The following is a 72,089-nucleotide window of genomic DNA, read 5'->3' as shown; positions in this document are numbered from 1 at the left end:
TGCACAATTTGTATTAGTATGTAATATTTGTAATTTGCATCTGATTCATGTGAGGTGTGCACATGTCTTTATATTGTTTGATTACAGAATTTTACTTAAAATGGTGTTGTTTGACTAAATAACATCTGCATATCACTTTGTGTTGACAGGCCTAATCCATTTTAGGGAAGTTGATATCATACAGTGTAATTTGGCTAGTACTACTACAATAGGACATGATGCAATTTCAAGTTTATAATCTTCAGTTTGATGTTACAATTTTATCTATATATAGAGTATAACTGAAACCAGTTACATATTTCCCATTCTTTAGACAGTTGTTGGAGGTGATTGCTGTTTTGTCAGATGACTTTGGGGTCAGTCAGTACCATCATGTCAGCCCTCAACAGCACACAAAAGTTAGTCTTTTTTGTCTCGGTCTTGGTCTCGGTCTTGGTCTCGTCTCAACTTGGTCTCGGTCTTGGTCTCGTCTCAACTTGGTCTTGTCTTGGTCTTGTCTTGGTCTCGGTTTAGGCGGTCTTGACTACAAGTCCATTAGAAACTTTGAGACTAGCTCATCATTGTGGACACATTTTTCGCACGAACATAATGCATTTGCTGTGTTTTCACATTACACAACAAGTTAAGATTGAACACAGGTTGCGCAACAAGCTCAGTTTTTAATGTGTTAATTCTACTTTTGTGACACAGAGCTGAAGTTTGATATACAGTGGCCAGGTAGTCATTCCTGTCATACTTCTCTGAGGTCCACCACCTGGTGAATGTGCACGTAGCACACTGCAATGTAAAGTGTCTATAGTGAGGTTACAACAGATTGGAAGGAACAAAGACATTCACATGGACCCTGATGAAAATTGCATCACTAGCATCACCCAAGCAGACTCAAATAGACCCTAGTGGATTTGTTGATGTAGAAAGTAATAATCTATGAGTAACTCCTTGGAGCCTGACCCCTGGTGTTTGTGTTTGACATTATGTCTCTGATGCAGCTCCATCCTTCATGTGGTTTAAACTCACACCTGGCTGGTTAGGGAGGCAGAGCATTTAGTCTGAAAGGCGTCTCTTTTAATTTGAAAATCTGTGTGCCATTCCCGTGTCTGACTTTCTACGTATCTTAACCTGCTTCGTGCAGTTTTACCTGTCAAAAGTATACCAGGTGCTATTTTAAAAGATGCAGATTGGAGAGCAGTTTCCAGGATGTCTCTCAAATGCGTGCCTGGTAGATTATAGGCAGTGTGTATAGCGGACGTGATATCAGTTCCAGTGGCTAAAACGTAACACAGATGTACTCTGTGTACTCCTGTGTTTAGTTGGAGATGTCTTTAAGGAAATGTGAAGCCTTACTGCATGTTTTTTTAATCTTCCTGTTAACAATCATGAACCTTCTACTCTTGTGACTAATGAGTAAAATAGTAACTGACTGAAATCTGTACAGTTTCAAAGAGGATAACAGACTTTACCGTGAGATCCACAACTGTGAGCGTATTGTATTAAATATTTAAAAAAGAAGAAAAAAGAAAAACCCTGAGTTAAAAAAATGGGTGGAGCCAAGAGGCGGTTAATGCCAACACAGAGTACAATTTGGCAACCCTTTTGAAGCTCAATCAGGGAACGGGCGTACATATGGATAGATCTGAAGAAATCTGGAGTAGTACAATAAGTAATTTTCTTTCTTTCTTTTTTCACACTGACTCATTTCACTAACTAACGATCAATGACTTTAGCTTATACGTGTAAATGAGTCCTCACAGAGTACTTCTACATCAACATAAGTAAACAGGATTTTTTTAAAAAAAAGACTTATCAGTTTTATTGATTTGCTACACTGGAAAACAAAATAGTACTACTGACACAAAATTTTCAAACCCAATAGCCTCAGTAAAAGTTGAGGCCCTGTGGTATGTGGTATATTTTTTTGTTTCAAAGTAGAGAAAACAACCAGTCTGCGGGGTTAAATTCAGTCATCTTATTTTGTTAAAAATATCAATGGAGCCCTTAAAGTCAGTTTAATCCAAACAGTTTTACAGGTTTTAACTCATACTGTGTGTGCACGTTGGACAGATGTTAACTAAAAAAGCTAAGCGAGCAGGTGTCAGTAAACATCGGTGTCTTGTGTGTTCATCTCTCAAGAAGTGAGACATTTTCATGCACTAACACAAGCACACACACACACACACACACACACACACACACACACACACACACACACACACACACACACACACACACACACACACTATTTAGCAGGTTGACACCTTAACCCAGTTGGTGCACATACACACACAATCTCACACACACATTTGGCACATTTAGCACCTTGTCAAAAAACCCTGGTGGCCCAGAAGAAATCACAAACAGATTGAAGATGGGAGGACATGAGGAGGAGGGGGAGGAGGCAGTGGAAATGATATGAAGCGGGAGGATGACACACCTGTTATTAGCTTTTCTCCATACGGTGGTTCAGATGGAAGCTAGGACAGGCGGGACAATGAGAAGTATGACGGGGGGACAGAAGGAGATCCTGGGAGAGAAAATAAGAGATTGTCAGGCATTAATAATGGATGGCAGATCCTTAGGGACCATGTTCAGACATTAATAATGAATAAGACTCAGCTGGAGGGGGCAAGGAAACGCCTCAGCAGAATTTACCTGAGGTAAGACGAACGACATGAAGTAGATGTATAACATTTGATCATGAATTCCAAACTTTCCGGATTTCAGTTGTTATAGGGGGACAACCATTTTTATTCTTTTTTATTTAATCTCATTATTTACAGTACTGTGCAAAAGTCTTAAACCACCAATCACTATTTAGGCAAATGGGAATTAAGTGCATAAGTTTGTTAAATCAATTTACTTCTTACGCCACCTAACACTGACCTAGGATTCATTCAAGTATAAAAAGCCACCTAATTTAAGCAGTGTTGTGTCTACACATAACAGACAACTTTTAAATTGTATCTTTAGACACTTTGTTACTAGCAACCTGTCAAAAAATAATACTTTCTGTAGTATATCTAAAATTCCAACGATGACGCCATTTGACAGATATATAAAAATATTTTGCACCAACAAGATGAGTTCCAAATTTTAAATTCCTCCTGCTTTTTTGCCACACTTTTTCTTGCTTATTTTCTCCATCTTTTACTTATTATTAGAGTGTTAGTTTGTTTTAATAACGTATTACATAATTTACTTAGGGATTAACAAAGTATTCTGATTCTGTTAGCTGAAAACTTAAAAGCTGAAAACTGAAAGACATATCTCAGCGTGGTGTGCAGTGTGTCCTTAAAAGATTTGAGGAAATTGGACAACTGGAGGACAAAAGAAGAAATTGTAGCGCTAAAAAAGTGAAGTCCTGAAGAAATAGGAAAAAAAAAGAGTAAAGACCTGACATAGGACCTCAGATATTTGAAATGTTTTTGTTCAAACTGTTATCATTATTTACGGTTAAGGTCAGGAGAGAGGAACAGCAATGAATATCACAGTAAAACACAGTCATGCATTTTACCCTGTGGTGCTTACTCAAAATTGATGGAATTATGAACCCAGAAAAGTACCATCAAACTTTGATCCAACATCTGGAAAGTATCTGACTGGCAACAGCTTCATTTTATTAGCATGAGAATGATGCGAAAAAGATACTTCCAGTGTAATAAAATCACACAGTCATGGATCGGCCTCCCGGACCTCAACATTATTGAAGCAGTGTGTGCTGACAGAGAACAGAACAAAAGGCAGAAACATCCAAAGAAGAACTTTGAATGTCCTTCAATAAGCCTGAAGAACTATTCCTGAAGACTACTTAAAGAAATGAGAAAGAGAGTTAGCTGCGTTCAGACTATGATGAAGAATAAAGGAAGTCAGACAAAATATTGATATTCAAAATTGTTACAATCACACATTTTTTCATTGTGCATTTGCATGTTCACTGCACCTTTTTCTTATTTTCCTAGTAAAATATAAAGAAATGAGTGGTGGCTCAAGATATTTCTGTGTGTCTTTAAAAATACTTTTTACAAAGTAATGTCCCTTAAAATAGCTGTAGAACAAGTAAATTGAAAAAAAAAGTGAAATAAAAAAAAATCATCCTTTTAATCAGAAAGATGCTTAAAATAATCAAGCAGCAAAACATTTCCCTGAAAGAAGCCAGCGGTGGAGTTACAACATCACCAGTGAGAGCGGTTGTATGACATGTTCAAAATCAGAAAACTCAAAAACGTGTGCATGAGAGGATACGAGCACACTATCGCTAACAAAGGGCCTGACATGTATAAACACATGAACACACAGCTGCTTAACAACACCAATGTCAGATAACCCCCAAAAAAATCCAGATGTTTTCACACAAACACACCATTTTTTATTTTTATGTGCACATTAAAACCCACGAGGTTTGGTGGTGTGCCAGAAGGTTGGTGTCACTGAGAAAGACCACCACGTACACTCATTGCTGCATTGTCTCTACCTCTGTATTTCACATCTTCTCATCTTTTTTGCACACACACACTCGCTTCCTCTTTATGCATGTCCTCACACACACACCGGCAAATGAGCAGCACACTCAAACTAAATGGGTGGCCTGATGGTGAATCACTGTCATTTAGCAACAAAGACCTCAGCTTGTTGTCCCTTCATCCCTCTCTCCCCTCATCTGCCTTTTTTTCTTTCTGCGTCTCTTTCTCTCTCTTTTTGGCCAGTATGTGTGTGTAATTGTTATTGCATGGAAAGCAAAACACAACTGTGTACACAGATTAACACACAAACACATGTATTCAACTTGCACGTCTACCGTCACACATGCATACATGCATGAAACACACACACGCCGTACGGGTGTATAATTATAGAGAGTGAAGCAGCACTAAGGAATAATTACAGAGGCTGGTTGCTGTTGTTGTTGTTGATTCCAACAAATAAACCAGTACACAAACAAGATGGAGGGGTGAGAAGCAGGTCAAGCCATTTTTGTGATACAGCACCATCTCCCTCATATCCATGTGTTTTAGTTTCATTTTGGTTTGTCTTTATCTGAACAAATGAAAGTACGCAGACACCTAAATGTTGCACCCAAGACTTATATTTATATAGAGCAAAATCACAACAAAAGTTGCCTCAAAGTCCTTTGTATTGTAAGTTAAAGGCTATATGATAATACAGAAATAACCAGAACAATAAGATGACGCTCTTTGAGCAAACACTTTGGTGACAGTGGGAAGGAAAAACTCCCTTTTAATAGAAAGAAACCTCTGGCAGAACCAGGCTCAGGGAGGGTCGGGCATCTGTTGAGACTGGTTAGTGGTGAGGGGAGGAAGGCAGGACAAAAGAAGATGGGGAATATATGTGTTGGCAACACATTCTCGCTCCAGGATGGTCAGGACCCCTACTTGTTGCTTTTTTATGCATTTGATGCCCGTTTACTATTGGTTTCTGCCATCTAGGCTACTGCTACACAACGCCTGTTAGGCGACAGAGAAAGATGACCTGCCAATTAAATACTTTGCAACTTTCACACTTTGACTTTTGTTTATTTTTGCCTTTTCTTTTCTAGTTAGGTTTTGGAACCAAAGCTTTCTTTTACAGGAAGATTGTACTTTGACTAAAATCACACATTTTCAAAAATGGCAGGCAGTCTTCCAGGCAGTCAAAGGTGACCTCCTCCAGTGTGCAACAATCCTGTCCACCATTTCCTTGAGTTAACATGATCATGCATGCCACAAGAACAATCACCAAAGTATATTTCCTCCAGTCTCAAGGCCATGCTACACACAAGATTTGTTCCCACTGAGTGATAAGAGCATTAGTGGGAGGGGACCTGGCTCAGTCTGCACTCCAGTTCAAACTAAGAACTGTGGTATATGGGTTCGTTTGCTTCGTGCATGGTGTATGGTCCCAATTATTCTAGGTGAGATGCATGGCAGTAACCTGTGATGTCAACATTACAAGAGCACTCAGAAAGTGCAACTCCCCCCAAAAGGCAAGGGCCAAAATCTTAGGATATCATATTGAAAAGCTCTGTCCGTGCCCTTTCGTGTGATACATTACTTGATATGGTTTCTTTTTTTTTCAAGGTTATCTATGAATTGGGTGCTAACAAGGTCACATGCTTCACCAACCTATGTACTTATGTCCCCCCAAGGTCCCGCATATGACCTTGGGGGGACATAATATAACGTTTTTGCTGAATTTTACATTTGGTGTGACCTTGACTCAATTTTCACCAAAGTTAAGTGAGCTGGAGCTGTTTTTGGTATTTACCATCACACAAAATTAGAAAATGATAATTGTGGATGCCAGACTGCTAACTAACAGACACACAAACAAACCAACAGAACCAGTTACATCCTTTCTTCAGCGGGAGAACAAGGGATTTCAAGTGGACTCATAATATACCACCGGACATAGCAGGATCACCCTGAATCTAACTGGATTGTAAGGCCTCAGAGGTAACGCAGATGGCAGAAGTGAGGATGCAAGGCAGGCCTACTCGCAAAGCCAAGGAAACAGCCACACACAAACCCCCGCTACCCCTGCAAGCATTTTCCTCACCGACACCATTTTGTTTATTTTGTCCACAAAATAAGCAAACTTGAGCTACAAATTGCTAGAATGTTACTATGTTTGTGACTGCTGTGAGATAATTATAAAGGAGACCTGGATACAGCCACTCATCCTGGACGCTACAGTACAGCTGGCCGACCGCTCCACCCACTGTTACGACAGGAACAGAGACTCCAGCAAGCGCAGAGGAGGGGGCCTTGTACATAATGAGTGATGCACTACTGGTAAGATCATTCTCAACCACCGCTCTTCTCACTTGGAATTAATGTCTGTCATGTGTAGACCCTTCTAGCTGTCTAGAGAGCTCACAGTGGTAACCATAACTGCTGTATATATATGTCGCACCTGATGCTAACATTAACACATCTCTTTCCCATTTGTACAAAACTATAAGCAGAAAACAGCAAGCTCACCAAGATGGAGTGCACATCACTGTTGGGTATTTTAATCAAGCTTGCCTAAAAACTGTGCTTCCCAAATTTCAATAACATGCACAATGTCCCACCAGAAAGAAGAACACACACTGGACCACATCTATTCCAACGTAAGGCATACAAAGCCTACAGAGCCCATACCGCTTCCACAGTTATAAGGATGGGTCAGAGTTGGTCTAAGGGTTCAGTTTCCCAGCTAAGGGTTGCTTTGCGCACACAAAGCTGATTGATGGTGAATACGAAAAAAGCTGCAGGACTTAATGGTGTACTTGGCAAGACATTAAAAGCTTGTGCTGACAGGCTATCAGGGGTTTGAACCATGATTTTCAATCTTTCCCTGACTTGAGCTACCATCCTATCTTGTCTCAAGTCAACCGGTATAATTATAACAGCCTAAACAACTACCTAACTTTGACCCATATGTCCATATCTCCATTGCCTTCCACTTAGAATACCCAAGGAACTACATCACAATGCTCTTTGTTGATTACACTCCCTCCTTCATCATAATCATCCCATTTAATGGATGACAAGCTATCTCACTGTCTCTGCTTGGATTAAAGACTTTCTTACCAACTGTTCACAAATTTACAGTTGCTGAGTCCTTAGCTGCACCACTTTACCAACACATTTCTTAAATTTGCTAAAAGCTCTACTGCAGCTGGGGTCACATCTGTTTGCCATGAGTCAGTGTACAGAGATACAGAAGGTGTCTGTGTGGTGCTCACCAGTAAAACCAAGGTGATGGTCAAAGACTACAGAAGTCTCGTGAATGATCTCTTGGGGTCTGCCAACTTTACAGCAGTAGTTAAAAATCCTCATCAGAGACCGCATCTCAAGTCTGGTGTTAGTGGCCTTCTACTGCTCCATCATTGAGAGTCTACAGATGTGCTGCATCACAGTGTGGTAAGCTGGAAAACTGCAGAGGGCTATCAACCATCAGCTGCCAACTGCCCTCGCTCGAGGACATCTCCAGCTTTCAGTGCCTCAGCAGGGCAAAGAAAATAACCAAAGCCCCTTTCCACCCTGGACAGCACTTCCTCAACCTCGTACCCAGTGGCAGGTGGTGCAGGTGCCTAAAGAGCCACACGTTTCTTCCCCCGGCTCATCAGAAATCTCGAACGCTGCAAATAAAAGAATGCAATACTTCTTCTGCAGTGAACACGGTCCCCTGAAAGCCCAGTCATGTCTTAAATATGCAAATGTGTGTCTCCTCTTCATACTCTTTTTTTTTAATATTATTTATATATTATTATATAGTTTTAATGTGCAATGACAATAAACACTTCATTCTAGTCACTAGGTGGGATCAAACAACTTGTCAAAACCATAAAAATGGCTACAGATAAGGCATGTCCACATGTTACTGGCCTCATATATTGTTCTGTCTCTAATTAACCTCTCATTCAACTGGACTTTTACTCTTATTTTTTAAGGGCTTAATATCTCTTTTCATTCCCTGCATGGTATCAAAAGTTTTCCGTCTACCACTCCAATATTTTCCCATCTTCCCCACATTAAACACACAAATACCCCCCCCCCCCCCCCCCCCCCCCCACACACACACACACACACACACACATACCCTTATACACACATACTCATACTCAAACACACCGTGCCCAGCTCAGTCACCTGCACTGAAGGTAAATGGAGTGTGAGGTTTTACGGCGCCATGATTGCGGGGTTTGGCTCGGGAGGAAATAAGTGTTTCGTTTGTTTATGTACTATCAGACAGCAGGTGGCGGAGTCAGCACACTACCTCCCGACCTGTAGCGAGGGAGAGAGGTGGACAGAGGTGGAAGCAGGGATGGTGAGTCGAGGGTGGGACTCACAAAACTTAAGCCTAAACATCACTGTGACAAGAAGGAAAATACCCACCGGAAACATGGTGGAAAACTGACCCCACAATCCACGACACACTGTCGCAGAATCTCAACAAAAAGGGAATGTGAAGATAAGTGCGTGTCCATCTGGCAAAGAAAGTATGCGTGTGTGTCTGTGTGTGCGCTATTCGTGAATGCGTGTGAATCAGTAGGGGAGGTGCGAGGTTGTGAGGGTGAGGGTTATCCCACTGTGTCACAGAGAAAGAGTAAAACAGGGAGGGAGGGAGATCTCTTGCATGTGGAAAGAATAGGGAGATGAAAAATGAACGATAGATGAGTGCCGTGCGAGGTGGCTTTGTTCTACTGAAGGGCTGGGTTCGCCAGCAGATGAAGAGCTAACTCTTACCGGGAAATCACAGCTTGGCACAAACCTCTGTCTTTCATTTTTTTTGTGCTCTTTATTTCTGTTCCTATCTCTCAGTTTTTCTTTTACTTTCTGGTCTCTTTGCTAACCACTTTTAATTTTTCTTGCCCTGTCTACGTGTATTAATTTAAACTCATCTTCTCGACATCGCTATTCTTTCTGCCCTCATCCCAGTCAAACTCCATCAGCTTGTTTGTTCTCATTTTAATCTTGATCTGTGCACATCCGAGTCAACCTATCTTGCCTATGATCTACACCATTTTTTCTCTACTCAGAAACCAGACTTTTAAACTTGTTCATCCAAAGGTAGCCTCTATCGATCCCTCCACTCTTTTCTCCTGCCTAATCTGTACTTCCAATTCTTGCTAGAACCATTAAAGTGTCCACAGAGTCTCATTTATGGATGTACCAATTCATCTTTGCCTCTCTTTGTACAAATTCTGATACCTAAACTCACAGTATCTGGTAACACACAGTACCAGTCCAGTAGGTGAGGCAAATATTATGCACCAATATCATGGTCTGACAGGACATATTTCACATTAGAAAAATCACACGGCACACCACCAAACAAAAATGTCACAAAAAGCATATTGATATTTTTTCCCTGTCCACCAGGTGTAGCAGAATTGGCTCGGGTTGTCCCCAGTATACCTTTTTTGCTTTCTTCTGACCACTACACATGCTGGGGCCTTCATCTGGGTCAGAATTTTCTCCAGGACCCAGGTCAGACTGACTACTTTTCCTTTTCAAATATTTATCTATTACTATTACTCGCTGCGTCATCTCGCAGCATGAGTATTATGTAATTTCTTCTTCATCTTCTTCTGTTTTACTGGCAGTTGGCAACCCATTTCATTAGAGCAGGTAGTTGTACTGCCTTCTAGTGGAAGAGAATGTAATTGTTCTGTCCGTTACTCACGCCGATTGCTTAAAGTACTAATCAGGTGGAACCAGATAATCTTTCACGGCACACCTGATCATTTCTCTGCACAGTGGTTGGGGAACACTGGTCTAAACATCACATGGGAAAATTTTGTTTCACATCTGTGATTTCTCACTCTTATGTCATACAGAAAAAACAAATTCGATTTAAGTAAATTGGCTGTAAGAAACCTTTGGTTAATGACACAAATTCATATGCTACATTAGGATGTAAGCATGACTTGATATTCACATGTAGTCACCTAGACTTTACTAGAAAAGTTATTCATTGGCATTAAACCTGATAACAAGTTAAGTAAAGCATTAAATACTGAAAGCAGCTCTTGAAAATGTGCTTTAAACTCAATGCAACATATTCTTCTCTATGTTGGGACCTCTTTCTGAAAAACCAAAATCCAAAGAAAGACTCCCCAACTCAGGAAGCTAGACATCTGCGCAGCACTTACCGTTATTCTGAGAAACCACAGCACTGAGAATTAAAGCTGCCCAGGTACACATTTAAACAGCAGGGGATCAATAAGTAAAGAAAATATACCAGGTGTCTTGACAGTGGGAAGAAACCATCTAGAAACCTTCACACATGAACAGTAAAAACCAAAGAAAACACAAAAAACAATAAAAATAAATTATTTGATTTTGAATACATGTTTGTTGTAGCTTGAATGTTCTCCAGTCATGAGTAGACGAGGTTCCTATTTAATAATTTTAGAAAGACAAAACTCATTGTCCAGATGAAATTTCTCTGATTAAAGTGAAATTAATGTAGAGATTAATAAATTCAAATATCCTTGTACTAAATAAAAAAAATTCATGGAACCTGCAACAAATCCCTCTGATCAGATTAATATAATTCCACATGCTAAATGAGGCTGGAATTAAAAGTAATGTGGAAAACATAACTCTGTAAATTGGTCGCAATGTTTCCTAAATGAAGCAACTATCAGTGTCATCAGCGCTGCCATTAATCACTGTCAAAGTAGCTACTATATTATGATAGATAGATAGATATGCAGTGAGATTTGCAGTAAATGAAAAAGGCCAACATAAAAAAATAAATTTAAAAAGCTGGAGTCACTGCGTTGGTAATGATGTGACCATCAGTCACGATCTTAAAAGAATTCCTTCTAGACACGTTTACTTCAGCTACACTGAGCTTTACCATTTAACTATCGTGCTAATTCAGCTTATGTGTGTTACAGTTTCATGAGTGCCCATGCTGCTGCGTTTAATAACCTAAGAACCCCATTATTGGCCGTGTTTTTACCCCAAACTTCTCTGGGTAAATGAGAGCGCCGGGCTGCTTCGGATGAGCCCGAGGCCTTTCCTTGCGTGCTCGGTAAAAGGGGCGGGAGGTAAACCTATGTTATTCAATTTCAATTAAAGTAAAGAAGAAGAGGAAGCTTTAATTGATTGCCGCCATGCCAAAGCTCGCTCTCTCGCTCTTCCTGTGTGTGAGTGTGTATGAGAGAGAGAGCCATGCTGACTATAGACACACACACACACACACACACACAGATGTCCTACTTTTATCCTTGCTTGATTATACTCAGCTTGCTTCCTGTTTATGCTGGGGAACCAAGCGTGACATTTCAGATTACCACTGCATTTTATTTATTATAATTATATAATTGTACATGAAATGCAAGAAAAAAAATGTAATTAGTTATGTCTGCTTCGTGTTTTCTCTTGCCCCCCTCCCCACCCACATCTGCTAAATGACTGAAAAACGGCTCCGAACAGCGATGTGCACGAGATAAAAGAAACGCTGAGAGGTTAATTCATTTTTATCTGTTGTGATTTTTTATTAAAGAAAAAGAAAAAAAGTCAACAAACTCAACCCAACTGTTTGTTTAAGCCTCTGTCCCTGTCCAGAGCTTATTCTAATGTGCCAAGGGCTATCATTATAATACCCCATGCAAATATGGCCATGATATTACATCGAGTGTAGTTTGATCCCCAAAGTGATGGCGACTCAAAACATCCTGAAAGTCTGCCTGCCTGTTACATTGTTTGCAAAATGACACGGGTCAATAGGCAGATCTGAAACAGGGTAAAAAAGGAAGAGAGAAAACTGCTTTTACTAAGTTTGTTTTTGCTCTTTTTTTGTCTTTTTTATCCTTTGTTTGTTTGCATTATTTGTGCTGGGATTTTTCTATTCTGCACCTCCTCGTCCCTCATCGTGCTTTTTTGGCTGAGCTACAAGGTGTTAATGAAAGCGTTTCAGGCAAACATGTTGATTTTTGTTTCCATGGGGATCCAGAAGGCCTCACAATGTCACAGAGGCTTCGGCCAACAGACTGGCGAAAAGCACTGCTGTCTCTTTTTTTCCGCCCCTCTTTTATTCGCTGTTTCTTCTTCTCCACTCTCCACTCTCCATTTTCTTTTCTTCTTTTTTTTAAATGAATTCTTTCTGTTGGTTTAACTCTTCAGCCTCCCCCTCTGTGTCTCTGCCTTTACCGTTTGTTTTCGCTTATCCGTCTTTTTAAAGCATCTCTGTTTCTTTTTCGCTGCCACTTTTTCCTCTCACTCTTTTTTCCTCTTCCTGACCCTCTCTACTCCGCTTACCCCCTTTCTTCTTTTGTTGTCATTTATGTGTGAAGAGCACTGATAAATGAAGACAAACACAGCAGTGTCTGTGTGTGTGTGTGTCTGAGAGACGGACGCCAGCTCTCTGATAGCATTGTTAGCCTCTCCACCTCTCCTCACTCCACTGCACATCCAGCTACAGGCTTTCTTCCCCCCTCCTCTCCATCCATCCAGGCCCCGAGCCAAGAAGGCAGCTTTGGGGGCCAAGTCAGGCCAGGATGGAGGCTTCATTGTGGGGCTGCAGAGGGCGTTGGTGCTGGAGGATGAGGACCGGGGATCCAGGCCAAGTCCCAGACCCAAGACCCTGATCTGGCTTGCCAGTCAACCCACTAAAGGGCCTTCGTGGCTGGGCACAACATCAGGACAAGAGGGGAGGAGCTGGAGGCTGGAGGTCTCAGCAGCGGTAATGGCGGTGGCTAGATTAAGACCTTCTCTTAGAATCGGCACAATGGAGAAGGTCTACAGCGAAGCTCCGCGCAGACACACACACACATGCACACATACACAACGCCTCTATTCAGCTTCGTCCATGTTGCTCATCAGAGGCAGAAAAGCATGAATAAATACATGAGCAGCGTAGAGGCTCCATAGGTCTGATAAAAAGAAAGAACACACATGAATTACTGGGACTGAAAGAAAGAATGGTAAATTGAAAAGAGGAACAGATGAATAATTTCGATGGTTTTGTACTACAGTAATTGTAGAAAAAAAACGAGGGGTAAGGAGGAGGATGAATTATGAAAATCCTCAGTTCCCCTGAGCTCACAAAATGGAATAATTAGGAAAAGTTAGGAAAGAGCCAGTTTGAAAATTAATTGCAACAACAAACTTTCTGAGCTGTGGTGGAAGTTATATCAGGGTTACTGCAGCACACACACACACGGACACACAACACTGGCTGCTGATGGTTGTGCTCTTCAATCGCAACATGCAGCTATTCTTTAAAAATCTTACTAGATGGTCCCCCTGCGCTACTTATGACAACTGTAATCATTTTAACACAGACTAGTTCTGTTGCAAGTGTTGTAATCGGTTTCTAATTCATTATAGCAGATAATGCAGTGTTATTTGTGCTGCAGTTCTTTCTAAACATCTGCTACAACCAGCACAGCTAATATAATTAACAGCACAACCACTAGCTTCTGCATCACTAAGCATGAGAGTATGTATAAGAATATGTCATACATAAGCAGAAAACTTTTGTCTCCGCACCGGCTTCCTGAAGACATCAAGGTTCTGTTTGGTTTCTGTCTTTCTGGATGTTTCCTAATTTAGCCCACTGTCCACCCGCCTGTGGTACTTAATGTAAGGTACACTGTAAACCCGAAAAGGTTAGAATTTAATTTAGTAGCTTAATATGCAAAATAATTGAAATTGATCAATAATAATATGAAGTAACTCAAATAGAACGAAATGTTTGATAAACTATTTGAGTCAGTAGGACTGCTTTTTATCATCACTTAATTTACGTAAGCATTGAGGTTTACAGTGTGTAAATCATATCGATTTGATATGGACTTTAAAAGTTAATACTTTAAAAGTAATGCTTTACATATTAGGTCTGTTACTTCATCCTATTTACAGCAACACAAGCTTTGTGTTTGTTCGCTGCTTGAGGTTGTCAGCCTTTATGTTCCTATATAGTTCTACCTTATATTTTATCCATCACTCATCTGTTTGTTAAAGCTATGTATAACATACAGGGTTTATCTAAGAGAATCGTCTGCTATGCTTTTAATGCTGCCGCCGTTCACCAGGAACAATCCAAACACTTTTAGGAAAACCGGATACATGAGTTTCACGATGCTTCCGGTTGGTAGCATAGCAACTACAGTGGCTGCAGACATGTTCACAGAACTGTGGGACAATTTGACACACATTTTGTATGTAAAGCTTTATATTCCACCATGTATTTTAACATTTACCACATGCTTTTATGTTTATTACTTAAAAAATACAACCTTTTGAAATCAGATTATTCTTTTTGATACACCCTGTACTGTTTATATGTACTTCCACACATGAACACATTTTGCAATAGATATCACGTCCACAAGTCCATGTGCTCTAAAACACTAAACCCTCTACCAGCTTATGATTTTAAGCGGCTTCCCTTGTAAGAGCTTGAGAACTTCAGAGTTCGGCAGCTGCACAGCGCAGAAGTAACTGAAGCTACGTGAGCATTTTAAGTGGTGCAGTCGAGTACATCAAGTCTTGTAACTATTCAATCTACAACCATAAAAATATACGTGGGGTTTTAACATTGCACAGTTACTCTACTTCCACCTTTTGTTTCTGAGAACATGGGACAAGTTTTAGTCAGCCATCTGATTCCTGAAGTTTGATCTTCTTCTCTGTGGTTACAAACTTCTGAGGCTAACAGAATATAATGTATAATATAGTATTTAGACTGGACAAACAACTTTGTGAGCCTATTCACACATGCAACATGAGAAAAAAAAAGCAACTTTTGAAGCAAAAGAAACGCAAAGCTAAGTGTGTAAGTTTTAGTGTAGACAACCACAAACTTAGGACAAAGCAGTTTAAAAATGTTAATATCTAAACATCTAAAATAACAGTTGCTACTGAACTATGGTTAATTCTATATAAGGATTATACTGTTGCTTGCATGTGCCACAGTCAACATGAATTGGATTAGTATTAGTTTAGTTTACGTTATGATTCCTAGTCGAATCTTAGGATATTTAGTGATTTAGGATAACATGAAAATCTACATTGTATTTGCAGTATATTATTTGATCTTTGGACCCATACAAATAAGCTGTGGTTAGCTTCTGGGGAGCCCCATTTCACAAATAACTGTCTAATACAACAGGGGTGACAAAGACTCTGAACCGGCCCACGTGACTGATTGGGAAATGTGAAGGAAGGCAGAAATGTTGGCCTTTTAACTGTATTTTGATAAGTCTTAAAGCTTTTTCTTCTGATAAAGACTCCTCACATAGCTGTTGGTATTACACCAAAGTAATTAAGTCATAGATAAACAAATAAATGACAGCAAGGGTTCTATTATTCCACTATCTACTATAAAAATGTGTGTGTGTTTTTTTTAAACAATGCATTCAAAGAAAAAAAAACAGGACATTTTCAGTTTTATGATTTATGATTGAGTTTTTTGTTTTATGATTTTTTTTCTCATATTAAAGATGTCTCTTCTTTGCAGTGTGGAAGTGGGAGCTTCACTGGTCTGGAGTTTGACATGCCTGTTACACATTATCATGTTGGAATTTGTATTTTCCTTGATTTAAACTGAACTATTAAGGCATTCAAATTAGAAATAACTGAAGGAATCCAACAGTTTATGACACATTTAAGGCTGTCTGCATCATTTCTAGTTTACCTGATGAGTAGAATAAAGCAAATACAGATAAATGCATCAACACTGTTCCTAATTTGCTCACTTTGGTGCAACTTTGAATATTTTTAGATGCATTACGAGTGGCAGGATGAAGAAAACACGTGGAAAGCAAAGCGAAGAGAGAGAAGATCAGAAAGTTCACAAGTATAAATAGACCCGCGGGGACACCGTGTGTTGCTTTATTGAGCACTGTTCGTTTCCTTTGTGCCAGCTAATGTCTGTGTTTCTGCTCACAGAGGAGAGTAGAGGAGCCGAGATACCTGGTAATGTCTGCAATAAGACCTTTTCACCACCTCTTACCTCTTCACCTATACTATACGCTACTTCTGTAGTCAAAGTGTGCGTTCATGCTCGCGTGCGTGTGTGTGCGTTTGCATCAGAGCTCTCTCAGAAAGGACCCTGGGACCCTCCTCGCCAGTGAGAGCTTTTAGCTCTTCTTCGCTAATGTCCTGAATAATGGCATCTTGATGGAGAGGAGAAAGAGGGAAAGGGTGAGGACAGAGAGAGAGAAAGAGTGCGTCGGGAGGAGGGGGGGGGGACAGAATGAGAAACCTCTGCATCCATCTGTCTTTACCTCCAGACCTCCATCAGTAGCAGGCCTATCATTATTCCCTCACTATGGCCTTCTATTTTCATTATTCCCTTTTTGTGTATTTTTTCAGCGTGATGATAATCCACATATATCTTGTTCTTGCAAAAAGACACAGTGCCAGTGTGTGTGTGCACATAAGGAGTCCTTACATGACATAGCAAGCCTTTTAGCAAAGTGAAATTTTGATGACATTCAAGTATTATTTGGAAGAAAAAGGGACTATGCTGTTTTTAGCGACATTAGCCGAAGCCACTGCAGCAAATCCTCCAGATGCACCTTTAATAACTGCTGCAAGAAAAAAAATCTACCTCTCTACTTAAAGTGCAGAGGAAAAAGATTCTTTTGTGTGTGCGTCCCCCACTCCACCCACACCTTTATTCTGTACATAATTTGGATCTCAAGATCTAACATAAGTCCACTGAGCAGCAGATCTGATGTCGCCGCTCCTTCAGTCTGTGGCTGAAACAGAAAAGTGGAACTGGGAGAAAACTGTCTGAGGCGTGCGAGATAACGCAGGTTCCTCTTTAGTGCCAAAAAGAAAAGTATCACTTTTTCTGAACCTGTGGTAAATTCCATTTATTGCAACAGTTTTCTTCTTCTTTAGCATCACCTCTCACATTAAAGACATGTACTCGCTGCTCTTTGACGACAACTAAAACTACAGTTGTGCTGTGACTCACAGAGCCAGCTTTAACATGTTGGAGCTTCTTCCACATGTTTGCCTGCAGACTCTGATTCCTCCACAGTGTCTGAGATTTACTGGTTTCAGGCTGCCTCAGGTGGTGTTTTCAACTATTTCCCTTCCCTGCCGTGGATCCGAGCTCTAAAGGTGACTTGCACTGTGGGCTGTTTGACCACGACTTGTGTTTGGACAGTCAGTTTGGCTCTTTGGCTAAATCCTAAAAAAAAACACCCAGAAACAACAACAACAAAAAAACGAGCAGTGGGGTCAGTTTGATTAAAAGCCTCAGTGTTGCTGTTTGAGTTGTAAGGTCACACTGGGATGTACTGAGTAAACTATAGAGACTGATCATGGTGACTGACCATGACCGAAGCACACACAGACACACACTTTCTCTTTCACACAGTTCACACAACTTCCACCTCCTATCCCCCTCTCTCTCTCTCTCTCTCTCTCTCTCTCTCTCTCTCTCTCTCTCTCTCTCTCTCTCTCTGTTTCACTCAAGTCTCTCTCTCTCTCTCCCTCATTGAGTCTTCTCGCCCGTTTGCGCGCTCCCGCTCTCGCTCCAGCACCAGGCGCGCACACAACAGACACGAGTTTGGGGGGGTCATCGCCACATCAGGCAAGTAAATAAAAGGGAAGTCAGCGAGTTAAACATTAAAGCGTTTATTTTCAACCCATCGCAGTGAGAAACATGTTTCGTGTCTGTGTTACTGCTGTGGGTTTAAATGACAGCACGCAATTGCCACGATACGCCATCTAAAAAATATATATTTGTATTACTATATTAGTATTTCTAATTATTGTATTTGAAATTCAACAGCAGCTTCTCTCAGTTTGACATTTCTCCCCCGCTGTTTACAGTTTTCAGCAGCAGCACCGTCCCCTCCTCTTCTGTAAGATAAGATCATTATTCTCCACCTATTCTGGCCTCACACTGAGGATTTTTATTATTTTATTAATATTTTATTTTTTGGTACAGGCCAAAAGGGTTTTTTTCTTCTTCTTATCTCTTCAACTTTCTGCTCCTGTGTCCGGATCTCCCAGATTGGCGCAAATTCGCGTGCGCATTTTCTTAAGACAAAACAATAATGTGGAAGTTAGCAAACTTCTAAATGGCATCACCCAGTGCGCCGTGGCTCAAATAGGTCACAGCTTTTACAGCTTATTGTTAAGTGTGTGTGTGTGTGTGTGTGTGTGTGTGTGTGTGTGTGTGTGTGTGTGTGTGTGTGTGTGTGTGTGTGTGTGAGAGAGAGAGAGAGAGAGAGAGAGAGAGAGAGAGAGAGAGAGGGAGAGAGGGAGAGTGGGGGTTGGTTAAAAAAGGAGATCTGTGTGCTGTATTCTGGTCAAGTTCAGCTGCCGTTTCTCTTTGTGCTTAATAATGTGGCAGCCGATCATTAGAAAAAGAAAAAAGAAAAAATGAAATAAGAGGCCCTGAATGCCTCTGCACGCGAGGACAACCCGCATGGCACGAAACACACTCCTGTCTCCTCGGGGGGGATTTCTTTTTTCTCCCTCTCGCTGATTTGTAATTTAATATTTGTTTGTTTTCTGCATCACGAAGCTGCCACAGAGCGCTTTGAATAATTGCGCCACGAATAAAATGTCCACTTCTTTAATTGAATTAAGTGACGCTGAGGTTTAATTCTGGGGGGAAACTAAAAGGCGGGATTTTGAAAAAGCACCTTTAAAAAGCAACTTTGGAGATGCAATTTTTAGAGAAGGAAATCTTTCACACACGAAACGCGTAATAAAAAGAGAGCGCAGGAATCTCCAGCCTCGCCTCAATCTAAGGAAGTTATTTTTAAAATGTTTTTTCAATCGAATTCGTCTTAAAACGTTTTTCATTATTATTGTTATTCTATTAAACCAAAAAGTTAAATTGTGTGTCTTTTTTTCTTGGGTTTAATTCAGTTTTTATTTTAAGTCCTCCCCTGAGAAATGATGTAGACTTCCAAACAGTTTAATACGCACTGTATAAAATTAAAAGACTCATTTTGAGACTCTTAAAAAATCTCTGGTGTTTTTCATTAACCTCTTGTGATTCGGATTTACTCCTCTGATCTGTGGAAACGGTCAGTGAAGTTCCGTGAACCTCCACACTGTAGGAACGTGACGGCAGTAACAAACACACATCTCCAACAGATTTTTCTTTCTGCAAATAATTTACACAGCTCGTGGCTTTTTAAAGGCCCACGTGCGTGATTTAAGCGTAGAAATATTATGCGTTCGCCCCCGTTATTCTGTTTTATTTACAACTCTGCCTGCTAGAGGACAGACACCGGCACAAACACAGAGACCTCCAGCTCTTAAGCCTCTGCTCTGCTGAAGTGCCCTTGAGCAACAGCGCGTCCCTCCCAGCTCCAGGTGTTCCCTGACCTCTGATCTCTGGATAAGAAGGGAGTTTTCCCATCAACCAGCAGCAGCGGGGTGTTTGTCTGAGTCTCGGTAACTTTCTTTACCCTGAGCGGTACAGAGGTCTCCGATTGCGCACGCGCAATTAAAAATGAACAAAAAGTAGTAAATGAATGTTTTGGTTTTTTTTAATGCAGACGATGAACGCAAAGAAACATTAAACGAATTAAAGCCAGTGTTTATTGAATCGTTAATGACACAGCTGAGAACATCCAGCACCAAACCAGCTGTCACTCAAACTCTTTTTTATTGAAAAGCAAATTATTTTTAAATCTTGCTATTAACCATATTTAATCAATAAAAGTCACGTGATGCCTTTTAGATTGAACTCAAAGTATACATTTATTCTAGAAAAACTAAAAAAAGGAACTTTTGGAGAAAGACTGGTGAACTGACTTTCAGTTTACCCGCCGCGTGCTCCTCTCTCCTCTCCTCGCTCTGGGAGCGCGCTGTTAACCGCGGGGCTCCTTATAAATAAAATCCACCGTCCCCGGCTCCCCTTCCTTATTGGTCAGGTGGAGCCATTACCTCACTGTGTCGGCCGGTGACGCAGCGTCTTCACGTATCCTTCACGCGCGTCTCTTCTTGTTTCTTCACTGAGAGTCTTGCCGTCGGTCAGAGACGAGCCGAGGAGTGCAGGACGGAGCGGGTGCGCTCGATACTAAACACTTCCCATCCCGGGAGGAGAGCGGCGCTCTCTCTCCCCCCTCTCGCTCTCTCTCTCTCTCTCTCTCTCTCTCTCATTCTCCGCATCTCTCCTATCGCTCTCTATCGTGCGTACACTTCTCCGCGAGCGTCTCTCTGTTGTCTCCCTCTCTCTCCCGCACACACAGACACGCTCACGCCCGCGCGCGTGCACGCTCTTGCATACGTCTCCACTTTGCCGTAGTAAATTACGGCATTGATCTCAACGGCGAGCGCGGATCTGTCTCTCGTGTTCGCCTCCCGTTTCTTTTTTTTCTCCCCTTCTCGACGGAGCGACTTGGAGAAAGGCTCGAGAGAGAGAGAGAAGTAAGTACAAACTCTTATTCTCCGTGTTTGTGTCTGCTGCCTGTTAGGAACACGCGTGGCTGTGAATAACCCGAGTGCAACTTCACTCGCACTGCCTCCAGTTCATGGACATCTTTTGCCTCACAGCTTCGATCCAGATGGCTCAGTTTAATCTCGGGACTGTTTTACAATCTGCTTCTGCTGAAAAACAAAACACAAAAACAGGCCGACTGTGAGGAAGGACTTAAAAAAATGATACATGAAAGTTTGTTTGAAATTTGAACTCAGACTCTTGGTTTTATTTGGTTTTGTCAGCGCGTGTGCGCGCACACATTCCCTTCTTTCGCGTTTTATGGCAGGTTGATGGATAATTTTTATTTTTGAAGGGGTAAAAATCCAGTTTCTTGTTATCAGTTTTGCAATTAAAGCCAAACGCGGGCGGGTTTCTCTCTTCTCTCTTTGCTCTTTATCCAGTTTATCCACTTTAAACTAAGAAAATAAACGGCGGGGTGAGTGGAAAAGTCCGTGTCGTGTCATGATCGTGGGCTAATGGTTGTTTGGAATATGACTAAGATCTCTGTGTAAGTGTCGTCCACAGTCTGTTTCCCCCTCGGACTGTGCACGGCTTCGCTTTCCGCTCAGAGCGCACACAGCGAGCTGCAGCAACAAGCTGTGATCGCCTTCACTTTTTAAGTTTTCCCCGTTTTTAACTCAATCGAGACAAAACGAACTAAAAGAAGGAACAAAACAAGTGTAATATTTAATTGTTTGTAAGTATTTATGATTTGGAACTATTACATTTAAATTATGAAGGCAAATGTATTTAAACGGCAGTTTAAAGTTAAAAAGTCACCTAGCGCTTTGTATTCCTTTGTGAATTGAAATCTAACATTTACACGTATTAATCACTAACTTCCCATTTCAGTTCTCAAATACAGAGCCACATATTCCTTCCCTTTAATTTCAGATTAAAACAAAAGTTTCAGTTTTGATCCAAAAAAGCCACACACACTCTCACATCTCCTTTTTCTCCACCTCACCTTCAACAGAAGCTCATAAAAAAAAAGAAAGAAAAGTTCATCCAACTTCTATTAAAATTCATCTGTGAGTAGATGAACCTTTGGAGCTGCTGTGTATTTCTGAGGTGTCCCTGTCTTCTGTTTGTTTAGTGTTTTATTAAAGCGGTCAGACCCGGGCACTCTCAACTTGAACTAAGACGCCAGTTTCAAAATAGGTTGTCGAGCTCTTTGGACCTCACTAATGTAAACTGTTTGTGTCCCTGTGTGTGTGTGTGCATGTGTGTGAGACAGACCACTGCACAGAGTAATGCTGAAGAACCAATAATGCAAACACAGACCAATGTGTGTATGCATGCGTGCTCAGTATATGTGTGTGTGTATCTGGGTCAGTCCCTGGCTCTGTGCTGAGGGGACGTGTTTTTCCTGAACACCTAACAGCAGCAGAACTGGCATAAGTCATATTCAAACTAACCATTCTCATTTGGTAATGGCACCAGCAGGAACACGCCGGGGTCTGCTTTGATCGGCTGCTGTTGACTGATGCAAAAGCATCTTGTTTCTCCGAGCGTATGCGTGTGTGTGTGTGTTTAGTCTTTTTAAATCCTTTCTCCAGCAGTGTTTGAGTGTATTTTGCAGATCGGCCTGAAATCGTACCCGTTTCTGGCCGATGTACGAACTGCAGAACTGTTGTTGTAAAGCTGGACACTCTTAATTTGTGAATCATTTCCCTAGTCTAGAAACTGAAATCCTTTGCAAAACAGATGCAAACACGTAACATGGGAAACACTGTCTGTGTTCACCAGTGGAGGTACAAGTGCAAACAATTTGCGCCTGCTTGAAAACAGACAAGCTGAAATTTTTTAATTGTTTTTTTTTCCTTCACAGTTTGAAAACTTTGTGGTTTGCACTCTTGTGCATCTCATTTTGTGTGATTCAGCTATGAGGCGACTTCTGTAGGAATGAAAAGCAACCTATTGCACAGGTAGTGAAAGCTCTGGGTGTTTCCAATGCTTCAGCAGAGAAACTTAACCTTTCACGGTCACTGTGCGTGCCCCTCTTTGTGTTTGCCATATAGCAGATAAGCCCCACTCACACATGGCAGTACGAGAAACCTACTTTTAATTATTCAGCTCATACAGCATGTGTTAATAACTTTTTTTTGTGGGGGGGGGAATAAAATAATTTCACAAACAACTAAATTCACTGCAAAATACAACATAAAAATCAAAAAGAAGCAGAAAAAAATCAGGAAGATCATAAAGTGGGGGGAAAAAAACGGGTTTATTTTCCTTCACAGTGGAGTAGAATGCCCTCTGTCAATACGAGAGAGCTTGTCAATTCTTCACAGCTTCTCACAAGATGCAGAAATCAAGGTTAGCCCCCAGGAGACGAGGAGGAAATGGGAAATTATTTTGGTTATTACAGGCAGGTGTTCCTTCTCTGCGGGAATATCTCCTTGAACTATTTTAAAGAGTGGGTTGTTTCTAGCTGTGGTTCCCTTGGCTTTTGGTCAAGAAATGAACCGTGTCCTGTTTTTGTATTTCTCCAACTGTTAGATCAATAAAAGAAAGAGCTTCTCCTCTTTTTCTTTAAATTCCTTTAATTATTGTGTACTCTGATGCTTCATAAAGACGACAGAGATAGGTTTTTCTTGTTTTTTTAACAGCAGATTCCTTTTTTATTACCTGTCGTCATCCAGTGTCTCTAAAATGTGTTAAATTTACATTGTTAGTGTAATTTTCTAATTCAAAATGAAAGTTTATTTGGAGAGAAGGCCACTGATTTTTTGTCTTTAAATATAATTACCAATTTCAGCGAGTGGACTTCTTTCAGATCCTTCCTGTCTGTAAAACCGGAGCCACGTAAGACAGATCAGAGGTGGAAATGAGAAGTTTCATTAACTGCCAGTAAAAGGTGTTTCCTCCTGTTTGTTGTTGTTGATCAGGTAACTCCTCTGATCCTGTGTGCGTGTGTCTGTGAGGACCCCTGGTCATGTCTGCTTAGCTGCCCTGCGTGATGCCTGATCATGACAGCACCACCCTCCTAACAAGACAGACCAAGCGCCGACGTGTTGACATCGGGGTGAAAAGGACTGTGGGTAGCGCGATATTCGCCCGCGCCAGAGACACCCTGATCGACAGAATGAACCAATCCCACGGCCCCGATCAGGACGACGACTGCTCGCTGGTCGGTCACAACCACGGGGCAACCAACGGTGACGGCGAGAAGTCGAACGTTCTGAGAAAGCTGCTGAAGAGAGCGAACTCATACGAGGATGCCATAATGCCTTTCCCTGGGGCTACGATCATCTCTCAGCTCTTGAAAAACAACATGGGGAAGAACGGAGGCAGTGACTCGGGTTTTCAGGTACAGAGAAACACACGGAAACAGGAAGTAGTTAGAAAATGAATAAATGTCACTATTTAGACACTGTTTCATTGAATCTTTCTCTTCTTTTACCCTTCCAATCAACCAAGAATGTAGTCTTAAGTCCTCCTTCATGGATCTGTTAAATTATTCATTGTTATTAAGTCAGTGCTGCTGTCCTTCATCACAGGGGAGTGGTGCTCTGTCCAGTGGAGGCTCAGAGATCCAGGCCGAGGACGCCTGCAGCAACTCCTCCCGTGATCGGGACAGCCCGTCTGACTGCCTCTCTCCTGGGCCTCCTCTGCCCCCTCCATCTTCCTCCTCCTCCTTCGGGCGGCCACCCCCTCCTACAACCCTCAACTCCCACGCTCCCTCTCAGCCCCTCTCCCTTTCCTCCTTCGAATTGGACCGGCTGTCCGACGAGCACCTTCGTGCCAAGCGCGCCCGTGTGGAAAACATCATCCGTGGCATGAGCCACTCTCCGCTGGTCCGACCCAATGCCGGCGACCACAACCAAGAGAGCAACCGCGAAAATGAGAACAGCAGCAACAACAGCAACAGCAGTAACGACAACAGAGGCGACGGCAACGGCCACAGCACCAGCAGTCACAGCCGGAGCGACTGCCCCTCTTCTCTGCTGAGCTCGCCTGGCTCGCGGGGTGGCATGGTTGGAGTCGGCGAGGTCTACAGGGAGAATAAGAGAAAGCAGCGCCTGCCACAGCAGCAGCACAGCTTCACCCAGCTGGTGTGTTCCAGGCAGGAGCAGAGGCAGGAAGAAAGAAGGCAGCTCAAGCTACAGCTGGAAGACATGCAGGTTGGTAGTTGAGTAGTTACTAAAATATAACAAATACATTGTCGGTCCCTTCCTCTGTAGTTTTTATGATTTAAAACTAGGATGTTCGCCAGAGTTTGAGGGTCTAGGCACCGAGAAACATGAAGCTTTAACCTTACAGTCTAATAAAGGGCCATTGTCTTTTAAGCATAACAAAGAATCAAACTTTTAATATATTAATGTCGGCTCCTTTGCTCTTTACAACGAGAAAAATAAAATAGGTGATGCAGAAAAACATTGGGTTACTTATTAGCTGATTAGGTACAAAACAGCAACAAGAAAATATTTTATGTCATGAGTTGAAGAGGTTCTTCTTTACATTCTCTTTCCTGTGCTCAGAAACAGCTGCGTCAGCTTCAGGAGAAGTTCTACCAGATCTACGACTCGGAGACTGAGGAGGAGGAAGACAATGGCGAGAACGGTGAGCCTGACCGAGGCGGAGAAAGAGAGGAGGACGGCAACTTGTCAGAGGATAGCATCCGCTCTGACGGCCTGGAGGAGCGGCACAGAGAGAGGGGCCGACGTGGCCACGATGACCTCTCTGAGCTGGACCCGGGTCTGTTCCTGGACCGGGCACGGGCCCTCCTCCGAGAACAGGCCTTGATAGATGGAGAAATGGAGGAGGATGTGGACAGCAGGGAGGAAGAGGAGAGGAACGGGGAGAGGGTAATGAAGAGGAGGGGGGCGGTGGGGGCAGGAGGAGGAGGGGGGAGGCAGTTAGCCGAGACTCTGAAGCAGGAGCTGAACTGTGCCGTGTCTCAGGTTGTCGACACCGTTGTCAAAGGCTTCTCCTCGCCCAAACAGGCCATTAATCACCATCATGGCTGCCACAGCACCACGCCGGCCGCGCCTTCCTCTTCCTCCAACTCGTCCTCCTCGTGCCCCCCACCTTTTGGCCCCATGCCCTCCCTCACCCCTGACTCTCGATTCGGTGGCGGCGCTTTGGCCCTCAGTCTGAACGGCGATGGCAGTCCCACTCCTAACTACCACTCTTCCAACCAGAGGCTGCACTGCTTTGGGGACGTGATTGTCCCGAGCCCGCTGGATTCGTTCGGCGGGTTGAGCAGCAGACTAAGTGGTGTGCCAATGCCCAACGACCAAACAGAAGCACTGCCTCTGGTGGTGCGAAAGAGCGGTGGAGGAGGAGGAGGAGAGAACGCCGAACCCTCTCTTCCCCCTCCCCCTCCTCCTCACCATCCCTCTCTCCACCCCACTCCCCTCACAGCTTCGCTCGGGTTTAGCCCTCCATCCTTCCGCCACCCGTTCCCTCTTCCCCTCATGGGCTACCCCTTTCAGAGCCCCCTGGGGTCACATGGGGGTGGAGCCGGGTACCCTCCGGGGCCCAAGGACCACCACCGGTCCTCTCCCGATTCGATGGACATAACTCGGGAAACCAGCCTCAGAACCAAAATGGCGTCCCTGGCGGGAGGCCATCTTGGTCACCATCACCACAGGCAGAGCTCCCCAAACCAACATGGCCCAGAGGGTCTGTCGCTATCCCTCATCAAGTCTGAGTGTGGGGACCTGCAAGACATGTCTGACATCTCGCCCTACTCTGGCAGCACTGTATCCTTTTTCCTGAAAGGTTTAGCACTTGTGAGTCTGTGTGAGTGCCTGTGTTGCCTTACATCTGCAAACGCTTTAGCGCTAGAATCAAAAACATTGTGTTCATCCAAATTCTGCACCGGCTTGAACTGTAGGCTGGTTTTGTGCATTAAAATTAGCAACAATCTGCCTACTTGAAACTTTTAATAGCAACACTTAGGCTTTAGAGTGTGTGGCTGATGGACGGTATAGTCCCACACTGCAGTGCACAAAGGAAATGAGGGGCTTCGTCAGTAGAAAAACAAAGATAGGATGAGAACAACAATGAGATTATTTTTTTGTTTTTCGCATTTGATCTTATTTCTCTTTCCCACATGAGTCACATCTTCAGTCAACACTGTCAAACACGGAGACATGTTAGAAGCAGCAGCAGCAGGAGGAGGCGGCAACAGTCACATAAATTCTTTAATATCAATTAATCTGCATTAATTGGTTCCTCGTCTGAGCCTCTTGTTTCCTAGCTGAGTGGGGAAGATGAAACGGACGCGCCCGGTCTTGCAAGAGGGGGAAGATTAAACAGGTCGCACGCTGCTCTCTCAAAGCCCTTTTAAGTCCATGCAGCAGGTTTTGGTGTTTAAAGGTGCTGAGAAAGGCTTGTGAGCTCCCTCTTCAACACACACACACACACACACACACACACACACACACACACACACACACACACACACACACACACACACACACACACTGTTACCACTGTCTGAGACACTATTGTGCTGTTAGGTTCGCTTTCATCACAAAGACTTTGTACATAAACGCTCAAAGCAAATCATATTTCACTTTGTCTGTGTCTGTGTGTGTGTGTGTGTGTGTGTGTGTGTGTGTGTGTGTGTGTGTGTGTGTGTGTGTGTGTGTGTGTGTGTGTGTGTGCAGGGTAGGTAAGACTTCGTACATAGGAGCTCAAAGCTAATCATATTTCAAAGAGCAGGAGAGGGGAACAGGCAAATGCTTGGCCTTACTGACAGACACTTTCTAAATGTGTGTTCTTCAACCTTGTGGGCACACATAAGGAGAAGTGTAATATCTCAAATGTACACTTTAGTTTCCTTTTTATGATTGTTAGCAGGTTGTTCTGGGACACTCCTACTCACTTTCATTTGTTGGCCTTCGGTCTCGGTGGCTCGACAGCTGTGTGTTTTGCTTCATACAAACACACATGCACAAACACATCATCTTTCATGGCGTGTGCATGGGGACAGGTGTTTGCAGGTAGCTGTTTATCTTCTTGTTGCTAACCTTTCATATGGAGAGGGCTTCTCCCAGCCGCTGTGCACACAAACACACACAGTGACTCACGCATGCATGCATGCGTGCAAACATGGGGGCGTGCGTGAAAAACACACGTTTGAACAACAAAGTGAAAAGAAAAATAAGACTTTGAACCTGATAAAATGGGAACTCCTTGCAGCTGTGGTGGGGATTTGATCACAGCGTCGTCTTCAAAGCCAATTTAGATGTTGCTTTAATTAGAAAAAAAAAACAAAAAGAGAAAAATATTTGACACGTCTCTTGATCCTGCTGAGCCGTTTCATTCCAAAATGCTCTCCCATTCATTTGGCCGAGAAAAAAGAAAAATCTTTGAAAGTGGACATTAGTATTTCAAACATACTGAGCACCACCCTTCAAACCCTCCTCTCTCCTTTCTTTCTTTAAACTATTCACTTTTATAAGAAATTCATTGTTTTGAATTTGACAAAGCAGAGAGAGCATTCACCTTGGGCTCAGGCTCACAAACTGTTGCTTTAAATAACACAGGAAAGAGAAATAAGACCGCGAGGACACGTATGTCTGTTTGTCAGACATACACATAATACGACAACAGTTCATAAAACAGATCTCATAAAACAGTCTGTCATGAATTTCAGTACGCAAATATAAAATAATAAAATCAGGCCATGAGAAGAATTTTGGATATTTGAGGATTAAACTCAAACAGTTGAGCTGCATTCAGTGAAAAAATGTATGTGTGCATGTAAGCGTCCAATTCTGATAGCTGATTATCCTTACACTTGCAAATTACACACCCATCCGCCAGCCTACTTAAATTATTTGTCATTACATACAATTAACAAATAATTACATACAACATTTACTGTGCAAATTTGCTGAAGCAAACAGGAATGAGCACCAGATGTGCCACCAGGCTAACACTTTGATTTTCCTCGGGTATAAATCTAAAGCATACTCGTGTCATGTATCCATCCTGATTGATTTGGAGTGGTGTTGCCCAGTTTTGGAGAAAGTGTCCACCTTTTCTTGAACATAATTGCACTCAACCAACGATGTCTGCAAGTCATGACCTGGTTAACTAGAAAAAAAATCCACAAATCCTGCTGTGAACGGTCACATTTCTCAAATTTGCCTTTTTTCATGTTGTTTTCTGTGTCTAGTATAAAGCAGAGTAGAGACGACATGGTGAATGCAATCTTGGTAGCTGTAAGGTCTTAAGAAAGACTTGCCTTTGCACTGATAATAGCTAACCTTAAAGACTTGCATGCACACTCAGGTCTGTGTGTCTTTAAGCCTTTGTGCGCAGCTGAGCAGATGTCCTCCATTCATTTATGAATTTATTCCCTCCTCAATCTTTTCTCCTCCCAATCCCCCCATTCACACACCATAACACACATACACCTGGTAACAAGGTCAAGTTACACCTGATATGGTAAGCCCCCACGTAAACCATCTCTGTCCCTAAGCAGAAGTGGCAGGTACACACGCACGTGCACGTATAGGAAAGGAGGAGGAAGAGAAGTGAAAGAATAAAAGAAAAAATGTGTTTATTCAGTGACTCACTTTAGCTACTATTACATGCACACAAACACACATGCACATCACTTGGCATTTATTCATTATTATATTGCTTCACACTGTTTACTCTGAGTCATGTTGGGTGTGTTTAAATGTGTATGCGTGTCCACAAAAAATAAGACAAAAAAAAAACAGTTGATCTAAATGCACACAAACAGTGACATGTTGGCATGAATGTTAACTAAGTGATGGTGTTGTTGTCCGCTGACCGGACGTATCTGCTGCTAAATGAATGATGGATGACAGCGAGGCTCACCTCTAGCTTCTGATATGGAGAGGCCTTTTTAATCGTGTTGTTGGGTCATGTTAATTAGTAGCACGAAGTCAGGACAGCTTTTTAGGTCGAGACAGACGACGGTGTGCCTTTCTTTTATTTTCATTTTTTTATTGGCCGTTGAAGGTTGATGGGTAGATACAACAACAAATTGCAAAAAGCTGACAAAGTTAAATCTCTTGTCCCAAAGCTGCTCTTTTTCTTTTCTTTTTTTCCACGTTTTTTTTTTTTTTTTTTTTACACTTTCCACTCCTGATTGCTGATGCTAGTCTGTCCCTCTTTCCAGCCATATAGGGCCCCTGGGGTTGTCTTTATGTGTGTATGTGTGTGTGTTTCTCTGTGTGCTAATTGACCTTGCAGGGGGTTCCATTGATTGCCTCATCTTCTCTGATAGATTATAGGGCTGTTAATGTGGTGGGGAAATGGCAGCGTGGTGGGGCACAGCTGTTGTCACGCACACACACGCATGCAAACACACACACGTGTGCATACACACCCACTCGGACACACGGATACTCTTGGCGCCCCTACAACCGGGGCCTGCACAATTATTATTTTCGTTGTTGAGACAGTGGGATGGGCAGAGTCTGCGAGATGCTGGGATTTGATCAAAAGCCAGCAGGTGCTTGTGTTTGATTTTTGCTCCACACCCGTCGCAGAAGTGGCTTTGACTTATCAGAGTTTCTGCATTTAAAACTAGTCACTCCTTCCTCACAGTGTGGTAGTGAGCTTTTCTCACAAATGCTTTTGAAAAAAGAAAATCATCCCCCTCTCATTGGTCGCTCTACAGTTATAGAGTTTGTGTTAGAAAAAGGAATACATACACACTGAAAGGTTTTCAGACTTCAGGTGGGTTGGATGTTACATTCACATGTAACGAGTGTGGTCTCACTGCTGTCGTGGCAATTCCTTAGCCAAGCTTAGACAAGCATAATGTGGATTGTGTCAGAGGAAATGTCCCTCCACTGTGTTCCTCAAAAGCTTTGGTCCCCAAAAAACAAACTGTTTAATGGTTCCTTGACCCTGTTAATGCTCAGATTCAAGAGGGCCTGTCTCCGAACCACCTGAAGAAGGCCAAGCTGATGTTCTTCTACACCCGCTATCCCTCATCCAACATGCTCAAAATGTACTTCTCTGACGTCAAGGTAAGACCTCTTTCCTCACTTTTCTTTTCCTTCTGTTTTCTTTAATGAACCTCCTGCAGCTGCTCTCTACAAATCATATTTTTCTCTTTTATGTCAGTCACATTCAAGTCCCCTGCTCAGTTTGTTGTATCATTTAACTTTAGTGATTACAACACTTTTTCCCCACTGGATCCACAGTATGTACTTCTCTTGGGAATCTAGGATAATTATTTTAGTGAGGGCTGAAACTCCAAACTAAAGACAGATTATAGTTTGTATTATCAAACTGATCTGTGTGCATAAGACTTTGTCTAAGTTGTTCAAACTATGCAAAATAAAAGTCGGGCTATGCGCTTTAATATGTTTCTGAATTCTCAAGGTGAAATCCTCAAGGCACACACATGTAATTGTCAGGAGAAGAGACAGACAAAGGCAGAAAAAAGTGAGTGGCTTTAAATAAGAAGAGCTATGAGTACTGCAGTCGCTCTCACGTCAAATATGGACGTTAATGTTGGGAATGTAACGGCATCCTTAGAGTCCGGGCTCCAAAAACACACTGGTGTATTTTTCTGACTTGTGTGCATTTTGCTGTCTGATTATATTCAGCTATATTGCACCATTAAACTGTGTGTGTGTGTTTGTGCGGTGAGACCCTGGAGCGCAGATGGGTGCTCCAGTCTGTCACGTCTTTGTAGCATAATTAGAGTTTCTGGCCTTAATCGGCCAGGGGTAGGAAGGAGGGGTGCTAACGCCCACTTTCCCTCTCTTGACACACACACAAACTGTAAGAGGGCCCCCCCCGTAATACTCATTTTATCTCCCTGCCACCCACAACCCATGCATATACACTAACGCTTTCACTCTCACTCTCAGTAACGCAAAATGAGAAGCTGAACTTTTCTTTAAACACGGACACGGAAACAAGCACTGCGTGTGCGCTCTTTTGACATTTGATGGGATATGAACGGAAGTAATAGAGTAAAAATGATCAAGTACATAAAGTCAAGAAAAAGAGAAAAAAGTAGAAGACAACGTGTGTGTGTGTGTGTGTGTGTGTGTGTGTGTGTGTGTGTGTGTGTGTGTGTGTGTGTGTGTGTGTGTGTGTGTGTGTGTGTGTGTGTTGGACGGCTTTGAGAAAATGACAGAGGGGAGGGGAGAGCAAAATGAAATGGATGACAGAATAAGAGAACAACAGCTTTAAAACAAAGACGCCGATTGTTTCGTGTTTACAGGCTGCTACGTGTTTTGCAAAGGAGCATACGGCTCCTCGACAGATTCAGGACGCTGTATTCAAATGAGCATAAACGCAGACACACACACCAGCTGGCCTTTGGCTCATATCTGCGGTGACCACTTCCTTGTGGCAGTGCCACATCCTCATTGGCTGCCATGGCAACAGGGGTCGCCGGGACACCAGGTTGCTAGGCAAACACAAGGTTGCTAAGTCTACCTGCTCCCAGTGTGTGAGACTGTGATTTGTCATTAGCCGATGTACCTTTACTGTCGAAATAAAAGCAAAGAAAGGAACATTTTATCAACGTGCTTTAAAGGTTTATCATCTCTCCAAGAGAATCTGTCACTGATGAGCCTGAACATGTTCTCAGAACTTACAAACATTACAATATTGCTGATTTGGCATAAGCTTCCAACAATTTCTTCTTTGCAGATTTTGATTCTTTTAATTTCCAAGTACATTGCAGGAAATAAATAACGGGGCAATGTAAACAGTTGCCTCTTCTGTGAGAGCCAACAGATCTCTCTGAACTTTCACAATAAAAGTGTAGGTTCCACCACAGAGATGGTGGAAGACATACAAATAAATACAATTTAGCTGCCTGTAATACAAATGGTGACCAATCTAATCTTATAATCATATATACTAAACTAGGGGTGTCAAACATGTGGCCCGGGGGCCAGAATCAGCCCAGCAAATGCTCTAATCTGGCCCATTAGACGGCTTTTGGATCATCTTAAGATTCCTGTGAAGGTTTCTCTGAATTAATATAAATTATGTTTGTGCAGAGAGCTACCAGAACTTTACCTGTTTTTTCAAGTTCTCTGATTTATTTAATTTACTGCAGCAACATTTCTTTATCGTGTAGAAAAACTGATGAAAAACTGATGAAAAAAATCATACTTCTTTTTCTTAAATTAAATGGGATTCAATGTGTAGTTAAACATCTTTACACTGACAGAAAGAGGAGTTTCAGTATATGTCCCACGATGTAAAAATGAGTTTGGCATGGCTGTACTAAACAGGATCTTCTTCCTGTGAAAACTCTACATTCAAATGCATCATCCTAATAGGAGCCGGTGACTTGACAGGGGGTGTATTATAAATCACGTTCAGCGAGGTGCCTTCAGGTTTAACTCGGGGTTTAAAGTGTCATAGGAAGGGTTTGCATTTTTAAGGTGGTACACTGTCATCTTTACTTGTGCTGAACACCTGTACTGCTTGAGGACAGCTAACAAATCGACACATATGAAAGTGCAGTGCACTGATGGTGCATTTCTAATAATGGGATCACTATTTGGAGAAGAACTGTGGGTGGATTGTGAGAGGCTCAAACAATGTGCATCTACAGCTTTGGGTGGTATAGATTCTTAGTTAAGTAAACTGCTTTTTTTGCAAGCTTATTTAAGTGCTTGATGATCTCAGAAGATTTGCAAGTAAGCCGACCTTCCTATGTAAATTATGTTTTTACAGTGCCGTTTACCTACACCAGGGTAAAAGTGGAGTTAATGTCCTACAACACATAAGAATACACAGATGTAAATACAGTCAAATCTACTTCTGCACTAATAATGGTTCATACCTTATGCTTCAACACGTCTTTGTACTTTTCCAGCTCTGGCTGCAGCAATTATGTTGCTTTTAGCTGGTTTAGTATTTCTAAATTCCTCTGATTTGTTGTTCTTTTTATCAGAAAAGTGCAGCTCAATCCGGACAATATTTGCAGTTAATCATCTAGCGGCAACAAATACACTGATTGATTCGGGAAATTTGGCTTTTACTTGCAGATCTGAAAATCCTCATCATAACAAGGCTTAGCCTGATTGCAGTTTTTAGGTTTAATGAAGCCAGATGAAGCAGAGATATCACGGGTATTTTCAGCTTGCTTCATAGTACAGGTGCCTGGGTGAGTTAGCTAGTGCCACACCCAGAGACACACAAACGAACAAGAAGAGACAGTTTAAAACAGCTACGTGCTGACATCGATATTATTCTATAATCAGCTTAACTCATATTTTCAATTATCTGAGTAATATCCTCAATATTTATGTGGCCAGTAAAATCTGGCTTTGGGGTTTAATTTGGAAAATGAATAAATTAGAACTAATGAGTTAATGCATAGCTTTGGTTCACGAGTTTGTCTTTTTGAGATTGATATTGGCTTTTAAATTTAATCTACTCTGCAATCTGTGGGTTTATCTTCAAAAAGATATCCAATTAATCTCTTCAGTCTCAACAAACATGGATTTAGATTAGAAGACGTTTGCGTGCAGATACAGTATTTGAGTCTCGAACTGTAAGTCCAGTCAGAACCGCAAACAGTGGGAGTTAATGCAGTGTAAAGATACAAGTTTGTTGGCTGTCAAGGGACAGACTGTCACGGCCGCCGAGGCGAGCCGTGTGGAGTTGGAAGAAGGACCCAAGATGCAGGCAGTGGATGAAACGCTGGTGAGGTTTATTAACAAAGGTGTAGTGGCAAACAAGCAGTGGGGCATGACAAATAACTGAAGACACCTAAACTGGGAGAACTAAAAATAACAGACCTGGGAGCATACGACAAAGGGGATGAGAAGCAGAGAGACGCAGACGAGGAACAGGCCACTGTGGAACACAGGGTAACGCAGACTGACACGACGTAACGCAGACGAACCAGCAACAGGCAGGAGAACACACAGGGCTTAAATACACACACCAGTAATCAGGGGATGAGAGACAGGAGGGCAACACAGCTGGGAGAAATCAGAGCTGACGGGACAGGGGAAACGTAAACTGAACACACTCACATCAGACAGAGACCTTCACAATAAAACAGGAAACTCAGACACGGGGAACCAAACAAGACACAGATCTAAACAGACAGCTTCACAAACAGATGGGGTGACACCATAGACAGACAGAGACACAGACTCAAAGGCAGACCGAATATAACACATAGAACTCAAACCATAATAATAATCATCATCATCACAATAAACCAGAAAATGATAACTAAAAGCGCTGGGTCACCGACCCAGGACCATGACACAGACAGTATGGTGTGTCATTGTCACATCACAACAGAGCCCTGCTGGAAGAGCTTAACATTAGACTTTTGAGAAGACTCCATACCTTATTTCCTGACATCCCTCGTGCAATGTGGAACAAAGTCAACAACAGACAAATCTGCTGCTTAGAGAGGTAGTTACTGAATGAAAATGCATTGGATGGCTTTTACAGCCAGACTGATATATCAGCAGAACAATATTTTGGCTGATATCATTAGTCAGCCGATATATATATATATTGTGTCAGCTTTCATATTGGTCAATAAATGAAAATTGAAAAGGCAAAGAAGAAACAGGAGACACTATTGTATCACAGACTTCCAATCAGGCAACTTGTTGTGACAAAAAAGCAGGATTAAATCGCACCATCACATTATCTTAGTAGGCACTTATAAATAACAGCAGACAACAAATTTTAGTGTAATCTGGGTTTTTTGTGTTTCTAAAAGAAGAAAAAATATCAACTGATATATCAGGTTTTTAAACGACAAAATATCGGTATTAGTATCGATCTTAAAGCTCCTATTATGGTTGGCTCCAATGAAAGTCTAAAGGATGCAATATTTTTATGACAAAAGAAATTCTCATTGTATGAAATCCAGTTTAGAGCGAAATCATCAATCTTACATGACGAATACGGTTATTTTCAGAAAGGCAACACAAAAACTTGTAAAATGGTGCAGATTTTTCAGGACCTGTGTGTGTGTGTGTGTGTGTGTGTGTGTGTGTGTGTGTGTGTGTGTGTGTGTGTGTGTGTGTGTGTGTGCTCTGTCAAAGAATTTGATATAACTTGCTTTCGTTCCCAGACAGCACTTGTTAGTGAGATCAATTTAAGGGATTTGATGACAGTAAAAAGTACACATCTACAGAGTTAGCCTTTAAGAAATTATGGTTTCCTATTCTTCATATTTTATGCAAATAATAGTTTAGTCAAATTTTGTTTTAATTGAGTCGTAATCCCACTTAATCCAGCATATTTCTGAGTGGGAGACATTACATTGCTTAATCAAAATGAATCATGGTTAATCCTATTTGTGATGAGTGAAGCTGTTCTTTTCAAGCCTTTGCTAGTGTGTGTGTGCGTGGAAGACTGAGCGAGTGAGCACACCCTGTTGCTGTCTGTCTGTGTGTGTGTCCTGTTTCATTGTCCCACTGCATTCATTATCCTCATCATTACCATGTCTCTGAAATCCGGGTCAGTGTCTCTTTTTCCTTTTTTTTTCTCACCCTCTCTTTTACTCCTAGCGCCCCCCGATCCTTCCCAGGGAACAATAAGTAGCATGTGTTAGAAGGATCAGGCAGATTCACTGTAAGGGAATTAGGGCCCTGAATGGCTTTCCCTAATTGGACTTGAATGGACTTTGTCTATGGGAAACTGGTTCTTAAAGATGAGCCTCTTACACACAATTGTCTCCTCTCTCGGTGTGGGAAGTGGGTTGAGCTGACAACTGTTTTAGCCACAGATGAGCAAGCATGCACATACACATGCACGCCCGGGACATTAATTGCATTGTGCAAAACTCTTGCCTTCTGACCAGACAATCACACATATAAGCACAAGACGCTGAGGTCGCTGCCGTCTCGTCTTCAGAGAGTCAGCAAGAATAATTAAGACCTCGTTAGGAGTGGAGGAGGATTAATTAGACGCTGGCTGGCTCGGGGAGCTCCGTCTAACTCGCGCACTCTCACTTGCAAGTTGCCTGCCAGCTGAGGGTTTTTAACACTCTCGCTCGCTAATATGCATGTGCACACACACATTTATCAGCGAGAGCCCTGAAGACTCTTGCCTTGAGAGGCTGAAATGATATCTGGATGCCGCCATCTCAGCAGGAATCAATTAGCGTCCAGCCCGCCTCTCACCCGTCTTGTCAATTAGTTTCACGATGAGCAATACGGCCAATTTTGCCTTGTCAGGATATGAAGAGGGAAAAAGCTTTTTTTACTGATGCTGTTTAAACTGAACATCAGAAATGAACAATTTTATGAGCTTACTTAAATCTTTCCTAAGACCGTTTAGTTACATTGAGCTGATGTTAATTCAAAACTGTGTAACAGGAAGCTGATTAACTATGCTTTTCATGATCTAATCTGTCTTTAAGCAAAAAATTTGCCACAACAAAGATTAACCAATCAAAACTGGATACAAGTGATTAAAAATTCTAAGCGGCTTGTTGCTAAAGCAAGGATTCTGCACACTATTCCTTAAGCAGCTGCAGTCCCTACACTGTGTGCTGTATGGTAAAGCAGAAATGACCTACAACATAAATTGAACAGAAAGTTCCTACAACAGCTATTCCTCCAGGAATCACGAGACACCTTCAGTGCTACGACTCGCAGATTTCTGTTGATTGTGCACATTCACGCCGTCCTCGGCAGAACTTGCCGAGCTATGGTGAATCTGGTTGAAGCGGGGGCGGGGGGGCAGATTCTTAAAGGATGTGTGTGTTTGCCCTTCGAATGTGGCCCGGGGGCGGGGGGTGGGGTGTCATGGACCATCAAGGGAACAAGAGTCAGGCCACCCTGACACTTTCTCTGACACTCTCTCTTTCCCCTTTTTCACTGCAAACAGAAAACGGCATTCCTCCACCTCAGCGCTTTTTCTCCTCCCCCCCTTCTGTTTTTTGTGGTTTGTGCTGATTGTGATGAGCTTTATGACATAGTGGGTGGATAAGAGGGCAGGTGGTGACATGACTACATCTGACTACATGTGAAGTCGCTTCTACGCTTCTGATTTCAGGCTGTACCTACCCAAGTTACATTTTGTAGCCACCAGCATATTTATAAACTCTACCTGAGGTGGTTTTATACATTAAGACAGAAATGTAAAAAATTAAGAATAAACCGTTTTATCAGTGTTGCATAGTTTGCCAACCAGAGGTCCAAGCAGAGTCGGGTCAGACATAAATGAATATACCATGACTTGTTGTGATCAATTATTTTTATATAGCACCATCATGTTACCTCAGTATGAACTCATAAATAACAAATCTGTTTATGTTTCATGTTTCTGAAAGAAAAGAATATCCTACATTGGCTTTATTTTCCAATGAAAATCTAAAGGATGCATTATTCTTAAGTCCAGTTGTGGAAGCAAAACTAATGCACATAAACAAACAAAAGGTTTGTAGTGAAAATAATATGAAAATGATCATATCTATTTTCAATTACTTTGGGTAATCAGGCTTTTTGAAGCACCTCCCACATTTGATTAGTCCGATGGGAACTTGTGGTGTACTGTTCCCACACCAGCTCAACAGAGCTGGGATCCGGTGACTGTGCCGACTTCTCTTTTTATATGCAAAATACCCCCGACTGCCTCTTCTTTAACCTCCTGAGACCAGACCTCTTCTTTGGGATGCATTTTTAATTTCTTATAGCTATCTATGATTAGTTGGAGTTAGGGCTGGGCCATATTATACCGTTCACGGTAATACCGGTATAATGTTAGGCAACGATAGGAAAATGAAATATCGCGATAGAATGGGAGTAAAACGCGCATGCGCAGTGCCTTTGTTTTCATACGCACATGGCCGATTGTTGAGTGAAACAGATGAACCAGAATTGGTTTGTAAAAATGGTGCAACTTCAGTGATGTGGAACTGGTTTGGTGTTTGTCCGTCAGATACACAACAAAGCACATTTTTTTGCAGAACATGCAAGCGGCCGTTGTTATTGTCATATTTGTTGGACTAAGATGCTCTTAAATCTGGGAGTAATCTGGGTCCTAAACTCCGTATGCTTCAGGTCAAACAACACTGCAGCATCACTTAGAGTTAAAAACTGTCTAAATTCTTTCATCTTTAATAAAACGATCAGCATTGCTGCTTTACCAGGTGTAACTATAAAGTTTAACTTCCAGGCATCCATGAAAACAAAAGTTATTACATTTAACGGAGTTAGAAGTTAGCAGGAAGCTAGCGGAAGTTAGCTCGCTAGTTACCTAAGCATGATATAGCATGTTCTGACGGAGAGATTTCTGAAAAAAATCAAACGTACAGCTCTGCTATCACTTCCAACATAAATGAAGACAGGAAACTAAACAGCAGTGACGTTTGTAGGGTTACTGAAGTTGGGCTAGCTGGTATATAATGATGTGCTACGTGATCGCTAGCAACACAGCTATGTTAGCATAACATAAACAGTGAAGCTGGAGGACGAACACTAACACTTTTCCACTTATAAAAGTTAACGTGAAGGTTCTTCATGGTTAGAGACAAATGCAATCGCATGGCAGGATGCTGTAAACGGACCAAACTTCAGTCAGGAGAACAACTGAGATAATCCATCCACAATACGAGGTTAGTCATTAATATACTGCAACAACATGGGAATAGAGCAGCTGCCAGAGAATTCAACATTAATGAATCAATGGCACAGAAGTGGAGGAAGCAAGAAGAATGAGTTTAATAAAGTTTGATTTATCTGACTGCTTTGTTTCGCTTAATGTGCCTTATAATCCCGTGCACCTTATGGTGCGAAAAATACGTACTGCACACTGCAGTTTAATGTTGCAAAGCACCTCTTTTTAGCTTCAGTGGATATTATACATGGTTATGCTCAGGATATGTCAGCCCATTTCTACTGGAAATGCCTTTTGGTTAAACTTTCAGCAAGGAATTTGCATTTGCACTGTTACATTTTTATAAAGCTTTAATGTACATAAAAACCAGCTTCTTGTTTAAGTGAAAATAAATGGAAGGTTGTCTTTTTGCGCTAGTAATGTTGTGGAGTTGTATTTTGTCTCGCATCAATTATATCGTCGGTTATATCGTTATCGCAAATTTTCAAATATATATCGTGATAAATATTTTTGGCCATATCGCCCTGCTCTAGTTGGAGTCATTAAGTATAAAAATACTAAGCATCATCTTAAATATGGGTTTGTTTATATTAATTCATTATAGACAGCATAACATGATAAAGTCACGACTGTTAAGGATGAAACACTTTATTAAGCAGAGTGGAGGATAAGGTTTGGAAAACCCAAAATGTAATTTTGATGACGCAAAGTTTAAGGGGGAAATTTCACCAGAATCAAGTGTTGGCTGTCGATGCTGAAGTTGCTGATTTTTGAGTACCAGTTAACAGAGCTGTTTCTCATACTAGACTCTCTGATGTACTCAGTTATACACTGATTAGAAACAGTTTGTGCCATTTTATTTTATTATACTGTCGTATAAAAAATTCACTATTTTAATCATTTCTCACATTTCTTAGAAGAAAACTACTTTTGTTGACCTTTGTGAGACTGTAATTGAAGTCTGATGTTCTCCTTTAGTCATCAAAGCTGTTCCAACATGGCTGGAAAATGGCTTTTATAATAATCAATTAGCCTTTTAACACGCTATGCTTACATTACGTAGCCCAGTGTGGCACTGGAGCACGGTGTGATGGCTGCATGAAAATGACATATGAAGCCCATTAAAAGTCTTAACCACTGTCAATGCCCTGATTATTTGTTATTGTTAATATTATTAAAACCAAAACTTTGATTACACAAAAAAAAGAAGGCGATTTCTAAGTGACCCCAAACTTTTGAGTGAATCGTGTAATTATATTTGAGACTTTGTAAAATGCTGGCAATTTGAATTCAAATTGGGACTTAAATGATTATTTAATTGATGCCTATCACCTTTTACTTCAGTGATCAGACAGTGAAGAAGCAAAATTTAGGTTTTCGAAAATTTTGCTGGATTTAAAATTCTTACATCAGCATCCTCAGATAAACTGTGATACATCTTCCAACTTCTTAGGTGGATCATATCTGGAAGCCTGTATGGTACAGATACACAAACAGTTGCATAATTAACCTTTATTTATTCGTGAAAATAATAACTAAAATATGTTAATTATTAATGTGGGTGTCCTTGTTATCCTACTTTGAGTTTGTGGCAGGATGGTTATGTTTTGTTTTTTTTACAAATGACATCTTCTTGTATGTGTTAATTGCTGAGTTATCAGATTCCCTTCATGCTACTCTTTTGTGGGTCACCAACACACTCACACACACACTCTTCCCTCCTGTCACTATGCTCTTTAAAACCAACTCCCTTTCCTTCTCCTGCACACACACACAGCACCACGCTCTATTATGCTCCATTATGTCACCCCCTCTAACCGTTCCTGAAAAAATATCTCTTTCCCTCGGCCGTCCTCCGCTGCGCTCCCTCTCCGTGCATTCCTATTTTTTTCTCCACGCTGCCTCGCACCATTCGGCTCGCTCTCCCCCGTCTGTCTTTCTTTCCCTCTATCTCTCTCGCTCATCCCTCGCTCCTGTGAGACAATGTCTTGTAACAATACTGAGCTTAATCTCTGTGTCAAAGCCGTTTTTCCCCTCCACTGAGCACACACACACAAACACACCACATACACTTTCACTGAGCTGTCGCTGTGCTTTTTAAAAAACATTAATGTGTGGGGGGTTTTATTTCTTTTTCCAGAGAACGATGAAAACTCAGACATATTTTATATGTAATGCTGCCTTAAAAACCTCCAAATGATTCTCTTAAAACTTACAGAAATCTCTTAAAATATGTTCAGCCCTTCAAGTTTGTTGTGCATTTTCACACACAGTGCTTGCTGTACGCACTGATACTTTCCCTTTTCCTTCCTTTATTCCTGCTCTATATCCTGTGATACAAATACACAAGAAGTTTATCTATTTAAAGGTGGAAAATTATCAAAAAAGAATCATTTATTGGTGCAGGAAAATGATGATTTGCCAATTATGTGAAATTGTAGCTGTTTGTTTCCAAACTCAAATTAGTATTTGATATCACTACAACTAGCTTGATGTTAATTTAGTAAAAGCTCAATTATTTAATAACATTTTGGTAAAATCAACTTCGCTAAACTAAAAAACTGGATCGGAACAGACGTTTTCCGCAGTGGTCGTAAGGCTGATGAGGATGAGGGTTTAACGACTTGTTAATGTCAGTTTGGCTCTGTGTGAAAGCCCGAACTGGCATAACAATAAGTTAATATTTGGGATATTCTTGTGTGATTGCTGCAGTTTAAAGAGATGTTTTTTCTCCAGCGAGGAGCCTAAAGGTGTTCGTTGTACTAGTGGCTAATGAGGAGGACAAATACAGACGTGTGGAGAGGGGGTGGTTGATTGGGGCAATAGTTCCTGTTTTTCTCTAACTTCCAGTGTACGTATACACACCAAAAAATTCAAATAAAAAACAACACTGTCTACATTCCTTCTTATTATTTAGTCCCGGCACAGTGTTGACATACAATTAGAGCTATATTTGCATAGACTTGCATGGAAAATGTAGGCTGCAGAACAAAAAGCAAATTCATCTGAACATGTAGTGCCACAATGTAATGTGAGCATTCATACGGAGGCCCAGTTCAAGGCAAATTTGATGATAGAGCATCAGGCAAATAAGTTCCAAAGAAAACATCAGCTGTGCTATGATACGTCTACATCAACAAACAGGAAGCAGCAATAAGCAGTCCGTCTTCTGCCTCTTTTTCGAAGATTTGTTACCTTACAACCAAAAGTCATCAAAAATTTCTGCACAATGGATCATGTTAATTGGTATGATTCAACAAAAAATACTTTAACACAACCTGATGCTGCTAAAAAGAGAACACAAACATAAATAACAAACTCCCTGAGGTTCCTTCCTGTTAAATGGCAGTTTATCCTTCCCACTGTCGCCAAATGCTTGCTCATAGTGGGTTGAGTGATTGTTGGAGCTTTCTCTGTATTATTGTAGGGTCTTTAATTTACAATATAAAGCACCTCGAGGTGACTGTCGTTGTGATTATGTAAATAAAACTAAATTGAATTAGTTTTAATTAGTTTTAATTCAATTTAGTTGAATTAAAACACACAACATTAGAGGACATGTTGTGATTTTGCTATTAAGACCAACAGTTCTATTGCACACATGCGGAAAATCCCAGCTCTACGGGAACATGTGCATGCGGTGGAAATGTAATGTTAAAGCTCTTTTTTTTATATTTATGATGCTCTTCTCGTACAGTTCAATCGATGCATCACCTCCCAGCTGATCAAGTGGTTCAGCAACTTCAGGGAGTTCTACTACATCCAGATGGAGAAGTTTGCTCGGCAGGCCATCAACGAGGGTGTGACTGCTGCCGAGGAGCTGACTGTGGGGCGAGATGCCGAACTCTTCAGGGCACTCAACATGCACTACAACAAGGCCAACGACTTTGAGGTAAGCTGGGCTGTCCTTTTTAGGGGACGCCAGGTGTATTAATTTGTATAACAGGAAGTAGACGTTCCACTCAACGACAGAAAATATGGAGAGAAAATGGCAAATAGGGAGGGAAACTCAAAGTAAGCAACAGTGGGAAACTGTCACTCTACAGCACGTCTGTACTACTTGATATGTTGTTTATCTATGATGCTGCATTAGTATCAGAGTAACTAAAAAATAGTAATACCCTTAAAAAGACAAAAAGCAGAACTTGTGTATTTATTATTTATTCACTGTATCATGGTGTGTGTGTGTGTGTGTGTGTGTGTGTGTGTGTGTGTGTGTGTGTGTGTGATATTTCATTTAATCAGCTCAATGATTTGCTTTGGTCGGCTGTCACTGTTTACCATTGCTTTAGGTACACCTGCACTAGTGTGTAGCTCACATATTGAAAGTTGAAGCAATAAGATATATCGCTGCTTCAATATTGTGCTCCACCTTTAATGGTAAGCCCTCTTAAACTTATGTTTTATCTTTAGTGGTGTTCTCTTGCAAAGTTTGGTGGTTTAACTTCTCTCTTAAACCCATACAAAATCTTCCAAAAACATGACATTTTTTGGAAAAGGTCTTTTTTTTGTTTGTTTGTTTGTTTTTTAATAAAAAATATCTGTTTGCCAAACTTTGGAATGCAATGTCAGGTTGCCTTCAGTTTAATTAAAGTACCATTTTTCTCCAAACATTTCAGAAATCAAAAGCCTCCTCGATCTAGTAAGACTGAAAAGTTTCCCATACTTTCTACCCGTTTCTCTCGTTACCGGATTAAAACTGAATTCAGCGTAGCTCAAACACACTCACTCACACAAATGTCCTCCACCAAGTCAGCTGTTCAGAGTGCAACAGTCACCTCACAATTCTGCTGAGGTGTGGATGTTGCTGTGTGTGTGCTCGATGAGGCGAGAGAGGACGCCGCTCGAGGCACGGGTGTCCTTGTCAAAGCGATTTGCAGAAGTCACATTCCCTCTCTCACTTTTCCTCTTCCAGTATTGGTCTAAGGGGACCTGAGGGCCCTTAAACTATCCAATGTAACATCAGCAGCATTTAGATGTCCATTAGCTTACACCTTATCGCTGACACACACGCACACTTCGCTTTTTCTTTTTTTGCTTAAGGATACAAATGCCAAAGCTTAAATGGATAAAGAGACTCGCAGACACGACACACCCTCATATTCATGCTGCAAAGGGTTTGTGATATTGAAGTAGGCTATTTGGAGAAATTAATAGCAAATGCTTTGCATAGTTTGCATAACAAGAGTCAGGTAGCATTTCACAGGTGTGTATGAAAAGAGCATGTACAGGAAGCGGACACACGCATGCAAATAATGAGTATGTGTGATTATTTATAGAGATAGGAGGGTCAGGTTTAAAGTTCAAACTGGGTCCAGAAGACCTTTAAACCAGGGCTCAGTTGCACTTTTTTGGCCAAGAAGACAATCATATTTGACTTTCTAGAGGAAGTAAAAGTCACAACAAGGTTTCTGTAGGTGAACCTGTGGTAGGATCATTACTAGCTGTTTTTTTTTAAAATCATCAAAAGCTTTCAGTTAAGCTTTTGATGACAGAAAGTGTTTGATTTGAGTTTGTACCGTTCATGCATTCATTAGTTGCATCCATTTGACTGCACAGTGCAGTTTGAAAATCAGCCCACAAACTCTTTAAACCTGAAACTGAGCTATTAAAGCCATTAAACACGTTTTGTTAAGAATTAGCATGTGATGTTGTGCACTTGTAACCAAACACTGTTAAAAATGATCTTATTTGTTCTTAGCTGCATTTGATTAAACTTTAAAATAAGGGGACTACATTAAAGTACTGGAAAAACATCATTCAGTGGCTAGGTTTTCGCGTACAAGACAAACACAAAAACTAGAGCCTTATCGAGACCACAAACCTTACGTAAAAGATGGAGTCTTGAGTTGAGCGTGCTCAGTGGTATGTACTAGTTTATTGCCAATTAAATAACATATATATTATGTACCGCCAAAGCACAACAACAGCAACCTCAAGGATCTTTATATTGTAAGGTAAAGACCCTATAATAATAAAGAGAAAACCCCTAAAATCAAGTAACCCCCTGTGAGGAAGCATTTGGTAAAAGGGGGAAGGAAAAATTCACTTTTAACAGGAACAACCAGACACAGGGAGGGCTGAGGGAAAGAGTCAGCTGATAAACTATATTTTACTGCATCTATTTTAGTTTAACTGGGACAAATATTACAAAATGAGTTTCATATTGTGTTCATTTTTCACTTTAAACTCACAATTGATAGACAAATAATAGAGAAATAAAACCCGGTTTAGGGTCATAGTGGGGCTGAAGTCTAGCTATTATAGTGAGGTGAGATTCACCCTGAACAGTTCCCCAGCCTGTTGCAGGAATAACACATTCACACTAATGGCCAATTTAGAAGTGCCAGTTAAACCGACCCATGCACATCTTTGTACTGTGGAGAAAATGCAAAATTCCACACAAAAAGACCCCAGCTGGCCGTTAGATTCAAACTCACGACCTTTTTTGCTGTGCCAACTGACTCCAATATACAGCGGGTTTGAGAGGTCAAATGAACTGCACCTTAAGAAAACAACAGCAAATAGAAAAATGCTGCAAAAGCCCACAAAATACTAAAGAATGTGAATAAAACACAACAGAAGTGTTTCTGGGGATACAATAATGGGACGGACAAGCCGCGGAAGTGACAAGAAGTAAAGAATGCAAAGGATTGAACTTGGTATTGACACAGTATAAATCAGTGTTGTTAGGGAGAAAATGATGCATTGAGTATTTTAATCTTATGGTTCATATGAAATGAAGCTGTTTGCTCTTTGCTATTAGCCGTTTGCTGTTAGCTTGTTGTTTCTGCCATGTTATTGTGTCCCCAAAAACACTTGTTTTCTTATTTTTGTATTTTCTTAGCATTTGCTGCGGGGTTTTTTTCTATTTCCGATGTATTTTATTCATCTTTTGTTTATTTTTTATCTGTTCCCATTATGTTTTTTGTGCTTTTCAGTGCATTTGCCCTCTCAGGGCCACCGTACCTATGTGATCTGCCTAATTTTTTGCATCGGAGTAGCTGCCCTCTGCTGGCCATGGGAAAGAATGCCGATTATGACAGGTTTTTGCAGTTGAAGGCAAGGGGTGTGATTTTTTTTGTATCCGAAGCTTCATTTTACATTTGTTGTCCAGCTGTTTTGGTCACATGCAGCTACACAGTGCGAAGAGCGAGATACTTAAAACATACGCCAGATGGGTCCAGCACCTTGGTCTGGTGATTCAGCTTGTTTGGTAATTAGATGATAGATTGTTCTTCAGACCTGGAGGCCACATCCAGCTTTTATATAAAGTCAATAACTTATTATTAGCCTAGTTGGTCTTAACAGATGTCTGATTAAGAAGACTTGTGGTGAACAGTAAATATAGTAAATCAGTATAAATACAGATTGTGTTAGAAGTTATGAAGGTTGATAGTTATACTATAAAGCTATAATGCTTGTAAGGACATTAGAAAAAGGTCGAGTGTTCTCCAAGCAATGAAGTGTTTGTAACTGTGCATATACATTTTCTTCCCCTACTTTGTCCCCTTTCGTGCCTGCCTCTTCCTCCTCCTCCTCTCCTCACCTCCCTCCTTCTTTTCCGCCCTGAGGGAACATTACTGGCTAGGGACCCTCTCGCTCTCTCTGTCTCCTTCTCTTTTCCCCTCTCTCTCTCCCCCTCTGTCAAACTCAGAGGCGTGAAACTGGAACCACGGCCGATTCAGCAAGTCTCCCGACATGTACACACACACACACACACACACACACACACAGAAGTCTTCTCCTTTCGCCAAATTTAGCATCATCAGAGTTCCACCTTGGTTTGTCCCCATCGCACCTCCCTCCCTCCTCTCCTTCCTCCACTTTTTGCTCTTTCCTTGCTCCCTCTCCTTCCTCCCCCTCTTCCTGCTGAATGTGTCCTCTATTGATATGGTCTCTTCGTCACCTCCTCTCCTTCGCATCCTCCTTTCATTTGCCTTTGTCCTCTCCTCTCCTCCTCTTTCTTATCGCCCTCCAATTCCTCCCCGTTGTCCCCTTAACTTTTCCCTCCACCTTTGCTCTAATTTTTGTTCTTCCCCTCCATAATCCTTCCATCCCATCTTATGTCTACTCTTACTATTGTGTCATCATCTTTATTATTGTTACTTTTTACATCTTTGTACTTCCAAGGTTATGTTTTCCTGGTTAAAATGGAGCCAAATCTTAACTAAAGCTCTATGTGGTGAATTTTTAAAATGGCCCATGCTTCGGTTGAGGAAACAAAAAAGCCTGTCATTAGTAAAGTTACAGGGCCAGCATTTTAAATAGTTATTGCAGTGGAAAGGTAAGTGATGTGTGTGTGTGTGTGTGTGTGTGTGTGTGTGTGTGTGTGTGTGTGTGTGTGTGTGTGTGTGTGTGTGTGTGTGTGTGTTGGCGTAAACAGGCCCCAGTAATTATAGCACCTTCATTAATTACCTTCTCCTCCAGCCACATTCTTTCAACTCTTCTGTCTTGTTTACCTCTCCCTCTCTCTCACTGTCTCTCCATCCTTACTCTCTCCTCACCCCCCCCCCCCCCCCCCCCCAATCTCTGAAACAATTTTGTGCTAATTGCAGCTCTGCCCACCAACTAATGAGGAAGGCGAAAAGAAGAAGGAAACTGGAGTAAGGGAGAGAGGAAACAGGGAATAGTCTCATCTTCAAAAACCAAACAAAAAAAAGACAGAGGGGTTTTCTTTGCCAGGACGCTCAGGGAAAGGTGTCAGCTCCTACCTTCTGCCAGGAGGGAGAGAAATGTTTCCTCTTTTTTTTAATATACCGAGAACAGATTGACGAGTTGTTGGTTAAGGCTGCCAGCAGCATTAGGCGCGCCGCTCCTGACTTGCCTGAGAGTGTGTGTTTTGAACTTATTAAGGATTTATGCTTTGGTGGGTTAGGCCTGCCAGAGCAAACGGGAGCACATTCCTAAACATGCAGACTGACTCCACCAGTACCTGCTCAGCTCGGCTCGTCTCGGCTCAGGCTTTAGGGTTTTCCATTAGGTGGTAGTGCCTGGTACCAGGAACATTTTTACCCCTCAGCCATAAAAGGCTGATGAGGTATTCTTCTCACCCTGCGGGGCGGGCAGCTGGGTGACTTGGACACCCAAGTTGGTGAATGCGATAAGTTCAGAACAAAGTGACATAGGAGTTTCAAGTTGATGCCACAGGTGTATCTACTAAAAATCTCAGACGAGCTTGAATCTGAGTGACCTTGACCTTAAGGTCAGAGGTCAAGTTTTTTGAAAATCTTTTGAACACGATAACTCAATAAGGAAGTCACATAGAACTTTGATACCATAGGCGTATCTACTTGGAGGCTGAGGCCAGAGTTCCAAGCGAGCTGAGTCGGTCTGAAAATGTGGCGTCAGCAGACTGCTCGCCACTGATTGGTGGCACTCGATGAGTCGTGAGAGCAACAAGAAAAATGACAGCATCGCCTTGATATCTGTGTTTGTGTCTCATACAAATGATGTCACGGGACTTTAATCGCATTGCTGTAACATCTCTGCACACATTAGGTGGTACACAGTTGAAATGGAAAATGTTGGAAATTGGGTCGAGTCCAGCCGAGTGGGAGCTAGTGGAAATTATACTTAACTGTGGAAAAATGGAGGCCTGGTGCGTGGATGGGGACGAGACTGTTAAGTTTCCATGTGTGAGAATTCAATGAGCGATAAGATGTACAATGAGATGTTTTTATGAAGCCTTCTAGAGGACGTTCTCATCTTTCCAGTTCAAGGATCCTTACTGTCTCTGTCAGCACAGCTGCACATCACACACACACACACACACACACACACACACACACACACACACACACACACACACACACACACACACACACACACACACAAATACACACAGATACTCATTTGTATTTGTCTGAAAGGAGCAGAGATGCCCTCCCTTGAAGGGTGGGTGTGGTTTCTGCTAAAATCTACCCTTTGACTTTGAACGACACATACACACACTCACTCACAAACACCTGGAGGCCACAGGCTGGTCACACACTCACATTTCAGGGCTATCCGATTTCATAAGCTGTGCACTTCATGAAAGGCTAAACTCCTCATGTCTTTCTCCGCCGTTTTAGATTCTTTGTTACCCTTTCGCTCTCGTTATTCATCTATTCAATCGTCTTTTCCGCTTCTTCTTCACGTGAGCCCGGTGAAAAGGGGGTCTGAGCTCAACTCCCAGGAATCGATTTTGGGAGGCGTGTTTCTCTTCACACTGGTAACAATAAAAAAAACAAAACCCTGAGTGCAGATTTTTTCCCCCATTTCTTAAATATGCGTTCTCTGTATCAGCGTCAACCTTAAGTTTGTCATTGTTCCCTTAATTTTAATCAGTCTGTCTGCCGTCCTCACCTCTTCTAGTCATAACCTACCCAGAAGGGACAAACACACACACACACACACACACACACACACACACACACACACACACACACACACACACACACACACACACACACACACACACACACACACACACACAGTAATTCATCAGCCCTTTTGAGAGGAGGTGAATTTCAAAGACTACACCTGTCCTGCTTTCTTTCGCTCTCCACCCTCTTTTTTTTTTCTTCTCAGCTCTGATCTCTGCCTCATTCTGCATTCAGAGCTTTGGACTTGGTATTTAAAGTACGCTCGCTGTGCTTCATGTGATGTTGGGTTTTGAGCACTTCTAGAGACACCAGCTTTTAATTTGACACCACCCCCAGGTATTTAATGTTTCCCGCCCTTGTAAAAATATTAAAAGAACAAATTAAAATACAAATGTTTAAAAGGGCGTAAGGGAACCAGCTCAGATTAACAGTACAAGTGTTAGTCCTCTATGAAGCTGTTATACCATACTTATTTGCTTTGCTGTGTATATGCCTGCGTAGGTCAGGGTGGAGGGGGATGGGCACTACAGAGGTCGGGACAGCGACACCTGACACCAGCATCCTGTAACACATTGTGAACTGCAGGCTATTGAAACACTTAGGAAAAGATCTGAGTCATGCTAAAAGGTGAAGTCAAAACACTGAAGTGTGTGTCTAATTATGAGCAGACACAGTTTAACGAGAGTTTCCTCGTGACTTCACTTCTCTACAAAAGCCTTGAGGTTTTGAAAGGTGCATTGTTTTAATTACTCATTATAAGTTGTATATGTGGGACTGGGTTTCTGTGCGACACACGCAGATCCATAAATCACATGAACACACACTCTCGAGGCTGCTGTCATTCCAAGAATGAGCTCCGAGTCTTCCCTGCCATCTCTTGCTTTCTATTGCTGGTTGACAGAGAGCGGTATGCTGCAGACAATGCCACCTGCCAGTTTCTGTCACTATAATTATAGCTATCTGCCTGCAGTGTGTGTGTGTGTGTCTTAGTATTCCAGTTGAGAAGAAGAAGGCATCATCTTTGTCACTGAGCCTGATTGGAGTCACGAGGGGCGGTTTATGTGTGTGTTTGTGCATGTGTGTGACTGTGTATGGTCTTCCTGTAACTCTGTGTGTGTGTTGAGCATGCAGTGATTCCCTTCTCCTACCCCAGCTGTCTCCTTAGCTTTAACAATAGGCCTGGTAACAAAGACGTGGCCTTCAGCCTCTATCATGTGATGCTAGTGGTCTGCAGCCTCTCAGTCAGATGACCAAGGCTATTGTTCTTTATGGGTGACACACATAAACGTACGCACACAAGGAAGACTACACACACACACACACACACACACACACACATCTGAGGAGGAACAGCACGTGTGTGAACAGGCACGCGCGAAACCGGAGCAGGCGGAGAAACGAAGACGCTTGTAATGATAGCACACAAAACGCAGACACTGATGAGATAGTGACAACAGACACACACACACACAGGCCCAATCTCAGGACGCAGACCCTTCCTCTCAGTCACATGCCGTTTGAACAAAGAGAAACGTTATTGTCACTGTCCTGCTGACAGTGAGATCAGTGACTGATTGACAAAAGAGCAGCTGAGAAAGGAAACATATTGCCGATGTCCTGGAGGAGCCTCCAGTCTCCACTCTGACTTCTAATGTCACACTTACTGACTAAAAGCTCACACTCAGGCACTCACAACTCACATTGTTGAGAAACAGATGAGACGCATCGATATGCCGTCAAATTGATATTTATTCACCTGTGTGTGAGGAAGCTGTGAATCAGCATCATGTTTCCTGATTTACGTGGGAATGGCCGCTACGTGCCCACTGCGAATTTCAGTGACTGTGTCAAAGAGCGACTTAGGTAGCTCTATGTTATTTATGTGAAGTGGCTGGGAGGCTGAATGGTGTGTGGCTTTTTTTCAAAAGCTCCAAAATGTTCGGGGTCCCCAAACTCACAGCTTCTAAGGTGTGTCACGCTAAAATTATGCAACCAGAGGGCAAGATACAGACGCAGGTGAGCTTTAGGAGGCTTCTTTCTTAATGATGAACGGATGAGTTTAAATGTAGGAAAACAAAGGAATGCAGACACAGATGGGATAAAAAGTCAACATCTTAGGGCACATATAGCTCACTAGGTAGTGCAGGTGACCCATATGTCAGTAGGCTCAGATTCAAGCCTGGCTGGGACCCTTTACTATGGTTGTGGTTCCCTTTGTTTCACTCTCTGCACAGTTCGGTCAAAAAGTTTATCTTCCAGCCAATATCTCTGACTCAGCGTTTAACCAAACGTTAGTCTTACAACTATGCTGAACGCTGTAACACTAAGCACCACAAGCTAAATCTAGACCGCTGTGAGATCCACCACAGGAAAATATGAAATAAAAAAGATTTTTTTAAGACTGAGCCAGAGTTAACAGGTAAGATTCAGGAATACCCACCAGCAAATGTGTCCGTCTGCATTCACGTTTCCTTCCAGATGTTGATTAGTTGACGAGTGGGTCCTGATAGAGAAGGGGGCACCAGTGGAGCTCATCAGGAACAGGAGATTTATTCTCTATTGCAATGGATTGACACTCAGACTTACCAAGTGCCCATTTTTCCAATTTAAAAATGCCGTTAGATCTTTTTCTATATGTAGAAGAAAAGGAGATTCTACTCATGCATAACATGGTCAGAGCTCTGGACAGTCACATTGTCTAACATTAAGTAACATAACTTTGTGATGTGTTGGGCTCCCAGGCGTCTTACCACTTCCTCTTTAAAGCTTACCTGCTTTGGTTTGGACTTTTTTCTTTCTCCCCTCAGCATACAACTGCTGAAATGCTGAAACAATGGCTAGCGGTGATGCATACATCTACCAAACTTTTACTTTTAAACTAGATTCAAACGCTTTAAAAAAAACAACAACAACAACAACAAAAACAGGGCAGCTCTGTGTCATTTGGATGTCTCTTAGACCTCTAATCAACAGAAAATTGCACTGAGCTAAAATACAGAATGTTCCTGTCGAAGGAGAAAGGGTGACAGGAAAAAGATGTAGAGGGAGAATGGACTCTCTTTGCTGGCTGTGTGTTTGTGTGTGTGTGCCTGCACGTGTGTGTGTGTGTGTTTGTATTTTCCTGCCAGGGTGTGTGTGACAAGAGCCAGGTCTGATAGCAGTGAAAGCGAGAGAGTGAGAGAGAAGGAAAAAGGAAGCAGATGCCTGTGTGTTGGCACAAAAAAAGATACGTCCACTCAGTGCCTCACACACACACACACTCATATAACAGCATTTGCTCAGTCCACAGAAGGAGCAGCACATGAAAGAGTTCCAGTATTGTCTCCATGATAGAGAAATACTCCACTGACCGACAGCACAGTGGACCTCAAGGCCACAGAGCGAATTAATGGCAAAGAAGAAAAAGACCGTGAGTGTGTGTTTGTGTGTTTGATGTGAAATTAAAGAGACTAAGGAGGAGGTTTGAAAAAGACAAGCAAGGTCAAAAATGATCAATGATCAAGCAAAGCACGCAAGTGAAAGCATTCAAGCGAATCTTGAATCAAATACAGACATCTCCTTCACTGACGGAGCGAAGCAGACAGACTTACAGAAAACAGAAGGAACAACACACACACACACACAGTCTCTGTTTGCACACCTTCATAGTCAAACATATGGTGTTTGTATAGTGATTTCTTAAGAGCACAATCTGTCTGTTTCCTCTTTCTGTGCAAGACGGCGAGTGAGGATGGAAAGGAAAAAACAACATAGATAGATGAGCAGAAGACATATGGAAAGCAGAGGCAGCTGAGGACATGAAGACACAGACACACACACACACAGAGCATATGCATCACTCTGGGTCTCATGGTGACAACATGAAGAGAAAAGGCATTAATCCTTCTGGGAGGATACGGGGAGTCAGAGGAAGAGGAGTGGCTTAAATTCAGAGGAAGAGGGAGGGAAAAGGAGAGAAAAGAAGGTGAGCAGGTGATGAGCGATGCAGAGGAAAGCATAAAAGGATGGAGGGAGGCGGTGCCATCACTGCTGCTGAGTGACTCTGATGTCCCAGTACTGTCACAACATCAGTGATATCAAATCAGTGACCTAAATTCATAATTTTCTGAACAACTGCCTATTTGTTACCTCAGTTAGATGTTATCTTGCTTAGTTTTTATGCTAAAGACTAAGTACTGCCTGTTTTTAAAAGCACACCCTCGAAACAAGGATCACATCCTTTTGTGTCAGCGGAGGTCGGTGGATTTTGCCAAATATGGATAAACATCGGCATCACATTGTAGATGACGAGGATGGCAGACCATAAAAGAAAAAAGAAAAAAAAAACAGGAAGCAGAGGGCTAGAGCTGGTAAAATACGCCAAAGACTTCTTTCTTTGGAACGACAATGGCGTGACGCTCTCGTTGTTCTGATGCTGTCACTGTGGCCACCCGTCACCAAGCAAATGCAGGAACAGTTGTTACCAAAGGTCTTCCTGTTCAACAGCATCCCCGAAACTTCTTTTAGGAGCCCTAAAGTAGGTGTACTAGGTGCAAATGTAGCATCTTAACACAAAAATGGCCTGTAGAGGCCTGGATGTCGGAGTTTTGATTCATAATTTGTGTTAAATTGATTTTCTCCACTTGTTGAAAGCACAAGGTCACATCAGGCCTCACCTTATCTTAAAGACCTCATAGTACCATATCGCCCCATTAGAGCATTTCACTCTCAAACTGTGGGTTAGGGTTACTTGTGGTTCCTAGAGTATTTAAAGTAAAATGGGAGGCATAGCCTTCAGCTTTCAGGCCACTCCGCTGTGGATCCAGCTCCCAGTTTAGATTCAGGAGACAGACACCCTCTCTACTTTTAAGCTTAGGCTTAAGACTTAATAAAGCATATAGTTGGGGCTGGACCAGGTGACCCTGAAGCTTTCATGTTTTGAATGTGTTAAAATGGGACAAAATAAACATAAAAAAGTAACCCACTTATGAAGGGCTCTCCTTTATTCTAAAAATATTTGAATGCAACCTTGCCCTTTTGTGCTCGTGGCCCACTGTTAAAAAAGACTAAATTAGTAAACAGGCGTAACTGTTGCTAAGTGGTTACCGGTCGTGTTCATGTTTTCAGGCCGGGGTGCTGACATTTTCTTTCGCTGGTGATCTTTCCTTTGTGTTTTCAGCCACAGCAGACTCCACTATGTTTGCCAACAGCACAGTTATCCCAATCTGAACTAGAGATGGCACAATACCACTTTTTTATGTCCGATACCGATACCATAAATTTAGATATCTGCCGATACCGATATGAATCCGATATAGTGTTTTTTAATCAATAAAACTGTTTTTTTTTAATATCTTGCTGCATATTGTATAAGTTCATACTCAAGTTTAAAAAAACAACAACACTAAAGCTATTCTGTTATACCTGTATGTAAAAAATACACTGCACCCAAAATATTTCATAGTTCAGCAAAACTGATCAATCTAATGAACTTAAACCTGCTCCATCCTTCCTATTCTGGTATTTTAAAGAGTAAGCAACCTAACTAATAGGGTTACAAACTTCCAGCAAAAAAAAAAAAATAGGGAACCACCCCCCACCCTCCACCTCATGATGCTTAATCGACGTAATCAATTTAAATTTTTTCAACTGCAACTTGATGCAGTGTGAAAAAAAAATGCACAGAAATAAATTATTTTTCAAGAATAATTAAATAGATTCAACATCTTTCTTCTACAGAATTGCAGACTGCACAGATCATACCTTCCCAAAGGAAAAAGTACTATAGCTTACCAGGGTATATTAGACTTAACAGTTACTATATATAGTAATGGACTTCTATATATTTTACATAAGATTAAAACTTTGGGTGTAAGATTCAGACAATTATTTATTAAAAGCTAGACATTTTAAACGAGAATAAGAAAGAAAAGTATGTCTTTGTGCCCCCTTTTCCCTGTTAATGCCCTATCGGCCCCCCTGGCTAAACTTTGCTAGATCCGCCCCTGCACAGTTACCAGCCGTCAGCTACGTAGAAAAAGATCCTCGAGTAGAAAGTAATATTAAATAAATTCTAACAACAGATTATCAAGTTTAAGCTGGTTTGGTAGCGAGGCTACAAATACACACAGCCGCTCTATCACGTGAGCACACTGCTCCGACATGCTACGGTTATGAGCCGAGTTACGCCATGTTGCAAGTTTTGTGAGGTGCTTTTTTGATATTTAATGGATCGATTACATTTTTTTATTTCTCTCCGATATCTGATCCAGTAATTTACATCAGTATCGGACCGATACCGATACGTAATATCGGATCGGTCCATAGTGTGAACTGAGTTGCTTTTACCGCTACTAGAAACACAAAACGCATCAGATTTAGGAGAAAAAAAATTCAACTTTTTTTGGGAAATCCCTACTTTTAAACTAGTATAGAAATGTACAAATGAAAGAAGAGAATAGATGGACTGCGATTAAATGTGTCAACAAAAGAAAAACAGCAGTTCAGATATTCACTAGTCTCTATAAGCGAGGGTGATGAATTTGCCTGACGATAAACACTCTGATTTCTCATAAGAATAAACTTCCAGGAAGAGATCAGGAAAGGATGAGCCTGTGAGGCGGATGATGAAGGGATAGAGCGAGTGGATGAGAGAAAAAGGAAGGAGACAAAAAAAGAGAAAAAGCAGGAGCGAGGGCGTCCCAGTAGGCCTCTTTGTTGGGCAGCGATTTAGAGATTTACAGGCTCTTGTCCTTCTGTGTGTGTGTGTGTGTGTGTGTGTGTGTGTGTGTGTGTGTGTGTGTGTGTGTGTGTGTGTGTGTGTGTGTGTGTGTGCACATCTGTGTCTGTGTGTGTGAAGAGAGAGTAATTGAGCCTCCCTTCATCCAATATTTACCCACCAAACCGGAGCAATCATGCGAATTATGTTTACTGGGAACGAAGTGTCTTTCTTCCTCTTTAGCTTTCTTTCTCCTTCCCACTTTCCCCCAATCCTCCGCCGTCTCTCTCGCTCTCCTGGCAACTAGATACCAAATCAAGATCCTAGCCAGGAGTAAATCACAAACACACACGCACACACACAGGGAAAACATGCCCATCTGTATTGATGATGGCCTAATTTAGATCTCTTTATTGGACTGATTTACGATGGCCAGACAAATCTGGGCATCTGGACCGAAGTATGTGTCTGTGTGTGTGTGTGTTTGTATATGTGTGTGTGCGTGCGTGCATGCGTGCGCGCAGGGCTGTCCAGTTAAGCCGACACCAAACCGGACACACAATATCCTCCCTTCTTTGTTCCCTTCTTTTCTTCCTGCGTTTCTCCCCCTGCCTCTCTTTGAGTCAGCGGTGTCCTTTTTGTCGTCTTGCTTCAGCACTTTGAGTTCTCTCGCCGCTGCCGCGATGACACGCGTCACCCCGAAAAACACACGGTGATCATCACGCTGAAGAGGCGCCCGCAGCAGGGCACTTATAGGTCAAGGTCAGCGAATGTCTCGCAGTGCAAGTGTGCAACTCGACAGTTTTTGCGATTTCAGATCATCAGTCACAAACAGCAGACGTGGGAAAATATTTCATTAGGTGCTAAAGGTGCATCGGAGACTACGACAGGCTCTACACCACTAACATACATGCAGAGAATATAAATGTCAGTGCGGAAATGCAATTTATGCAAGGAGATGTTGAAACGGAGGGGATCTGTGTTGGTTTAATGATAAGAGCCGATTTTAACAACTAAAGGATGAAGGGATGTGCTCTGGGAGGGAGAGGACGCCTCAAAGGCACATTCATCTTAAAGATCAAGCTCAGGTTTCAACTTTTATTTGTCCCACGGGCAGTTTCACAGCAACCATTAACCAGCATCTTGACTTAGTGGTTTTCTCTGATTTCCTGCAGAGCTAAAAAGCAAGTATGTAGTTGTAGCACCTCCCGAGGTTTGATGGTATAATCTAGTTTTTGCTATGAAAGGGAATTATATTGTATTCTTTATAAATGATGTCATGGTTATAGCTTCTGTCTGTATTAATGTGGCTAAAAAGACTAAGAAATCCAAGATGATGTGATGGTTTTAGACCTGTGAGGCTAAGCCTGTACAGGAGCTGTAAAAGCAAATTTAAAGTATAACAAAAATAGTTTTAAACAGTCCAGAAAGTTTGATCTACTGCCCTTTTTTAAGAAATGCAGACACAAAGTTCTGCTAAGAGTTTGTTAATAATATTTTTAATGAACTGCTTTTACCCAGTTACAGTTTCCACTAAAAATAACAGAAAATAATAAATATATTATTCCCAAAATGCTGGCTTTAACAATTTAGATTAAAGTTTCCATGTATTTCTGTTATACTTATATACATAGTAATGTAAGTAATGTGAAATGTGAGATTTAACAGAATCTAGTCAAATGAAATTTACTTGATTGGTATCCATTCTGTTTATACAAGCACATTAATAACATATTTGACTCATTATTAAATAAAAAAAAACAACTTTGATTTTATATCTTTCAGTTGCATTTTGTTCAAATTGTACATGTTTATTGAAGATGGAGAAACTTTTCTTTTCTTTTTAGTGCAGATTAGATTAGAGTCAGCTAATAAAAGTATTGCTACAAAGCCAATAAAATGCAGTTAAAGTCAAACCAGAACTGGGAAAAAAACTGTTTCAAGAAAAGCTGAAAGTGTTTTCTTGTGTTGACTAATTAATGTGGAAAACCCAGTCACTAAGTGGTTATTAAAATGTTTTCAGAATTTGCAGATTGATTATGATTCAGCTCATAAACCATGACCCACTGCTCTCACCTACCGGTATCGGCAATACTGGCTTTGTATTTGCTTGATATTGGATCGATATCAAAATCTGTGCTATCGCACAGCGCTGACTTTCATTCAAGCTGGAAAATGTCAAGGATTTCCAAAGTTTATCCAAGCGTAGTTTTTAAACAGTTGTTGATGAGCCTGATGGAACCATGTCAGGAAAGCAAGAGTGAGAGTTTGTTCCATCTCTGCATGCGATGCATCATGAATTTGGGAGGAGGTGGGATGTTTTGGGCTGTTTTGCAGGTGACACTGCTGGGGACTGATTAAGAATTCAATAGGCTCTCATCCAAACTGGTCACAACAGCACTGTGCAAAAACACATCGTCTCATTAGGTTTGCACTAAGCGGAGCCATCATTTCTTTTTCCAACAGGACACACCTCCAGCTGTCCAGTGTACTGTGTGTTTTTATGGGTCTCAAGACGTTTTCACCCTCCCTAAGCTACAGGGCTTTCTAACTTATGAATTAAGCACTGAATTGAAGGACAGTTTAACCACAGAGAGTGACTGTGCACTGCATCTGGCCTCCACTGCAGAGTGAGGGGAAAAGCATCCAACGCAAGTGCACCACACATGTGGACGTTCCTTTAAGAGTGTAAGGAAAGCATTCCAGGTGATGACCTCATGAAGCTCTGAGTGGATGCCAAGAGTTATCAACATGGAGGCAGCTACTATGAAGAATAAGATGTAAAGCATATTTTGCCTAAAAACTTTGCTTCCTACAAAATTCTGTGCATTATGCCACTTTTTATTTCTTCCACAGTGAGGTGGTAGGAGACCAGAATCAAAAAAGAAAAAGCAGATCTGATTTTAGAAGTAGACTCCTTCACTGTGTTGTAAGGACTGGTAGATGCTTCTTAAACAGGTAATGCTGATATTTGGCTTGTGCCAACTGTGCCAAAGTCTTTTGTTCAACCAATAGCATCACTACAACTTGGGCCCCAATCACACAGGCCTAACAGACCAGGCAACCTCTGGTCGCTAGGGAAAAATGTGTATTCCCTGACTGACTCCTGGAGATTAATGGCAGCAGGGAAGTAAAACTGGTCTGAAAGATAAATATCGTAACATACCCGCAGACCTCTATGCGATGAAAGCTAGCAAGTTGCGAAGGTCTCCAAGCTAAATAGTCAAGTTAGACACAAATCAGAAACAGAGACTGTCTGCCTTCAAAGTGAAAATGTAAAGGTGAATCTTCCTCATTTATGGTTCGTGTTGAATGTCACACTCAGTAATTGGTTAGTGTCTGCAGACAAGTTAGCTTCTTCTATGCAAACTACGGGAGACCAAATTTTTCAGTGCAGACTCTCTGTGTAGGTAACAACTTGCAACCACTTGCAAACCAGTTGGGGAATGGTTGGTTGACAGGTGGTCTCTGACCTCTGTTACTGTGGCCTAAGTTGTAGTAATTCAAAAGGTTGAAAAAAAATGGCCATCGTCCAGAAGAGCATAGTTGGAATAATTTGTGAAGCCAAATATCAGCATTATTCCATAGCAAACGGTCTCTAGGCCTGTGTGACTGAGGCCGTACTTCCCACACAGACTCTCTCTCTCTGCTCTTTATATTACTTGATATGGTCTTAAGTGACCTGTGATTGGCTAAAGTCTCACCTATATGCTACATTTTCTAAAGCCTGAAAAAGACCTCAGTAGAGTTTTGACTACCCAAGCTTTAATCTACTGAAGACTCTTTACTGAGTAGGTGTGTCCAAACTTTTGATACCATCCTGGAAAGTTTTAACTTTTATATGTGTGTGAGAGTAAGCTTGTATGTCGTGTGTGTGTGTGTGTGTGTGTGTGTGTGTGTGTGTGTGTGTGTGTGTGTGTGTGTACAGTAGCGTCTACACTAAGACAATGACAGAGGGCCTCATTGAAATAACTGTGGTCTCAGGGGGCCAGCTAAAAAAGAGAGAGGGTAGGTTAGGGTAGACAGAGTATATGAGAGTCCAGGGAATCATTTAGACTGCGAGTGTGTGTGACTGTGTATGCGTGTGTGTGCGTGGAGTGATTCATCCGTTCTGGTGGCAGCTAACCTTGGCATGTCCTGCCACGCGTGACGGGGGTTACACCCAGACAGCTTTGTGCCGTCCTCCACGTGTGTGTGAGCTTGTTGGGGTGTATAGGTGGGTGTACCTTGCCTTGAAGAGTCAGCTGTGTGTGTTTGGGTGTGTGTGTGTTTGCATCTGCATGCAAGAAAAAGAGCCAAAAAAGAAGAATAAAAGGAGGAGGGAGGAGGGGGAGTATCCCAGTCAGGTTGTTTAGTGTCTTTGTATGATCTTGCCCCCGGGAGAAAGGGCAGGAAAAAAAGACTGAAAAATGTGTGTGTGTGTGTGTGTGTGTGTGTGTGTGTGTGTGTGTGTGTGTGTACCTCTCTGTGTGCCATTGTTCTCTTGTCAGAGTTACAATGACACACACACAGCATTAAAATCTACACACACACAAACACACACAGTCTAACGGATCACACACCACTGCTCACCTGTCATCGTCAAAGACTGCGTTTGTGATCTGCCATTATGTGAGAGTGTGTGCGTGTCCACAAGGAGCATGCATGCATGCACGCACGCACACACACACACACACACACACACACACACACACACACACACACACATACATCTGGGAGTTGTTAAGAATGGGGAAGTACAGGGAAGGGAAGTTCTGAAGAACAGTTTACTGACAGGAATAGTAATATTTGGTCACCTGAAACAGCCGCACACTTAATTCTTCATCATTTTGCGTCATCAGCATTCTGGAAGCCGGCCTGCTCACTATTTAAAGATTTATACATGTGTGTTGTTTTTCTCTATTTCAGTTCTCCCTTTTTTGACAGCGTATTGTTTAGTATTAGTCACGGCACATGTGTATCATGTCATATGGCATAAACCAACCTGTTCAAACAGTTACGCAAGAATGTGTCTTTTTTTATTTTGAGTTCTCCTTCATTTATTTTATGGACTTTTATGGCCACGGAAATAAAATGATCTCATTTATAAAGCAAAAATAAAATTAGTTGATTAACTATAAAGTATGCGCATGACTTAAACTGAATAAAAACATTAAATAAATAATTTGCAATAATCGCCAACATGTACGTGTTTACTCTGAATCTCTGAGCACATTTCAAGTTCAAGTTCACGATCCTCCTTTTGTGCTGCTGTATTTTTTACATAAAGACACGTCTCAAGTTGTCCTGTGATGTAACAGGATTTAATATGAATTTAAGATCAGCTACAATATTAACGCCCCTGATTCTCCTGTAGCTGTTCCTGCAGCAGAGCGCCAACATCTGGTGAGGACTGTTACAGCGGCAGATTAATATCCATAGTTTTGGCACTGGATACTACAGTCACATCTGGCTGCAATGTTCTAATGTCCACATCATTTTTCAGTTACTTTCCCTCTTGCACTCCAGGTTTTCTGAGGTGGAAATATGCTGTGCTTGTGCAGAAAGAAATGCAGAAACACAAGTGGGAAGTTTTTCCTTCAAAGATCAAATTGGTGATATCACCCATGATTTATTTTTTTCTCCTTTCAGGTTCCTGATCGATTCCTGGAGGTGGCCCAGGTGACCCTTCGTGAGTTCTTCAACGCCATCGTGGCTGGAAAGGATGCGGACCCATCCTGGAAGAAGGCCATCTACAAAGTGATCTGCAAACTGGACAGCGAGGTTCCTGAGGTCTTCAAATCCCCCAACTGTCTACAAGAGCTCCTCCATGACTGACTAGGCCAAGGGAAGAAGCAAAGCAAGCTAGACAGACCTCCGAGGACAGTGAGAAGACTGTAGGAAAATGCCGCCAAATGCTCGGAGTTAGACTAGTCGGAGGTCTGTGATGAAATGCGATTGAAGGTTTGTGACGTTCATAAAGATATGAACAGGCAGTTCTGTTCGGAGGCTGCCAGAGAGCTTCGCTTATGGTTATCATTTGGTCAGCCCATCTTTTAAAAACAAGATGTTCTATGAAGAAAAAAAGCTTTTCCTCTTACATGAGGTGCCGGGCTGCGACCCAGAGTGCGGTTATGCTCAAATTAACATATTTTGTTGGGGAAATGAAAAAGCAAAATGGTGAGAAACAGAATCCCATCGAACTGGCAGAGAAGCTCCTCGTCCTTGAAAACCCTCGTCTTCTCTTTTTCCTCCGCCTTGTTTAAACTTTTCCATCCTTCTCCGGAGGAACAAAGGTGCGATGAAGATGACGATTTGACCTGTGACTTCGAGTCAGGGGGCAGACTAAAAATTAAAGAAGATAATATATGAAAAAAAGATCTTTTTATTGTGGATGTTTTTAAGTTACATGGACATTTTTGAGACAAAAAAGTGGTTTGTGTATTTTTTTTCTTTCCTTTGTATAAGCTTACATCCTCTCTTCTACGACATGCACACAGATACACCCCTCATAGGAAAGCACAGTAGCATTCCCAAATCCTCACCTGAATCCAGACAAACTGGGCAAAAAACCCACTTAGTTGTTGTTTATCTGATTTATTTCCCCTCCTGTTTTTACTTAAGCCTCCTCTTATTGTACTGAGACTTACTGAGTGTCTATATTGACTGTGTGGCTCTCTCCCTGCCCCATCGCTCTCTGGCTGCCCCCTTCTCTTCACATATCCAGAGCATCAGAGATTCATCAGTACTGGGTTTTTTAGCAGATGCTAGAATTGACAGGTGCAAACATTTCAGATGAAAATCCACAGTAACTAAAAAAAAAGTAAAAATCTGTTCTCATGCATTAATTCAGCAGCTGCATTTAGGTCCTAATGTCAGCAGACTGAAATTTTGCTGCTTTTTAAAAATGTTTTATTTGTTTGTTTGGACCAACCCTGTATCTCCATATGCTGTTTGCGCAGGCGTTCCTTAAATTGTCTTTATTTGATCTGTACATGATCTGTACTGAACAGGCAAATAATCATTTTAGTTCCCTCTGGGGGACAAATGATATAATGCACGTTTCCTAATCTGCTGTTACATACGCACCAATGTCAAAACGATAAGATGAGTCACTGTTTTCTTTACAATACTTAAAAAATGTGGCACTGATTCATGAAACAAATTCTTGTGATATGTTTGAGGCTTGGTTTTTTCCATGATGCCCCCCTTAAGGCCTTCACTTTAAACCACTGTGCCACATTTCTTTTTAATTAAAAGTGTTGAAGATGTTCATAGATGCAAACAAAACAACGGTATGTCTCAGATGGTGCTTTGGCCACAGACTAATCTTTGGAAAAAATTGAAATCTGTGTTACACAATCATGATTTTTTTTTTAAGTAATCATTAAATGTCCTGATAAGCACCAAACCAGTTCCCCAGGTACTTCCTCTCTGCTCTGGACAGCTGAGAGGGGGCAGCTGCACCGGCCGGGTCATGTGTGAAGTGTTTAAGGTTTTAACAGCTGAAGAAGAAAAAAAAAAAACAAAGCAAAAAAGAAGAAAAAAAAGACAACAAATGCTGATATTTGTAGCTTGTATAGATGTAATAAATACTCTGATCACTCTGATATTGTTATTATTTATAACTGAAATAATTATTCCTTTTAATGTTATTCTGATGATGATGATTATTAATGCTTGCTACAGATTTGACCAGTGGTTTAATCATGTTTATCCATCAAACTGCAACATGAAATAAATTATTCTTTGAACAAAAATCAGTCGGAGGTCGTTTGTAAGCTCGTCGCCACTTTCTTCCTGCTCTGTTTGCGCTCGGCTGAGGTGTGGAGGGCGTTGACCGCTTGAACGCACCAGCTCGCCGTCAACCCAAGCAGTAACTAGGCAACGCGATGGCCACTTTAACTCGGTCCATGCCCTCGTCCCCTCCCTCCCTCTCTCTCTCTCTGGATCCTGTATAAGGGGGGGGGGGACATGTGATCCCTTGTTGTTGTTGCTGATGAATTGAAAAGAGGAGCGCTGTGTGATTATTGTCAGCACAAAAGCCTCAAAAAGCTGCTGACGCCTAGATTAGGCAGTACAAAGACGCAGGGACACACACGCACAACACACAAAAAGACATAGGTACAGGCTCTCAGTTGCGCACACAAAAACACGGGGACGAGGCCCGGCTGCCCTCGTTGCCCTACGCTGCTTCTCACTCCCCTGTTCTCTCCTCCGTTCATCCTCTCACACCCCTCCATCACTCCATCGCTGATATTACTCTCCTCCTCCCCTCTTTTATACCTCTACTGTCTCCTCTTCGCTTCCTATCGCACAGATTTTATTTCATCTACCCTCCTCTAACGCCACTTACCTCCCTAACACACACAAACACACACCATGCCCTCTGTGTGTTGGCGCCAAACACTAACTGGCATCACACAATGCCAACCACCATCACCAGCATGGGATTAAGTGCCAGCACTCAATGTGCTTCTTTTTTCCCCCCCTTTCTTTCTTTCTCTCACCGACGCACACACGCAACAAATAAATACTGCCAGACTTCCTGCATAATAAAACAGTTTATAATTCTGTAAAGCTATGTCTCCTGTAATAATCCAGTCTCAATTAACATTTTTTGCCTCTATGTAGAAGTCAGAGGGGATTAAATTAAACAAAACAAAAATTCACAGGAACATTTGCCAAGCACGAAAATCTGAAACCACAAAGATGGAGGTGGCTGTCGCTGGCTTTAATGTGACTGCTTTGCATTCAGCAAAACCAAAAGTACCTTCAAGAAGAGGCTGAATAGCCACGAAACAAGGCCATCAAACGCCACTGTGACGGGGACGCTGTGTCCTTCGCCAAAAAATGGCCGCTTGCTCGACAACAGAGACTTCAGCCGCAGGGAACGTCATTTCTACAATCGTGTCTTTGTTTTTTTAGCACAGCGTTTGATTGACAATTTGGTTGTGAAACATCTGATCAGACAGCCACATTAAACACAAACTAGAACTACCAGATCATTTTTTTAATCCTTTCAAGGATATTCAAGGTTTTGTGGGAGTTGGACCAACCAGTCTACACATTCTTTAGTGGACTTGGGCAGGGCATTTGACCAGGTTCCTCAGGAAGTGTCAGAGGGTTTCTACTTTGGTGGTTGCAGGATCACCTCATTGCTGTTTGCAGATGATGTGGTTCTCTTTGTCACGGCGAGTGAGATGAGCCGTATAAAAATAATAAATGAGGATCCAATTGCAGGCAGTAGTGGAGGAGTGAAGGTGGTTTATTGGACACGAAATAAATATAGACAAACAGCAAATGGAGCACGAACTAAACTAGACTGGAGACAACTAAACTACTGAATACAAACCGGAACTCAAACATGAAGCAAGGTGGACGACGGTACAAGATGGTGACGGCAGGGAAACACACAGATGACGCAGGGTGGAAACACAGACGGACCAGCAACAACAATGACGGAAGACATGACTTAAATACACAGAGAACCACAGGGGAATTACACACAGGTGGTGGACACAGCTGGGAATAATCAACAAGACGAGACAAAGGTAAAAATGAACACACTCACATGAGACGCAGACCTTCACAATAAAACAGGAAACAAAACACACTTTACTAAGACACAGACTAGACAGAGACAGACTTGAAATGACATATGAAACTAAACCCACATCTTAGACCCAGACAAACAGAAACATGGAACTTTAAATAGACATAAACATTACCATAACACGACAAGAGAACAAGAACACAATCCCTGATGCAAACATAAATCAAAACACAATAAACTCAAAATACTGGGTCCAACGGACCCAGAACCGTGACAGTACCCCCCCTCAAAGGGCTGGCTCCCGACAGCCCCAAACAGAAAACACAAGCACCAAGCCAGGGCGGGCGGAGGGGGCCCAGGAAGGAGGGCCCGAAACACAAAAAACCAGGAGCACGAGAGTCCAGAACCAAAACACGACTGTTCACTAGTCCATAACACAGTCAGGGAGCCGACCATGCACACAGCAACGGCGGCGACGGGAAAACAGTTCAGGAGGCCGACCGTGCACACGGCAACGGCGGCGACGGGCAAACAGTTCCGGAGGCCGACCCCTTGGAAGGTAGTGGCGGCCACTGAGCAGGTCCGGAGGACAGCCGCGATGCCAGCGGCGGCGACAAACCCTTTCCGGAGGCCGTCCCCGAAGGCCATGATGCCACCTAATAGGCCCGGAAAACGGCCAGCAGAGGCGAGGCGGAACGGGTCGAGCTGGCTCTGACGGCGGTGTGGCAACCGCAGGACCAGGCGAGGCAGGACCAGACGAAGCTGAAGCTGAAGCGGAGGCTGGACCAGACGAAGCTGAAGCTGAGGTTGGACCAGACGAGGCTGAAGCTGAAGCCGAAGCGGAGGCCGGACCAGACGTGGATGAAGACACGGAGGCCGGACCAGGCGTGGATGAAGACACGGAGGCCGGACCAGGCGTGGATGAAGACACGGAGGCCGGACCAGGCGTGGATGACGGCAGCGGGACGGCTGCGGAACCTGACGGCAGCGGGACGGCTGCGGAACCTGACGGCAGCGACGCTGCAGGCGGTGATGCGAATGGTGATGATGTGAATGCTGTAGGCGGTGGCGTGAATGCTGCAGGCGGTGATGTGGATGCAGGCAACGGTGTAGGAGTCACAGGGGATGATTCAGCAGATGGTAGCTGAACAAACTTCCCCGGACCGCCAGCAGATGTGAGGATATGCTGGCTGGGTCCTCCAGGACCCTCAGCTAACGAAGCGTGGTGCTGGGTGGGCTCCTCGGGCCCTCCAGCAGACGTGGCTTGAGGCTGGACGGGCTCCTCGGGCCCTCCAGCAGACGCGGCATGAGGCTGGACGGGCTCCTCGGGCCCTCCAGCAGACGAAACATGACGCTGGCTGGGTTCTCCAGAACCGCCCGCAGATGAAACATGAGGCTGGTGCGGTTCTCCCGAACCCCCAGCTGACGTGGCATGAGGCTGGACGGGCTCCTCGGGCCCACCAGCAGACGTGGCATGAGGCTGGTGCGGTTCTCCTGAACCCCCAGCTGACGTGGCATGAGGCTGGACGGGCTCCTCGGGCCCACCAGCAGACGTGGCATGAGGCTGGTGCGGTTCTCCTGAACCCCCAGCTGACGTGGCATGAGGCTGGACGGGCTCCTCGGGCCCTCCAGCTGACGTGGCATGAGGCTGGACGGGCTCACCCGAACCCCCAGCTGACGACACTTGAGGCAGGATGGGCTCCTCGGGCCCTCCAGCCGACGAGGCAGGACGCTGGCTGGGTTCTCCAGAACCGCCAGCAAACATGGCTTGAGACTGGACGGGCTCCTCTGGCCCTCCAGTGGAAACAGACACTGAAGCAGCAGGTACGGAGACCTCCGCCAGTGTGGACACTGGCTGGGACTGAGCAGCACAGTGGCTAGACTCAGGCAGCAACAGTGGGATGCAGTCCTCAGAGGGCTGAAAGTGTTCCCTAATACACTCAGCAGAGGACGGAGGCGGACGGGTGAACTCACTTGAACTCTCAAGGGGTGCTGAGAGCTGAGACTGTTCTGGTGAGTGCTCCGGTGAGGCTGCTGGCGCTGGCGTCTTGACCTCTAGGGGTCCAGAGTTGGCTGGTGACTGACACCCAGCCTCTGGGGAGGCCCTAGAGGGAGCAACTGTCTCTGACATGGCCAGCTTAAGAGAACCAGCAGATATTGCAGTGAAGTGTGTTCCCTGCTTTGAACGAGACCGTGAGGATGGTGGCTGAGTAAATGAGCGGGCAGACAGCTGAACTGGTGGCGACTGAGCAATAGGCAACGAAGCGGCTACAGACTGACCTACAGGTAGCGGAGACGATTGTAGTGGAGTCGTAATGAGTGGTGGAGTGGCTGACTGAACGGAGGGCAGCGCGGCTGCTGACTGAACTGAGGGCAGCGCGGCTGCTGACTGAACCGTTAACTGAATTGCAGACCCAACGTTAAACTGTGGTGAAAGTGTGGATGGGAGAACATGATCAGAAAAAACTGCTTCGGTGAGGTTTACAACTTCCCCTGAATGAATCAGTGCAGGTGAAAAAGGGTCCCAAACATTTTCATTGTCTAAATTCATAATACCAGGCTTGGAAACAGAATGGAAACAGTCATTAACACAGAGCGTGGGCTCAGGAGAAACAGTCTTTGAAGCAGTGGCCATGGATGAGACAGAAAAATTATTGTTATCTCCAGAAGACACACAAAAAATAGCTCCAGAAACAACAGTCACAGAGTCCGACGCAGCAGAAAAAGTGTCCCTCACACTCACCACAGCCGATTGTTTCCGTGTCCCGACATCCGGCTGTGGGGTGCCACGCCGACGGCGCAAACGTCGCTTCTTTCTCGGAGACGGCTCCGACAGGCCGGGTAATCCCTCGTCCGGCGGTTCGGACAGCACGTCCTCCGTTGAAGCGAGCAGGCGAGCGGTAGCGGCAGGGGGGTGTAGGTGAGGCTCATGGAGAACGTAATCCTGCACGAGCGGATGCAAAGAGTCCAGTAGCCAGGGATAACAGGTAAGGAGGTGTTGTAGATCGGCTTCAACGGAGTGAAGAGGCGCCCCTCCCTCATGCTCAAGCAGCCGGTAAACCAACTTAGAGGCGGAGCGGACAACGGCCTCCTGAAGCTCCCTGGGTGGGGTGACTGCCGCTGGATCCATATCTGGCTGGTCCGTACTGTCACGGCGAGTGAGATGAGCCGTATAAAAATAATAAATGAGGATCCAATTGCAGGCAGTAGTGGAGGAGTGAAGGTGGTTTATTGGGCACGAAATAAATATAGACAAACAGCAAATGGAGCACGAACTAAACTAGACTGGAGACAACTAAACTACTGAATACAAACCGGAACTCAAACATGAAGCAAGGTGGACGACGGTACAAGATGGTGACGGCAGGGAAACACACAGATGACGCAGGGTGGAAACACAGACGGACCAGCAACAACAATGACGGAAGACATGACTTAAATACACAGAGAACCACAGGGGAATTACACACAGGTGGTGGACACAGCTGGGAATAATCAACAAGACGAGACAAAGGTAAAAATGAACACACTCACATGAGACGCAGACCTTCACAATAAAACAGGAAACAAAACACACTTTACTAAGACACAGACTAGACAGAGACAGACTTGAAATGACATATGAAACTAAACCCACATCTTAGACCCAGATAAACAGAAACATGGAACTCTAAATAGACATAAACATTACCATAACACGACAAGAGAACAAGAACACAATCCCTGATGCAAACATAAATCAAAACACAATAAACTCAAAATACTGGGTCCAACGGACCCAGAACCGTGACACTCTTGGCTTAATCAGGTGATGACCTCTAGGTTGCAGCTGAATGTCAAAGGGGCGGGAATGAGACCAAGTCTGAGGTCCTAATGGAAGGGTGGAGTGCCATTTCTGGGTCAGCGAGGAGTTACTGCTCCAAGTGTAGAAGCCTAAATATCTAGGGGCTTTGCTCATAAGTAGAGTATGAGATTGGCAGAAGGATGAGTGGGGCATCATCAATGATGCAGACAATGTACCAGTATGTTGTGGTGAAGAGAGAGTTGAGTGTGAAAGCACATCTGTTTAGCTACAGTCCTACAAAAAGAAAGAATGAGGAGGAGGGTCCAGGTAGAGGTCTCTGCTTAAAGTGCCAGTATGACATCATACATCATAAGCCGCTGCAGTATTCTCCTGAACAACAGGTGTCGCCACGCAGACAATACCACCACATGAGCGCTGATGAAGGAAGAGAAGAAGCCAAGAAAAGACTTTACCGAGTGTGTTCTTTTCCCTCAAAGTCTCAAGTTTTCGAACTCTTGCAACATCCTCCTCTGAATACAGTGGGGCAAAAAAGTATTTAGTCAGCCACCGATTGTGCAAGTTCCCCCACCTAAAATGATGACAGAGGTCAGTAATTTGCACCAGAGGTACACTTCAACTGTGAGAGACAGAATGTGAAAAAAAAATCCATGAATCCACATGGTAGGATTTGTAAAGAATTTATTCGTAAATTAGGGTGGAAAATAAGTATTTGGTCACCTCAAACAAGGAAAATCTCTGGCTCTCACAGACCTGTAACGTCTTCTGTAAGAAGCTTTTCTGTCCCCCACTCGTTACCTGTATGAATGGCACCTGTTTGAACTCATCATCTGTATAAAAGACACCTGTCCACAGCCTCAAACCGTCAGACTCCAAACTCCGCCATGGCCAAGACCAAAGAGCTTTCGAAGGACACCAGGAAAAGTATTGTAGACCTGCACCAGACTGGGAAGAGTGAATCTACAATAGGCAAGCAGCTTGGTGTGAAAAAATCAACTGTGGGAGCAATCATAAGAAAATGGAAGACATACAAGACCACTGATAATCTCCCTCGATCTGGGGCTCCACGCAAGATCTCATCCCGTGGGGTCAAAATGATCATGAGAACGGTGAGCAAAGATCCCAGAACCACACGGGGGGACCTGGTGAATGACCTGCAGAGAGCTGGGACCAAAGTAACAAAGGTCACCATCAGTAACACACTACAACGGCAGGGAATCAAATCCCGCAGTGCCAGACGTGTTCCGCTGCTGAAGCCAGTGCATGTCCAGGCCCGTCTGAAGTTTGCCAGAGAGCACATGGATGATACAGCAGAGGATTGGGAGAATGTCATGTGGTCAGATGAAACCAAAGTAGAACTTTTTGGTATAAACTCAACTCGTCGTGTTTGGAGGAAGAAGAATACTGAGTTGCATCCCAAGAACACCATACCTACTGTGAAGCATGGGGGTGGGAACATCATGCTATGGGGCTGTTTTTCTGCCAAGGGGACAGGACGACTGATCCGTGTTAAGGACAGAATGAATGGGGCCATGTATCGTGAGATTTTGAGCCAAAACCTCCTTCCATCAGTGAGAACTTTGAAGATGAAACGAGGCTGGGTCTTCCAACATGACAATGATCCAAAACACACCGCCCGGGCAACAAAGGAGTGGCTCCGTAAGAAGCATTTGAAAGTCCTGGAGTGGCCTAGCCAGTCTCCAGACCTCAACCCCATAGAAAATCTGTGGCGGGAGTTGAAAGTCCGTGTTGCTCGGCGACAGCCCCAAAACATCACTGCTCTCGAGAAGATCTGCATGGAGGAATGGGCCAAAATACCAGCTACTGTGTGTGCAAACCTGGTAAAGACCTATAGTAAACATTTGACCTCTGTTATTGCCAACAAAGGTTATGTTACAAAGTATTGAGTTGTATTTTTGTTATTGACCAAATACTTATTTTCCACCCTGATTTACGAATAAATTCTTTACAAATTCTACCATGTGGATTCATGGATTTTTTTTTCACATTCTGTCTCTCACAGTTGAAGTGTACCTCTGGTGCAAATTACTGACCTCTGTCATCATTTTAAGTGGGGGAACTTGCACAATCGGTGGCTGACTAAATACTTTTTTGCCCCACTGTATCTGTATGTCTCTGAGCTTTTGTGCTGCAATATTTTTAAAATGGCAATAAAAACTGACACAATCGTACACTCGTGTCGTGCGATGGCTAGGTTCCAAATATCGAGAGGTGCACGACCAG

General features: G+C 42.7%; 1 protein-coding gene across 1 annotated transcript; it reads left to right on the top strand.

Annotated features, from left to right (window-relative positions):
• Window positions 1–20,460: 20,460 nt before the first annotated feature.
• prox1a (prospero homeobox 1a) lies at window positions 20,461–64,232 on the top strand. The gene is made up of 7 exons (XM_085399049.1): window positions 20,461–20,855; window positions 23,799–24,220; window positions 24,411–25,034; window positions 25,392–26,618; window positions 30,777–30,884; window positions 43,139–43,333; window positions 62,140–64,232. Exons 2-7 carry the CDS (start codon window positions 23,870–23,872, stop codon window positions 62,323–62,325), a joined length of 2,691 nt encoding a protein of 896 aa, XP_085255175.1. The 5' UTR covers window positions 20,461–20,855; window positions 23,799–23,869; the 3' UTR covers window positions 62,326–64,232.
• The last annotated feature ends 7,857 nt before the right edge of the window (window positions 64,233–72,089 follow it).

The sequence above is a fragment of the Rhamphochromis longiceps genome, linkage group LG23 (genome assembly GCF_057381845.1).
Source record: "Rhamphochromis longiceps isolate RC_006_pf linkage group LG23, R_longiceps_female_GT1.1, whole genome shotgun sequence".
NCBI lineage: Eukaryota > Metazoa > Chordata > Actinopteri > Cichliformes > Cichlidae > Rhamphochromis > Rhamphochromis longiceps.
This window is presented reverse-complemented; position numbering and strand designations above follow the sequence as displayed.

Coding starts and splice junctions, on each gene's coding strand:
- prox1a (XM_085399049.1), top strand. CDS start 23,870: ATGCCTGATCATGACAGCACCACCCTCCTAACAAGACAGACCAAGCGC. Junction 25,035..25,391: donor TACAGCTGGAAGACATGCAG/GTTGGTAGTTGA, acceptor TCCTGTGCTCAG/AAACAGCTGCGTCAGCTTCA. Junction 30,885..43,138: donor TGTACTTCTCTGACGTCAAG/GTAAGACCTCTT, acceptor CTTCTCGTACAG/TTCAATCGATGCATCACCTC.